At 45.3% G+C, this 60,948-nt stretch overlaps 4 protein-coding genes across 4 annotated transcripts in view; all 4 read left to right on the top strand.

The window, feature by feature from the left end:
- The window catches only part of TRMT10A (tRNA methyltransferase 10A), a 12,291-nt gene extending 6,570 nt beyond the window's left edge, over window positions 1–5,721 (top strand). Inside the window, exons 7-8 of the mRNA XM_075709193.1 lie at window positions 974–1,079; window positions 5,264–5,721. Coding sequence (XP_075565308.1) covers window positions 974–1,079; window positions 5,264–5,430 — 273 coding nt within the window. The 3' untranslated portion in view covers window positions 5,431–5,721. The remainder of the gene's footprint in view (window positions 1–973; window positions 1,080–5,263) is intronic.
- A 26,166-nt stretch (window positions 5,722–31,887) lies between these two features.
- LOC104025147 (alcohol dehydrogenase 1) lies at window positions 31,888–43,180 on the top strand. Its single transcript, XM_075708741.1, has 9 exons — window positions 31,888–31,905; window positions 34,713–34,814; window positions 36,018–36,156; window positions 38,213–38,300; window positions 38,409–38,628; window positions 39,317–39,577; window positions 40,075–40,210; window positions 41,540–41,678; window positions 43,156–43,180. The coding sequence occupies exons 1-9, from the start codon at window positions 31,888–31,890 to the stop codon at window positions 43,178–43,180; spliced, it is 1,128 nt and encodes a 375-aa protein (XP_075564856.1).
- Window positions 43,181–46,468: 3,288 nt separating this feature from the next.
- LOC104024090 (alcohol dehydrogenase 1) lies at window positions 46,469–52,421 on the top strand. The gene is made up of 9 exons (XM_075708742.1): window positions 46,469–46,486; window positions 47,742–47,843; window positions 48,041–48,182; window positions 48,509–48,596; window positions 48,712–48,931; window positions 49,051–49,311; window positions 49,611–49,746; window positions 51,641–51,779; window positions 52,397–52,421. The coding sequence occupies exons 1-9, from the start codon at window positions 46,469–46,471 to the stop codon at window positions 52,419–52,421; spliced, it is 1,131 nt and encodes a 376-aa protein (XP_075564857.1).
- A 1,585-nt stretch (window positions 52,422–54,006) lies between these two features.
- LOC142593406 (alcohol dehydrogenase 1) lies at window positions 54,007–59,959 on the top strand. The gene is made up of 9 exons (XM_075708743.1): window positions 54,007–54,024; window positions 55,280–55,381; window positions 55,579–55,720; window positions 56,047–56,134; window positions 56,250–56,469; window positions 56,589–56,849; window positions 57,149–57,284; window positions 59,179–59,317; window positions 59,935–59,959. The coding sequence occupies exons 1-9, from the start codon at window positions 54,007–54,009 to the stop codon at window positions 59,957–59,959; spliced, it is 1,131 nt and encodes a 376-aa protein (XP_075564858.1).
- The last annotated feature ends 989 nt before the right edge of the window (window positions 59,960–60,948 follow it).

Raw genomic sequence — 60,948 nt, forward strand, 5'->3', positions numbered from 1 at the left:
AAAAATAAATAACAAGAAAACTTCTTCAAAAGAAGACTTACTTCAGAAGAAATGGGGAAAAAAACTTGTGGTGGTTGCAGTGGCTTGTGTTCCAGAGTGCAGACATGCTGAGCTTTTTAGGATTTTATCTTTTCATTTTAAATATAGGAATGGAATTAATAACACTGCTCAGCTTACTGAGGGCCATATTTTCAGACAGAAGGGTTTGGTTTCTGTTCATGCACTTGTGTGTGTGTGCGCACGCTTGTATGTACACGTGCCCAAATATAGATGAAGAACAGTGCTTGAATCTTGGATGTCCTTTTTTAATAAGTTTGCTTGTCAGGAGAACTCTGCTAAGTAACACACATGCCTCAGGGATCTGGTTCCATACCTGTACGTGGGATCATGCTGTGTGGACCTGGAATGTCATAGACAATTCAGCTGGGAACTTAAAGCACTGTTACTGCTTTTCTGCAAAGGCACTCCTATGTAATTTCTGGTGACATGTTTAATATTTCAGTGTGATGCTAAAAAAAGGCATAGATCTTAAGGCTTAGCAAATGAGACTTCAGCAGTTAGTCCACAGTTAAAGGCTAGGAAGGAGCTAAAGCAGATCCTTTATATAGTCATTATGGTATAAAATGTTTACACAATTTTAAAGGGGTTTTTTTGCCTATCTTGGGTGCAGGAGTTGCTAGGTTTAAAAAAGCAAACAAAATTTCTTTATCCTTTACTCTTCCTCTCAAAAAATACCCAGTTCAATCTGAATAACTTTGTACTTAAGCATAAACTCGCCTTTAAAAGAGGCTATGGCTGCCCTTGAAGCAGGTACTGTCTAACCGGGGTAAGTTTCTTTTTGCAAATATCTTCTAAAGCAAGATCATGGCAGGACTGGCAAAACTCTTGCCAGAAATTGATACTTGTAGTAATCTGTATGGGCTGATCTGAAATGGTGATTCTCAGTCCAGTTGATTTGGTGTCTTTCCCACAGGGAATTACTTACAAAAAAGCTGTAGAGCAGGGAATTGGTCATGCACAGCTCCCGCTTGGAAACTTTGTCAAGATGAACAGTCGGAAAGTATTAGCTGTCAATCATGGTAAGTTTTAAATCACAAAATAATGACATTATTATAGAATATACCTGAGATATGCAGAATTGGAACCCTCAAAATGTGCACTGTAGTGCAGATACCCAGTTCTTATTTTATTATGTTGATATTTCTGGAATCTAGTTGCCTTTGTGATACAGTAATTGCCCTGACCTTCAAATATTTTAGATATGGTTAAATGTAAAGTATGGTGTCTTAGCCACTTAGAGGTGCATTTCCTATTCTGTTGACTTGTCCCCATGAGTAGTTCTGGCATTCTTACCGTCCTGGTCTTGTTTCCAGGCTTAATGTGTAAGTGAGTAAAACGTTGGAAGCTGTCCTATGTATTTTATCCCAGGGGAAGATAAAGGCATGTGATGTTTTCACCTCTTTGGACAGCTTTATTCAGTGGTAACTGCTTAGGTACCTGTAGACTTGCCTCATTTGGTGTCAGCAGTACTCCATCTGCTGAGTTTTCATAACTGTATTTTTACCTGGTTTCTTGGTTCTGACTGAAGTATACGATTGCTTAACCAAGTCTTGAATCCCACTCCTTTTAAACTTTTGGGTTTATTATTAGATTATCTTTCAGTGTCATTAAACAAAAATACATGCAAAATGGAGCCTACTCAGACCTTTATGGAAATTTTTGACATGGTGTCCAAGTCTTTATTTTGCCCCACTTCATATTCTTTTATTTTATCTTACCTAGCTTCATTTCAAGTTTATTTTATTATGTAACTGTCGTGGTTTAGACCCAGCCAGCAACTCAGCACCACGCAGCTGCTCGCTCACTCCCCCTACCCCGATGGGATGGGGGAGAGAATTGGAGGAGTAAGAGTGAGAAACACTCCTGGATTGAGATAAGAACAGTTTAATAATTGAAATAAAGTAAAATAGTAACGATAATAATAACAATATAATAATAATAATAACAATATACAAAGCAAGTGATGCACAATGCAATTGCTCACCACCCGCTGACCTATACCCAGACAGTTCCCGAGCAGCGATCGCTGCTCCCCGGCCAACCCCCCCCAGTTTATATACTGAGCATGACGTCATATGGTATGGAATAGCCCTTTGGGCAGTTTGGATCAACTATTCTGGCTGTGCCCCCTCCCAGTTTCTTGTGTACCTGGCAGAGCACAGGAAGCTGAAAAGTCCTTGACTAGCGTAAGCAGTACTTAGCAACAACTAAAAACATCAGCGTGTTATTAACATTCTTCTCCTACTAAATCCAAAACACAGCACTATGCCTGCTACTAGGAAGAAAATTAACTCTATCCCAGCCAAAACCAGGACAGTAACACATTGCTCGAACCTTTATTTTCTTAAAATGCCATTGATTGATGAGGTGTGTATTTGCATGATTATAAAGATTTTTTAAACATGGAGGAGAATATAGTATGTCACTGGAGTTAAAAATTATCAAACCCCACGTGTTTGTAAGATTTCACATGTTTCTAAAACTTGATCTTTAAATGTTGCTTTGTATAGACAAGAATAGGACTTTATGTATTATTCATCAAAAGTTAAAATAGCTGTAGCTTTTTACTGGAGTTTTTCTGCAGTAATCTTATACTGACCTCTAGTGTCAACGTTTCTGGAGGCTGTCTTCTACATGTTTGAGCACTGGGTATGAATTGAATCACTTACATTGAGGCTTTAATTTGTCTGCTCTATGGTCTTGTGTGTGTTTCTTGTGCTAGACTTCTAGGCACTGATTCCACTGCAATTTAGTTGCCAAGATTTCATTTTGTGTGAGCTTGTCTTCCTTTGCCCTTCTAAAACAAAGGCTCTTAACACACAGACCCTTTTTAAGGTAAACATTATAGTATAGCAGTATTTTGCTTAAGGTTTTGGGGCCAGAAAATAAACACAACCCCACCGCTACCAAAAGTAGAGATACCTTCAACAGCTGTAATTAAGGCTTTGGTGTATATTCTAACCCTAATAGCTTACAACCTAAATCCAAAAAGACAGATTTCATGGGAGGTGCTACTTGGCATGAGTAGGGTGGACAGAATCAAGCTGCTTCTCAAATGTCATATTATAAATTTCGTGTAGGTGAGAAGGATATTTGTACTGAGATTTTTGTATTTTGCTGTGAATACACCCACCTCGCTGCTTTGCGTAACTGTGTAATTGCTCACCCTTTCTGTTTTGATTTGGATATTCGGGCCTCTGGGTTCCCACCCTTGGTGCAGAAGCTGAAGCTAGCAGAGTACAGTATGGGGCTCACCAGATGAGACTGTGGGACCTGCCTGGTTCCTGTGGAACTACTTTTGATAGGTGTGGATTTTGAAAGTCCTGTACAAGAAGAAACTTTCTGAACTGCCTTGTCAGTCTTTGAAGCGCTTTAATTCAGTGGGCCCTCTGGTGGTGGGCAGCGGGCGGTGGCGTTAACAGCGGAATTTGCTTGTTGCTTTTTACTCATCTATTTATTTATAATCCTTCTCTCTTGGGATCGAGTCTGCATATATTTCCAGGGGTAGTTCAGTGCCTGCATTGCCATGTTAAAAGGGCATGAGGAACACATGTATGTGTGAAATATTTGGTGCTAGAAAACTGACAAGGTGTAAGATGAGACTTACTCTTTTTAACTCGATCTGGAATTTTAAAACTTGGAAGACTTGAGATCTGTGTAAAACACTGTATTGCAAAACACAACTGCAAGTGTAGCTGAGAGAGTTTGTTTCCTTCTGTTCAGGTTTGTATCCCAAGACTAATACTTTGCAATGTGTATTACAGGGACTGTATTGCTCCGTTCCAGTCTACAATGATGTCTACCAACTGCTCCCACTGTCTTTTTCTGTCCTTGCATAATATTTTTGTTGCTATTGCAACCAGCCCATCATAGAAGCCTCTGTTCTCCTGTGGAAGCCACTCTTTTTCCATCAGTCCTGTTTTTACTATGCAGATAAAGGAAGTTCCAAAACAAAGGAGAAGAAACATGCTCCTTATACTCTTCTGGTCTCTTAAGACAGCATTTTTGCCACAGATGCTTTTTGCAGTAACTTACAATGATATTAATATAGTCCTTTGAGAGCTCATACCTTCATAGTACGTTTCAGGTGAATAACCTGCTTAGTAAAATGGCCAACTCCTCAATATCAGTGTCACAGAGAGCAGCTGGCTGTCCAGTAAACCTGGATCCAGGAAACCTCTAGTAAATGTGACACTTTTCTGTAACTTGACTCTCAGTGAGTATGAGATCCATGCTGCTCCTCCCTTTCTGAATGCCTGCCTAACGCTCTGTAAGGCTTTTTTTTCCCTCCACAGCTCCTTTGATCCTTTCTCAGATGCTGTCGCTTGGCATGAGAACGCTTGTGCTGGGTGCATTCTTTGAAGTCAGCATTCTCCAGCAGTGTTAGCACTATTCCTGTAGCCCCAAGCTTGAGGAGCCACCCCTCTCTGTCCCAGATTTGTCATCCAAGTCTGGCTTACTCACCAGCCATAGGGCCTCCTTCTGCCTTCCCTGCTGCTGCCGAGCCACAATCTGTGTTGAGAGGTTTTTTGGATAGCCTGGGATTTTTCTAAATAAGAATTTGCTGATGAATATTGCACATAATGCAGTTTGGAACTATTGTCAATCAGGGAAAGTTTTGGGAGCTGGAACAGGAGGAGTAGGGTGACTGCATGAATAGTGTAATAGAAACATAATAGAAACAGCAAGAAAGGGTCACGGAATTGCAGACTAATAAGGATATTTGCCATAAGCTCAGATGGAAATGAAAGAGAAAGCTAATAATAGCAGGTTTTAGGGAGACTTTGGGCTGTCCATATGTTAGGGAGAGGACAAAATCATTGTTAAAGTACATCCACAGCAGTAGTCCTGTCAAACATGGGAGAGCCCTAGTGCCTGTATAGAAGGCACGGGTGAGACCTGAAGTACTGAGGCAACATTTCTCTCTATCCCTGAGAGAAATTAATTCAAACTGGAGCTGCTGCAGAAAAGCACGGCTGTAGTAACTGTCTTACAACTGGAGACTCAAAGTGTGCTTGGCTTTAGACTGCTGCAGTAGCAGAATTGCCTTGTCTGCTTCTGCCTGTACTTCATCAGCTGTACTCTGAAGATGCCACGGCCGAATGCATGTAAACCTCTGTAAAGATGGATCTGGGGGTGTGTTCCTATCAGCAGTTCACTTATCTCCTTGTAAAAGAGCTGATGGTCTTTCTTGACATTGCAGTGTTTGAGATCATCCTTGCATACCTGGAGAAGAGAGACTGGAAGGAGGCCTTTTTCAGTGTCTTGCCACAGCGGAAAGGGGCTGTTCCTTTGGGAGAAGCCAATGATTCATCCAAACATGCTCCATCTGGAAAAGAAGATGAAGACAATGACTCGGACAGCAACTAGGCTTCAGAATCAGATGATGGGAAAGATGAGACATGCAGTTCATGGCATAAAACTAGGATGTGAAGTTGTTATACTCCAAAGACTATCTGCTACCCTTGTGATACTGAATTATCTCAATGCTCAGTAGTTCCATAGTTGGCCCAGAGCTGTTTCTGGACATGAAGGGTAGAGATAAATGCAGTGTTTTACCCTGAAACTTCCATATTAATGGCTTTTAAAAAAAAAATAAATTAATGGCAAATGCAGAATTTATTTTGTTTCCCAAGGAAGCTATTTAATTTTATTTTTTTAAAATACTATTTTTTTATACATAGCAAGTTGGGTGTATTACCCAAGAGCATTAGTAGTTACTATTTTAACGTTCTTCTCCATTTCTGCTCTAAGTTTTCTTAAAAGCAGTGAATGACAAGCGTTCCTATGACCTCAAAACCTGTACCACTGGTGCCTGTTGCAAAATGTGCATGAAGACTCAAACAAACAAAAAATTCTAGTTTTCCTGAGCATCTCAACAGACAATCACAAGCAACTGAACTGCCTTTATCAGCTGAGCCACACTGATTTATATACCATGTTTAGTTAGCTGGGTCAGTAGATGAAATACAAGTGTTGGGTTACGCTAGTGCTTTATACTTCAGTGTGAGTGGGATGGATGTCTGCACAGGTACAAATTGGGTGCCTTGGTTGGTATATGGTGCACATTGAGGTGACACAATCACTTTTGATTACTTTTTGATCCTCTTAGCAAAATTTATCATGCGGTCTCAGAACAATACCAGGAGACAGGAATTCTTACCTGCAAGTCACTCAGTTTGAGTGTACATGTTTTATCACATGATCCTGTATGCATTGTATTGTCTGTCAAATATTTTGCCTTTAAAAAAAAGTCCTAGTCTCAGTCATGGCTGGAGTTTCTGATTCAACTTATTTCTAACTGACTTAAGTGCTTTTGCAGAGTACTGAAATGGACACCTTGGAAGTGTGGCTTCACTTCACCCATGTCAGCCTGCTCCATCCCTTTCTTCTGTAGGGACTAGCCAGGTAGCTGCAGCTTCTGAACAAGTGCAGCTTTCGCATAGGTCGGCTGAAGAGCATAAGAACGCATCATCGTAACTATTCATCTTTGCTGAACTGGAATTAGAGGCCTAATCCAAGTATGACTTAGCTTGTATCCATTTGTATTCCTCCCTCTGTTATTCGTGCTTTCAAATGGTGACTAGTCCCTATGGTCTCTAAAGGGTTGGCAACCAACTGGTTATGACTTTATTGACTCGGTGCACTTCTCTCTATACTTTTTAAATAACCATAGGAAACTTTCTTCTGTTAAAAAGTATGGATTGTGGTTTGTTGCTCAAGTAATGTGGGGTTTTTTATTAGGCTTCGCAAAAATGTGATTGCTTTTGTTCCAGAAACTAGATCAGCTTTTTCATAAAGGCATTGCTGGTTTTATTTCTGTAACAAAAAGTGCAGCGTAAGTATACCCACCATGTATTACACTGATTCTCTGATATAAATATGTAAAGCAGTAAAACTACAAGGAGTTACGTGTTTACAGTTGAGGTTCTGCATGTTAATGCACATAGCACCTATTAAACCTGATCTAAGACTCTTCAGTCTCTCTGAGGTTTTCTTAAGACCATTTCTTACATGTGCCTCATTTACTCAGGCTTGAGAGTGCAAGAGCAGGCCACATAGACAAACCGGGGACTTTGGAGATGTTTGGAAAGGGTCCAAAAGCATCTTATGGAATTGTTTTGCTGACAAAGCATTTTTTGTGGTGTGAAGGTAGCATGTTGCAGCTTAAAACACAGCCTGTCTTACATCTTCAGCAGTGAAATTAGGTAAACACACACACGTGTGCGCATGCATGTGCTTTTATATCAAGCAGTCACAAATCTGAAGCTTACCTGTCTATGGAGAAATAGACAGAAGAAAAAGATGGTCTGGCATGCTGCTCTTGGAAGGTTCCGAGTGCTGACATCACAGCAGCTTGGTGACTAGCTGTTGGCTGTTCATATGCGCTGCTTGTCTCAATCACCTGGTCTTCCTGTCCTCACTGGTGTCTTAGCCTGTAATTGCCATTGCTGCTGTTTACCTTTCCTCTGTTTGTGCTAACTTAATCAGGTCATACATATGAGGCTGAAGCTCATGCCTGTTGCCATGAGCTGCCCCTACAGGATGCCGTCCTGGGTATGTGTTAACTGGTGAGATGGAGCAGTAAGCAAGAGTAGACTTGGGTTTCGATGGGCACAGCCCTCTGGCTACTGCCATCCTCAGCCTTTCAGTATGCTACAGTTCTGCAGCCGTCTAGAAAAGGCTGTTCTTGGCAGACCTAGACTTGCACCGATGATTCCTAACCCTTTTCTAAATGCTTTAGATGCTTGGCTGTTCATTGGTGGAATCACCAGCACTAGACAGTTCACCCTGATTAAATTGTGCAGTCCAGGTGTGTGACATGATTTATTTTCTTTGGAGGATGCTGTTAGTGTGTTTTTCTTGGCTTCCTGCCGTGGTCAGATGGAACTAAAGTGTTAACTTACCTACAGTGAATAAGCTATAGAGTAGAGCTGATAATAGTCAATGTTATTCTAATGCATTTTGTTATTTTTCTTAACTGCTTAAGGAAATTGCTTTAAATGGTGGCACAACTACCTGAGCTACCTGAGCTCAGTTCTTTGTTTTTTTCCGAAAGCTCTGAAAACTTGCCCATATTCAGTTATCATGATTAAGTGTATAACTCATACTTATTTCTGTGTTCACTGCACAGTGCAAGGATTTTACATATTTATTGAATGGGCCAGATCTGCAGTGACAGGATATCCTCTCTGAAGAAGGATAGAAATAAATACTTGCAGAGGAATGAATATTGGTTTGCAACCTGAGCACTTCACAAAGCATTTAGAAATACCTGACATGGATGCATGGCCAGTTAAATTGGTGTACTGTCTGAACCTTCTCAGTAACAGCAGACAGATCCTAGAGACTGCAGACTCCTAGCTGTTGGGGGCAGGGACAAGTTCAGAAGGTGGGGCATCAGATTTTATTAGAGGACATAGAAATGCAGCTGCCTTACCAGAGTAGTCTTAAGAGTTTCTCCATCCCTGCTGCACCCTGACGTGACTGTAAGAATCTGCTTCAGCTTCTTCTGCTAGAGAATCCAGGTCACTGCTAAAGCAGGCAGGTGGGATCAAGGAGGGCATCGGAGGACACAGGCACAACTTAGGCTTAGGATGAAAACTTGACTGGGCAACATTTGTATTGCGGAATGGCAAAGTTCAGGCTGGATCAACAGGTTAGTACATACCTGAGACACTTCCCAACATAAACAACTTTAATTCTGATCTTGAGATTCACACATTGAACGTAACCTCGTTTGTTCTTTACTGCTAGGGTGGGTGAAGTGCCCTTGAGGGAGCTTTGTTTTCAGACATCTAGCAAATACAGCAACAGGTGCTTTGGGAAGAGAAATGACTGAGAAGATGCAACTGCTTGTAACTATCCTTGCAAACTGTTGCCCTTCTGGCTCTAACATGTTTGCTCAGTAACCTGTCAGCGTCATGGAGGAAACGTAACTGTGCTGTTGAAAGACTATGTTAACATGGTCACTTTCATTTTGATTCTGTTCAGTAGTGAGCCTCTGAGATGTAATCAAGTTTTTCAGGCTCAGCTAACGCAGCATGATGCTGAGAGACAGCTGATAAGAAACACTCAGGACAGAGATTTATATGGAATTAAGGCAATCTGAGTATGGCCCAAAAGCATTTGTTTAAGTATCTGCCCATTTAGTAAGTCATTACCACAGCTTAGTCAGTGTGTGGTCACTCCACCCTGCTGTTTGGTTTCCTGTTTGGTTTCCAGCTGACTTTGTAGTGTTTACACCTAGGACACAAGGGAAGTTTCAAAGCACTGCCAGCTCCTCTCCCTCTTGAAGCTCCGCTCGCATTTGCCGTGGCCTGCAGGCTCATACTCTTGCACAGCTGTATAGAAATTATATATCTGGGAAATTGATACCCATTTAAATAATTTTCTACAAATGAGTTTCTGCATCTGTGGTCTGAGTTGGCAAGTGTACCTGACTAATGGCCACTCTGGGTGACCAGCCTTCTGCCAGCCATTCACAGGATAGTCTTTTCATTCATCTGCGGCTACAGGTTACTTCATGCCCACCAGCCTGCTTCATCCGGTGCTCTGCCACGGCTGGACACATGCAGCAGTGAGCGAGCACCAAGAGAAAGCAGAGCTGAGATTGTCCCCCAGGTCTTAGCACACTCTTCTGCAGCGGGAAATGGGAATGGAGGTGGTAGTTGTTACTACAGTAGACATGATTTGCAGTGAAGGCAGAGGCTCTTGGAAAGAGTACACTGAGCTCTGCTCTGAGCTAAGCTCCTCTCCTTAACACTGTGCTAACAGGATTTCTCTCCTTCCCCCTCAAACAGCCAGATGTGTTCAATGAGCTTGTCTGCACTGAATAATCTTGCTCTGGAAAATAAATGGAAGTAGGGTTGATTTATCACCTTTATTTGGTTTGGTGAGAATAAATTGAGACGTATGTTTAAAACAGATAAACCCCAATTCTTCTGCTTTCACAGTTCACCACAAGGCCTGAGAAAGGGCCAGATAAATTTCTGTCATTGTTGGCCTCGATTTCAATGGCTTGAGGTTTGCATGGTGGTTTTAACGTTTGTTTGGTGTTGTCCCATCCCATCCATGTCCCCTATCCCCGCCCCATTAGATACTACAGTTTATGATGCTTCTCTATAATAATGAGAGCTATGGAAGCAAATTCTAGCTTGCTGTGAGGCAGAAATCTGCAGTCATTCTGCAGATGAGATTTTGAATATCCAGGGTCTTTTTTTTTTTTTCCCCAGTGCCTAGGGCTTGATGTGCATCTCTGTAGATAATGTGTGTGTGCCCCTCTTCTTACCCCAGTATGACTGTGACTGTAGAGATGAGTCTGCACACAAGACCTCTTTGTGCAGGCCTGGCTGAGTCACACAAAAAGATGAATCTGATGCCAAAAAGTGTTGCCGCCTCTTCTTTTTTTCATCTATCTCACTTCTCATGTACCTATGCAGCATGGTTTGGTTGAATCGCTTGAGGACTAAATATAATGAGCATAAAGTTATTTTAACACCGAGTCTGAACAGATATCTTTATAATATAAGTGCTAAGATTACATATTTCTGGATGTGAAGGTGACTGGGAGATGCTTCAGTGGCTCTGAATAGGGAGGCCTCCACTGGAAAGGGAATATCTGTTGATTGGAGATGGCTGTGGCACAGGTGAGAATACTGATGGAGTGTGAAGGCAGGACAGTCTCTCGGTTCCATAGCACTTTCTCAGATGCAGTTCTTCCCTGGGAACAGCATGTCTGCTTGTGCTGGACCTGTTTCTCAGCATTGAGAGCAAAAGATATTCTTTCTCCCTCTCTGGAAAACATTTTGAAAAAGGAAGCTGTATATTATCAGGCTAGGCTTAGGATTAACTTAGACTGGTTTAGCTTTGTTCCATATGCAGCTGAGAGTACAGAAGCACATCCACTCTTTAGTAAAGAAGCCTCCCTGGACACCACTTCGAAAAGCAGAGATTGTTCCTTTGGAGGTTTCTTCTTTTTCCTTCTTGTTCTTATGTAAGATTACTCTTCACCCGCTCCTCCAGTACAGTTACAAACAATAGTAAATTCTGGTAGCAGTACAGCTGGCATGAATGGCTATGTTAAAATGATAAGGTACTCTGGGACTGACTTTTGTTGCCTCTGTGTGCTTCAGAAGGGACACAAAGAGGTGATAGTGATCTTTCTTGGGAGTGCCAGTACTGTTGGCTTGCCCTGACTGGGTAGAGGATGCAAAAGTGGGCTTTGGTAGCTGAAAAAGTCTGAGAAAGCCTGATTTAGCCTGCAAAGAGTGAGGGAGATATGTTAGATGAGGGCAAATTGCAAGGTTCCTTGGCAGAAGGAGTTTCAGCCTGTGTACAACTTACAGGAGCAGATTTTAGTGAAGAGGCGAAATCAGCACCTCTTGCTGCTATGTTCTTTCTAGCAAGAGACAGATGCAGTTGTATACATGTCCCTCACCTTGCTGTGTTTCTGAGTTGCACCAGTTAGGAGATTTACATGAATGTCGTTATCAAGAGAAACCAATTGAGTGACTGCAAGAATAGAGGGTCTTGGGTATCTAGCTCTTAGGGAACTTAAATTCATGTTTTAAATGTCATTTCTCATATTGTCACTGAATTCTATGATTCTGTGATTCTAATTTGGGTCCTGCTGCGAAGACAAAAAGTTAGAGCTTCTGAACATTCACAGTCCCTGTGCTGTTTGGTGACTAGCATCCTAGACACATGGTGTCTTAACATTTATAATTTCCATTACTTACCCTGTTTCATGTTTTGACTTGCCACTGATTCTTTAGCCGAAGACCTGAGTGAAAAAGAAAGAATGTCTAACTTTACAACCGGTACAAACTGTGCATTGCAATATATGGGAGGTTTTTCTCAAAGGGATTTCAAATACTCCTAAAACTTTGTGATGTTCCTGTAATAACTAAATTTGTATCAAAGAGTGTAGGGTTGTTTATAGTTAGGAGCATTTTTGATTAAGGCTGTGCATGATAAACTTAAATCACAAAGTTGCATTTTTCACAGGAGGAGAAAACAGAAATTTCTGATTATGAGGTTTAGCTTATCCCTAATCCTAGCAACCTCACTGCAGATTTTACCTGGACCGATTCATTTCCCCTTCTGGGCCTCTCTGAAGAGGAGGGTGAGGTGTTAGCAGACTCGGGCTATTCATGTTCTCTGCTCTACCTTCCTTAGCATTCAGCACACCTTTGTCAGTCGGTTCTGAATAAATCAGATTGGACACGAAGTCTTTCTCTGAAATGTGAAGGTAGCAGAAATTTTATTAAAGTTCCCACTTGCTGATCTGGATGTTTAGGGGTGAATTCAGGAGTTCCCTTACCTCATCTTCAAAGGGCTTAAGGACATAAGAGACATGTTTTGTTTGCTTCCTGCCTTCCCCCAGCCCACAGCAGCCTGGAGCCCCGCTGGGAGAGCACGTTTTTCCACCCTGCACCAAACCTGAGTGCGCTGAGGTCTGAGTCACTCATTGCTGTGTACTGGTCACCTTACTGCTCAGCACAGCCATAGCTGAGCCAAGCACACTTCACTGGATCCTATTCCTTCCACCTCAGCAACCCCACTCAGTTCAGGTCTATGAGAATTTCAGGGGTTTACATGAACGTACAAGAGCGCGTGCTTTTCAGAAAGGGATGCAGATGCATATGTTTGTTACCTTTTTTACCTGCCTTTGCAAACCATTTTTGGATCTCGGTAAGCGAATCTGTCTGCAAAACTTTGCTGAGTTTTTCCAGCACCTGGAAGATGTACAGGATAGTTACCACGAAGGAAGAGAAGCTGATTCGTGACAGTTTTTGCATGTGTTTTAGTTTAGATCTAGCTGTGTGAGTGTGCTGTTTCACAGCTGTGCAGATTTCCTAGCCTAAGATGTCCCATCAGTTTTGCTACAGTGTGAGCTAAGGACACCAGTCTGCAAAAGGTGATGTTGAGCGAGTGCCAAGTACGCAGCACTTCAGAGACACAGGAAGGAAATCCTAAGCAGTGCTTACTACATATAAAGCCTCTTGCGTGTGACATATAATATTGCAGGCTGTTTTTTAGAGAACAAGTTTCAGCCCATGTGCCAGCTGCCTTGTGACCCCAGTGATTGCCAATAGCAACTTCCAGTTAGGTGAAAGCAACTCAAGAGTAAATGCTAACTACAAAAGTCATAGAATCATAGAATCATCTAGGTTGGAAAAGACCTTTAAGATCATCCAGTCCAACCATTAACCTACACTACCAAGCCCACTCTAGACTAATCAAGGGTAGACCAGACTAAACCATATCCCGAAGTGCCACATCTACCCGTTTTTTAAACGCCTCCAGGGATGGTGACTCCACCACCTCTCTGGGCAGCCTGTTCCAATGCCTGACCACCCTTTCCGTAAAGAAATTTTTCCTAATTTCCAGTCTAAACCTCCCCTGGCACAGCTTAAGCCCATTTCCTCTTGTCCTATCGCTAGCTACTTGGGAGAAGAGACCAACACCCACCTCACTACAACCTCCTTTCAGGTAGTCGTAGAGAGCGATAAGGTCTCCCCTCAGCCTCCTCTTCTCCAGGCTAAACAACCCCAGTTCCCTCAGCCGCTCCTCATAAGCCTTGTTCTCCAGACCCTTCACCAGCTTCGTTGCCCGCCTCTGGACACGCTCCAGCACCTCAATGTCTTTCTTGTAGTGAGGGGCCCAAAACTGGACACAGTATTCCAGGTGCGGCCTCACCAGCGCCGAGTACAGGGGGACAATCACCTCCCTGCTCCTGCTGGCCACAGCATTCCTGATACAAGCCAGGATGCTGTTGGCCTTCTTGGCCACCTGGGCACACTGCTGGCTCATGTTCAGCCGGCTATCTACTAACACCCCCAGGTCCTTTTCGGCCAGGCAGCTTTGCAGGCACTCTTCCCCAAGCCTGTAGCGTTGCATGGGGTTGTTGTGACCGAAGTGCAGGACCCGGCACTTGGCCTTGTTGAACCTCATACAGTTGGCCACGGCCCATCGATCCAGTCTGTCCAGGTCCCTCTGCAGGGCCATCCTACCCTTGAGCAGATCGACACTCCCACCCAATTTGGTGTCATCTGCAAACTTACTGAGGGTGCACTCGATCCCCTCATCCAGATCATTGATAAAGATATTGAACAAGACTGGCCCTAAAACAGAGCCCTGGGGAACACCGCTCGTGACCGGCCGCCAACTGGACTTAACACCATTTATCACTACTCTCTGGGCTCGGCCACCCAACCAGTTCTTTACCCAGCGAAGAGTATGCCTGTCTAAGCCGTGAGCTGCCAGCTTCCCGAGGAGGATATTATGCGAGACGGTGTCAAAAGCTTTGCTAAAGTCGAGGTAGATGACATCCACAGCCTTTCCATCATCTACCAGGCGGGTCACCAGGTCATAGAAGGAGATCAGGTTGGTCAAGCAGGACCTGCCTTTTGTGAACCCATGCTGGCTGGGCCTGATCCCCTGGTTGACCTGTACTTGCCTGTGGAGTTCGCTCAAGATGAACCTCTCCATAATCTTCCCCGGCACCGAGGTCAGGCTGACAGGCCTGTAGTTCCCCGGGTCCTCCTTCCGGCCCTTCTTGTAGATGGGCATCACATTGGCAAGCCTCCAGTCATCAGGGACCTCCCCTGTTAACCAGGACTGTTGATAGATGATGGAAAGTGGCTTGGCAAGCTCCTCTGCCAGCTCCCTCAGTACTCTTGGGTGGACTCAGTCTGCTGACTTGGTGGAGTCAGTAGACTCCACACTGGGGCGGTGTGGGGGGGAAATCTGGCCAATAAAGTCCCGCACCATTCTCAAGAGAAATAAAAATGTGTAACATCATAGGAAGCCATATACTGTAGCACTCATGTCTTACCTTTATTTCCTGATCCAGGTAGCTCAGATCAGAATTCACGTTCTCCTGGATGCGAGTATCGTAATCCAAGTTGACAAATGGAGAGGAAGGCTGGGTGAGAGGTGCGGTGTGGATTCCCTGTCTATTTGCAGGTTGTGCAGAGGCTTGGAATTGTTTTTTCCAAAGCTTTTCCAAAACAGAAAACTGTGTAAAGGAATGGCTTGACTCCATTTAAGCAGCAGTTAAAGGCAATGTGAAGTATATGGCTAACACTAGTCCCCAGCAAGGGTGTGCAGCAGAAGACACATCTAAAACTGTTATTTGGTTGCATATGACCATCTATAGGTTAATTGCATAGGTTAATGGTTACAGCTTCTAATATACAGTCACCAGTAATAATAATAGATATCCATGGCATAATGTGTAACATTGGATGAGAATGAAAGTGATGCCAGGTAACTACTGATGGAAATCAGATGGGGAAGGGATTAAATCTGGACCTCTGTGACCTGTTTGCTTTTCCATTATGGGTTTGTAGTGTGCTGCTGAGCCACTACTCTTCCTTTCTCTATGTGCAGGCTTCACCAGTCTATTAAAAGGCCCAGAAATAAAAATGTGATTGGCAGAAGGTTCTGTTTGTAAGTGCAGAGGAAAAGCAAAAGGCAGGTAATAGCTATTAAGAAACAGTACTGAGTGTGACTATATGGCAGTATCTGTCCATTATGTAGTTATTTTGCAGCCAAACCACAGTATAGAATCACAGAATCATAGAATTGTTTAGGTTGGAAAAGACCTTTAAGATCATCCAGTCCAACCATTAACCTAACATTACCAAGTCCACCACTAAACCAATTAAGGGTAGAGTAGCAAGTAAATACAGTTTGAAGAACTGTGTTCTACATGTATAAGTGAACAGTAAAAATAAAGCATGGTCTTTACTATACCCAGCTCAGGAACCAAAGAGCAACATTTAGACAGACACCCACCCCTCAGTTAAAATGAAAAACGAGGAGAAAAGTGAGTCCTTATTTTTAGCATCTTTACTGCAAAACGTCTCCGTAGTGCCCTCTGCTGCCCAGTACCAGTGCAGCAACACTTGCTTTTTCTCAAGAGTGTGCAGTCCTCTTTGTGATACCGTTTGTAATGGAATACTAACTTAGCCCTCAGCTCCCCTACGGTCGCAATAGAGGAGACAAGTAATTAGATAGCCTGCAGCTTGAGACTAAAGAGCTATTGTAGAAAGAGTCTTTTACTGGAATTTATTTAGCACAGCTGCAAAGCTGGACCTAAACACCAGCGTGCTGCTATTACAAAACACTGTCAGCAAAAGTAAAACTGTTGGCAGTAAGAAATCTAAAGAACCTTTGTGTTGTGAGGGGAGGAGGCTTTTTCCTGTGCTTGTTTGCTGTATGGTGGGATGTTTTTTCCCCAGCAGTTTGAAACAAAGTGCATTTTATTCCTATCTTCATTGGGTTTGACCATTTTTCTTGCTAGCAAAGCACAGTGACATTACAGAGCTGAAAGTGATACAGTTATAGCTTGGTTATCACCCTACTTGACACCATGTCCCTTCCTAGCTCTCGTGTTCTACATGGGGGATCCTCACATCCCTCTTTTTGGTTCTGCTCTGTCCTCCTTAGCAGTCTGAGACTGTCAGTTCATGTTACACTGTTGAGAAGCGAGAGAAAGAGTGCCAAAATAGAGCTGTGTCTTTTTTCCCCTTACCTTTTCAGATGAAGCAGGGTTATTTTGAATCCTTTCAGGAACATCTGCACGTCCTCCTGGAAATCAACAGGCAGAGTGTTTTCTCAAGTTGAAAAACAAAGGCCATAAGATACAGCTTATGTTATATCAGGGTGGGGCAGCATTTTTAATTACAAAAATGCACAAGCCATATTTTAGATATCTCTAAGGGGATGTGTTTCTTTCCTTTTTTGTTTGTTTGCTTTTACTACCTCACATAGTACATTAATGCAATTATTTGCTGAGATGCCTAAGAGATCTGAAGAAAATCCTGGAAAGTGTATTTCACAGATGCATGCTTATAGTGCTATGTAACCACTACTTCAGAATGTTGCTTACGGATGGAATAATTGTTGATAATTGTGAAATTATTAGATGTCTATTGAGCATATAATTTCTAAAAGCTATAAAGATGCAAGGGTAATTAGTGAGGAGAAATCTTATAAGATGTGGTGACTAACACACATAGAAGGGAAGAAATACTTGCCTTTTAAATATATATTCATTGACCTATCTTCCCTTTACCTGGACCTGAGCTGTGATGACACAGTGCCCTGGCTGAGACCCAGTTGCACCTTTAACAGCTCAGGTTCCTCTTGTGCTGCTGTATAATATAGCAGTTTGGTGCCTCTACTCACGTGTCACGGACTGTGGAGTGCCTAGCTCCCTCTGCATGAAATGCTGGGGCTTTGGAAGGTAGCAGTTGGCAGATGTGTTGCTTGTGGCATTCCCAGGTAGCACCTGTTCTGGATCAGCTTCTTGCCCATGGATGACTGTGTTGCCAGCAGATGGGTGTTCTCCTGAAAAGCTACTTCTTACAACACAGACCGGAGCATTGTTTAATCCTGTGCAAAAAACCAAAGGATAGAGTCTTTACTACAATAAACACACAGAGTTAACTTAGCAGATGATCTCCAAGGAGAGTCTGTGCTGGAAGAATTGAAAACTGAGGTATCAAACCTGAAATTTGTATGTAATAATACAGGGCTTACGGAATGGTGTGTAAACAGTGAATGAACTTGGCATACTTGAATAGACAGCAGAGGGATGTCAGCAGTCTGTTACAGAGGACGGTGTGATCAACCACAACCTGATCAGTGATGATGTTCCAGATGAAATCTGGAGAGTGGCCACGCAGGGTGAAGCACACTCACTTAGCAATGCCCATCAGGAGATAAGTATCATTCTTCCGCCTCTCTTAAAAAGCTTGTGGTTTTCAGTGAGAGTCGCAGCATTTAATGAAGAACTAGAATCCTCCTTTCTTAGTCAGGGTAAAAGGAATTTTAAACAACCACTATTTTTATCATTAATGAAGTCAGACTGGCAAAGAAGCAGCGCTATTAAGTAGCTGATGAGGATTTTCAGAACCTTGATTCTGTTTAGTATCTGACATAAGACAAATACGAAGCAGAAAGTAATTACAGCTAAACATTACTCTGCTGAGAGTACAAAGATATCCACCAAATTAATCTGGCTAAGCCATGTAAGACTTTGGTCTTTGCTGGCTGTGGTCTGCTCGTCTTTCTTACCAGGTTCTAGAAAAAGAGAGATACGCACACAAATACATACTTTATTTTTTATGTCTTGATATTTTTACTTTAGGTAGATTATATATATGTATATGCACACACAGACACACAGAATTGTGTACATTTTATGCTGGGTGGTCAATCTGAAAGGAGTCGTCTTATTTTGTTCCTCCAAAGGCATCCCTTCTGAGATGCAAGAAATTCAGTTTTATTCAGAACTGATTTGGTCCTGCATCACCCTTCATCCCTTATTACAAAAGTTATATCACAGACTCATCAACTAAGACCAATCCTGATCTACTTATTCTAACAGTCCCCAAGGAGCTTGGCAGAGATTTTTTTTTCCCTTCATGATGCTTCTGTGCCTTCTGCAGTGTAAATCTGGCCGTGTGTCAGCAATTTACTTTCAGCCGCTGCCAGAAAGATGTCTTTGTGCAAACATACAGGGTCAGCTTCTGAAACAAAAGCCCATCCCTAGAAGTACTGTTTCTTCTGCTGATGCAGATGGCACACTGATTTCGACTGTATGCCTTTCAGGTGCAGGCAGAGTAATCACAGCTAGATCTAGCACACAGTAGAGCAGCACAGTGTTTTTAGAGCACCAGGTTACTCTTACTAAATGCTGCATTGTGTAATATGTTGCTTCTGGAAAGGTACAAGAATTATTTAAGTGAGAGTGAAATAGAGAAAAAACTTGTGACAGCCTGTTTCTGGCACCTACAGTACACTTGTGAACACAGAAGGAAAGAGGAAGAAATTATTTTAGCTTGAAAGAAATTATTTTAGCTTAAAAGAAATCCCAGACAGTTGTCTTGGTGAAATAATTTTAGTTGTAGCTTGTAAAGAATTTAGTGCTGCTAACCTTTGCATTACCAACCTGAGATTATTCATTGCTGAAGACAAGATGCTTAGTGGATTGAAATGAAGGTAATGGCTTTTTTTGATTAAATACTTCTATTAGACAGAAATAGGAAATGGGAGCAGTGGGTACTTTTGGAACAAAGTCACGTTACACTCACATTTCTCTTTGTGCCTGCCAGGGCAGCTGTCCAGGCTATCTGTGTGGTCCCTCAACAGCTCTTACCTGGTATGTGACAGACCATCCTAGGATGGGGAATGTTCCTGGAGAAGTAGTACATTCCCTCTGAGCAGCTAGACTGAGAGTAACGCCGGTTGTACTTCCACATGTTGTGGTTGAACTGAGGTTCATACACTGACTTGAAATTGGTATTAGTTGTGTAAACTTTCTTATTCTCTTGCAGTGTCTTTCTGCAGAGCAGGTTGGCTCTTCTGCTGATTGCCTGAGGCCAAACACTGGAGGTGAAGTAAAGAAAATAAACTCACATGGACTGAAAGGTAGCAGAAACGTCAATTACTGTTTTTCTTGTTATTTTTACCTCTTCTGTATACAATTGGGAGAAGCTGTAAGCACAGGTGGGTGGAAGCAAGCTACCTACTGCTCCGCTCCTAAGTAGTTACCTCAGGCAACCAGTGCTGCTTGTGGGCACTTTCCAGTTGCTTTTATTTTCTTGCAGTTTCTGCTCTGGAGCTCAGCTGCTCCTCGCCGTGCATCTCTGAGACCCCTTTTTGTAATAACAGACTATATTGAAGCAGGGCAAGTGGATTGCTTTCTGACTTGTGACAAGAAGGGCAGGGACAAGTGACAATAGCAAAGGAGATGTCCAGGCCTTTTTGGTTTCTATCTTTACTAAAGGTTGTGTATGCTGAGAGGCAGTCCCATGTCTCTTAATACTTGGTATCTGTTCTAGATTTTGGTTTTAGAGGTTGAATAATAGATCAGTAGCTGTTATTACCATTAACTTGTTTTATTTTTCCTTTTCTGTAGTAGCAGTCACTAATGTTCACAGTGTTCTTTGCCTCTGGCACTTGCTTAGGATACTCAGTACCATAACATCTAAGACTGGGAGCATCCTAAGAATGGTGCTTTATCGGGGGCACCTTGCAAATGTCACACAGAGGGGTTAGCTAATCTATTTCGTGACGATCCACAATCAAGTTTATCAAACATAAGAAATTCACCTGGAAGAGCTGCTGGCTATAAGAGCCTGGATGGGCTGAGAACGGAATAAGCATTCCATCAGTTATCTGTTTGGGTCAGGAAACAGCATATTTTAAGGACTATGTGGAGAGAAGAGGGTTGGGAAAGGACAGGACATCTTTTTAAGCAACTCTTAATGTTTTGCAAGGTTACATTTTTATTCCATAACTACGTCTAACTGGGGGAAGAACTCGAGTGAACTGACAGATTTTGCAACGTGCACAGAAGGTCAACAGACGTGAGGAGGCTTGCCCATCTGAAAACAAAAAGTATAAATTCCAGAGTTGAAGGTCTTGCATTAAGGCCATCCTATGCCCTGATAAACCAGCCGAGGCAAGGTCAGCGTTTGTCGCCTGTGAATCATCACAGTTCAGTGCACGAGGAGGCAGGGTGGAAGCTACAGTTCACAGAAATGGTTTGTAGCTTATGGCAAGCTCACCCTTTTTTTTTTCAAATTTAAAACACCCGTATCTCCTGATAGCAAAAGTAAAAATACACGTCTTCTGATTTTGGTTGTAGCGGATTGATTGAATAATTGAAATAATGAAAACTGGCTCTTTTGTGTAGCATCCTGATTGCATTTGTATTTCTCAGCCAACTTTTATAACTTTGATTTAAAAAAAAATTAATTGGGAGACTAGCTTTTCCAAAGCCCTATAATTTTTTTAAATGTGTAGTACTTACCACAAAATATTCTCTCCATATGCTTGAGATTAAATGCTTACTCGAAATGGTGTATGAAGTAACTGGTAGGAACAGAAAACATTCTTTTTTTTTTCCTGGGTCTTCTGATTTTCTACGTAATCCTACTTATGTTTTTATGTTGGCTACCTATAAAGGACTAACTATATGTAACTGAAGTTTTTAAAAATGAAGTTCATGTGGGAGGGTTCTCTTCTTTACTAAATTGTTTAGTGGATTTTCTTTGGTAATCTAAACTGTCTTGTAAAACATACTTTTAGAATCTCACTAGTTATTTACAGCCTCAGAGTATTATATACAATAATTGCTGGTACAATATGTTTTGGGGATTTTAGGGGTGTTACTTTACCAAAATAGCAACTTAGGACATTCGATACCATGAACAATTGGATGTTTGACAGAACAATGTTACCAGCCAGCACTGTCATTTTTATATTATAGATAAAATGACACCCAAAATGTTGACCATCATTGCAGTATTCAAAAGTACTTAAAGGTTTCCCATTTCCTTACGAAGGATGTGTACGGCAGTTATTTAGAGTAGTATTATATCTGACTGTGTTAATGGGCTCTCCAGAAAAAATGTAACTTATGTCATTTTTTGCTTTCTCACCAGTTCTCAGTCTATACCCAGAAAGCACGTAAGTGACGGTGTAATGGACAGAAAGGCCTAACTACCTGAGAAGCAGCGCTGTAGAGGACCTCCTTCTCAGCAGGATGCTAGGTCGGCGGCAGCTTTTTGCTAGCTGCAGCAGGTAATGTTCCCCCTGTAGCAGGGATTCACGTCTTTCCTTGGGTAGGAGTCTTCAGCTAAGCGAGCAGCTCGGCTTGTCTGCTCTGCCAAGCAGCTGCGCCAGGCGCGGGGCTGGTGATGCGGGCAGGCTCTAGAACTGCTCCTGTTGACGCTTCTGAGCTGTGTGCCGCCATGGCAGCGCCATGACAGCCACATCTTTTACCTGTCATTAGCAGAGGGAAGAGCTTGTGTACCTCTAGTTCATCCTTGATGATTTTAGCATTCTTCCTCTTTAACATGAGAATATTCATGACCAGAAATAACCAATTTCTGTAAAGGATTAATATTTGCATGTGGACACAGAAAAAAAGGCTGTGCACAGGACTATAAAATCACCTGACCTTGAGGTTTTGTGTTCAAGAAAATTCACACTTTTGGACAAGATTTTAGGGATGATTTTTTCTAGAGTACAAGTGCAGTGCTACATAGTTTCAACAGGTGAAATTGTCATCATCAAGTAGGGTTAATGGGGTTAAATGAGTAAGCATAAAAATGCATTTTCAGGCATTGACCAGTAAGGATCTTAAATGTAGTCACACAATTGCTATTTGAATCTAGTAACAGGAAGAAAATCTAGAAATCTACATTGCAACGAGGCCACTGGTTATTGCAGGAGATATCTCCAATGGTGCTTTGCCCGCAAAAATAAGATTTCTGCTGCACTGAGGTTGCGACTCCAGTACACTTTTCAGGTCTCCTTAGAAATCCTCCAAGTTTACAAGCATTATTATATAGACTCAGACACTAAGTCACAGGATATTTTGTGTGTCTCGGTTTCACAGGCTCTTATTTCCTTACCACTGCTCATATTCTAGAAAGCACAGCTATCAGAGATGACTTTCCCCCCGCTGTGATGGTGGACCAGAGTCAGCACTTTTGGTCCCACTGGAGGGCCGTAGCAGTCCCATTAGCTTGTGGTCTCCAGGTGCAACTATTTCAGGACATTGTACCTGTGAGTGTCTGCTACTCATTTAAATTTTTGTTTGTTTTGTTGGCTTTGCAAGCCATCTTGGGAACAAAGAGGAGGATAAAACTTCAGCTCTGAGGTCAACAGTAAATTAGATTTAAGTTTCTTGTCATGATTTTAAGGTCTTTTGCAGAAAAATGGGGCACACTCTCTTTGTACTCACCAGAAGTGGGAATACATGGCATTGTCCACAAAAAGTTGGAGAAAAGCAAAAAATGGATGAAGTGTGGGGAGGTTTTTTTACAATTGGAGGGGAAAAAGAGGAGTGCGACTGGTGTGACTCTTTGTCATTACGACAAATGTTTGGGTAACTTACAGGCTAAGATGCTATTGAATCTTTTCAAGAAGAGAAGGCAGCTGATAGCAGAAGCTCTACGAAAGGGTCCATGCAGCTGCTAGCTTCTGATCCTGCAGCCCAAAATGGCCTGTTACCATTTGCTTTGTTTTAAGACGCTTGTAGAGAAGAGGCTGTTGTTGTGAAGGCACAGAGGCAGCATGAAGCACGGTCTGATTTTGAGTTGTCATACATGGGGACAAAGTGTCAGGACCCCTGGGGCACGTGTTAAGATGTATATTTTGTTTCTGAAAGCACTTTTATCAGTTCTTTTTAAATAAAGCCAACAAGGTTGGCATGAAATTGTGGATCTCCTTCCTCATGAATCCTCTGTGTCTATAGATGGGGAAGAGCACAAGAAAGCCAGAGTTAACAGACAATATCTGCATCTTTGCTACATGTAAGAGACAGCGGGGCATTGTTGGAAGGAGGAATTCAGGACATTCAAAGGATGTGGAAGGGACTGCAAGAAGTCTTTCATACTGCTGTTCAGCTAATTTTTGAGTAAACTATGACAACAAAATGGCTTCCTGGAGACCATGACTGTCTGCCTACAGAACACAGTGCAAGCTGCAAACCTTGTCTTTCCAGTGTACTGCAATTTATCACGATTGCTTGGGATTTACAAGTAGTTGCTACAAAAGCAACTTAAGCAAATAGCCAACTGGACTCATTAAAAGGGAAGATCTCACATAGTGCAGTATTGTCTTTATCCAAATACAGCGAATGAAGAGAGGTTCTGGAACAACGTTCTCCTGAGATGCAGTACAAGGAGCTTAACTGTCTTTGGTAAATTGATGAAAAGGATCATTTGGGAAAACTTTTGTTTTTTACAAAGCAGAGGGATAGATTCATTGACTGGGAAATTCAATCTACTTCTGTGACAAGGATGCCTATGGAGAGGTACTACTGCAGATGCTGCAAGACGTTCATAATATGTTAAATGTTAAAGAGATGATGACATATCTAAAAGGAGAAAGGGAGAATGGATGGAGTCAGGTGAAGGGCAGTAGTGTTAGTTGCCAAAGTTATGTGTTCTGTGAGGTTTGGATACTGTACGGTTCCCTTGTTCAGCTCAGCCTGTCGACTTCAGTGGAAGGTGAAAGGATTAAGTATTATTAAGGTATCAGAATCTGCCAGTAATTCTGTCACTTTGCCTTTTCACACTTTCCTTTCCCCAGAGCTGATTTATATTTCTTCCACTATAGTGCTATAAAAATACTGAGATGAATTTCATTTTTAAAAGGAATAGCTCTTTTGGACATGTACTTTGTTGCCTTATGAAAAACACTTTCCAAATGTTAATTGAGGTTGAAATTGTGCCTGGATCCACCATTTTAGACATAATGGAGGATCTTAAGTTACTCTTGAAACTTATTCTTATCTCTGTCTTCACATCAGTTATCTATACCATCTTTACCTTGGACCTCTCTCCAGTAGTCTGGGCTCAATGTGAAGTCCTATTTTCAAAAGCCTAAGTCTCGTGGAAAGCAGGAAAGATTTGGCACACAAGCTAGGTGGATACCTAGGGAAAACTCAGGACTAGATTTGGGGATTTGCATTTGCAGAAAATCAAATCCAAGAATTTATGCGATGCCCATCTGTATAAGAAAACAGCTAAGATGTTCTGTAGAAGTGTAAAACTGAGCTGGACAATGAAGTTTGAAAGGTACATTAGCTCTTGTGCCCAGCCAGAACTCAGAAGTTGAGAAAGATGGGGCAGGTACAGCAGAGCATTACAGATTTGTTTCAACTTTGGATCAAACAGCAACTGAAATCTTGAAATAAAAGGCTGGCTGGAAATGCTTTGGTAGTTACTGATAAAAGTCTTGGTGAAAGATAATTGAAAAAAGTCTGGGTTGGTGGGTAATTCCAACAATTTTCTTTGGTTTCAAAATTTGTAAGTGTTTATTAAAGCAGTGGTTCTCGGGAGGCGATATCTTTGTGTCCATGGGAAGGTGCTTCTGAAAGATTTCTAGTCAAGCTGTAAAGATACAATATCTGTTCCAAAGTGGCATCCACCTTTTGATTAAAAAAAATAGATTAGAGAGTAAGCAGCTGTAGCTACAGTCCTGGTAGCAGTCCTGTGCAATTTCCTGTGCAATTCACAGGATTATGGCCTACATAAAGATCTACAGTAAAGTAATACCATGAACCACTTCGTTGTCCCCATTCCTACAATTCCCAACTCCAGTCCTATAGTGATACAGAAAGGAGCATTCAGGATCATACCGTGGAGCTACAAAGATAACTTTCTCGGTGCCAGATGTTCTTCGGGCAAAAGAAATACCATCTGTTTTCAATCACATTTGTGGCATTGCTAGCTAAAATCAGTTTACAAGCAGAACAGCCTGGGACAATAAATAGCAACTGTGAGTAAATAATGACAAAAAACCCCAGAAATTGTGGATAAAAGCCAATTTGAGAAAAGTCTGTGATCTCTTTATGTTCAAATATCTCCAGGATGTGAGGGGAGGGGCTGCTGCACCATTTTAAGATCTGGATCCTTTCATGAACTGCCAGTTGAAGATATTGTAAGGCAGTTATTATCTGTGCTTACTATCGATTGGGAACCTGCTTCCTCCTGGCTGAATTCCATGATTTTATCACTCCTTTCAGGAATGGATTTAGTATGCTCAGTAATGCCAGATATGATTATTTAACAAGTAGGAATATTTATTCAGTAGTTAAGTGCCCCTCTTGGTTCTGAGTTCAGGCTAAAATCATGCAGTAAATTGCTTTGCTTCTGTGAGCTTTTTCTTTCCACCTATTTATCTTACTGATACCTGACAACCATAATTGCATTTTTGATCCAAAGTTATGCTGGTGGTGGGCATAAAGCTTCCTCCACCTCCCCTGGTGCAGTGATGCACACAGAAGAGGTGAGGTGGGACCGAAAAGGAAAGCCAACAGAGCTCTACAGGTGACTTTGGAGATCACTAAATGTACTTTTAAATTTTTCTGCATTTTGGTTTTACATATTGTATGCAAGTTATAGCACTGGTTGGCACTCTGGCATTCTAGCTTGTGGCACGTTATTTAAGAAAGCACATTTATAACTTGTTTGCAATCTACAGGCCTGGCTGTATTATTCTTAAGATTTTCAAGGTGGACACACTTGCATATTTGAGGTGTGGCCCACTAAAGCATTGCACTGGAAGCAGAGATGAATCACTGTACTGTTTCATAATAGGAAAAGACAAGATATTAGTTTCTGATAACAGATATAAATATTTACATGGAGTGGTCTCAAGCATGTCTTAAAGAAGGATCCTTCCTTGAATCCCAGCTCCAGCTGTACAAAGTTAACAAAACTGTAGAAGAATAGGCAGGGAAGTTCTTTGCTTCACCCTGCTTTCCCCAGGGAAGATCAGCTCTGGCATGCTTGTCTAACCAGCTCTTACAGACCTTCAAGATGATGGTGCCACACCATCTCCAAGCAATCTATCCATGCTCAGAGAAAGTTTTTTTCTGAAGTGTAATTTGAATCTTCCTTGTTCCAGTTTAAGTCAATTTTTTTCCCTGGCCACCATGGCGATGGAGAACAGAATATTAAAAAGAAAAGCTGCACAGAAGCTCTAGAAGAATATGATCACTGTATCTCACCATCAGGTGTCATTAGGAAAGCTCTGATTTTCATCACTGAGCTTTGTAAAGTTTCGGGTACTGCCAGAAGCATTACTCAGCCATCCTGAGCAGCTGCTGAACAGCAGAATACATCCAGAGATCTTTACACCTGACTGAGAAAACATTAGAAAGGCAATAAAGAAGGTATGGCTTGATGAACCTGAAAAGAAAGTCTCAGAAGCAGGAAATATGAAGGGGATATGGCAGAAAGTCAAACCTTCTGGCTGAAATAGGCAAACTTTCTTTTAGCGGCACACAGCGGGGAGGTCACAGCAAGGTGCCATGAGTAAGTAAGCCTGTTGTCTCATTCCCTTCCCACTGAGACTCAGCCCCCTTGGTTATGGGTGAGATGTGACAGATCTACCAGATTTCTGAAGTCGGGGACCCCAGCAGTGTTCATCTGCATCTGTGCTGGGGCAATTTCCCACACACTATACTACTGCAGGTTAGTGTACTAGCCCCCTGCTTGTCCTTTTCCTGGATTCAGGTCAATTTATCTTTCATTTGGTTTCCACGTACACTCCTGTCCCATGTCATATGCGCTCATTGACCCTACGTTTGCTTATGGAGCAGTTGTGTTTGATTCTAGACTTGGCTCTGCAGGACAGCATCTGAATGATTTGAGTGGAAAAGAGCCTCTCCGAATACCCACATCGTAGCGGCTTTCAGTCACGAAGTTGGCCACTGATGGTGTTTTTTGCAGTGCAAGTCGACATACTGCACAGGGGTGTAGCTGGCCGAGGGGATCCACACTCACCAGTTATTCCAAAAACCCATTCCTAAAATCCTTTGAGCTTGAGAGTAAGGTCGGAGAAGTTTGAAGAGTTCCACTGTTTCTTTGATTTAAACAGAACTTGTTATTGCGCAGGATATGCTGTAGATCCAGCATGCAGCTCATTAGGTAATCACACTAAGTTCACTGCTCATATTACTGGAAAGTATCCATTTACTCCGCAGGGGGATTTTAAAATAAGCTTTGAGTAAGCATACATTCTTTGTGTGATAAATTACTTGGAAAGGTAGAGATGGACTTCAGTATGACTTCCAAATCTAAGGCTGACTAAACTTTGGCCCATTTTTGAAATGTATAGCTTAATTGTCTCTCTTCCAAGAAGGTGGCTCTCTTAGCTGGAACAACAGCATCTACTACTGACAATCCTAAAGCCAGCAAACAATAAAATTGTTGATTCATACTCATTCCCTTTTGCTCCATTTTTACTTCAAGTAGTGTAAGATGTGCTTTGTTCTTCTTGTTTGCCACTTGCCTGTGATTCTGCAGAGACCTAACAGAAAGATAAAAGGCATTATTTAAAAAAGGGGTGTTCATACTTGATTCAGTACTCTCCTTAGATATTATTTTCCTCTTCAAATTCTTTTAATACTTGCTCTAAACCCATGAACTTTTAGAACCAGTGCTTAGCTAATTTGCAGCTTCCACCTTTGACTTTTGTTCTTCAGCTTACTAAAATGAGTAAGGCATTGTCCCATGAGCAATTGATTTACTTTCTGTGTGACTGAGGAAGGTATTGGTGCTTATTTCTGAAAGTCTTTGCTTGTATTCTCACAAAACTGCATGGCATCATCCCATGCTTCCTTAATTCAGCTCCACTGCCTTGTCATGGACATTTGTGTAATCTTCAGATACGGTCCCTAAGCTGTTTGAACAGGTTTAGTTTGACCTGCCCTGCATGACCATGCCCTCTGAATCTTACCTGCTGCTCCATTTTATCTCTGTACTTCATACTCATGAGCACCTGCAGTGTTTTGTGTACCTAATCCTTTGGACATCCTTAAATGTGCAGGGGGAAAAATACAAGGGGATTGAGCAGTCACAGCTTGTGTACAGTGTAGGGTGGGACTTCAGAAATGTTGCATTTTTTTTTTCTATCTACCACTAACCAGTGGAGCCCAAAGCTGAATCTTTTGTGCTTATCAAGTTCTGAAGAGTAAGAAGTGACTCATAAAAGAGTAACTTGGAAATTGCTATCACACAGTAGGAAGAAATGCTGAATTTTTCAACTTAAAGACCCTCCAGAAGGCTGAAACTATATTTGCTTATTTAACAGCTAAATCACTGTGTGAAAAGAAACATACATGTACCTTGGTAAGCTTAAAAATAAATATTAACAGTGTAGATGCAGGAAAAAGTAACCTATTTTAAAAAATGCTTAAGTATTAGCTAAAGCTAATATGCATTTTGTTATTTGTAGGGCAGAGCGTATAGTTGCCACTAAAAACTGTAATGTATAACTGCCCTTAAAAGCTTTTCTCTGGAGTTAAGTCGCTTGAGCTGTGATTATAATATTCTCCTGTTAAATCAGGTCAGGTTCAGTACAGAACTAATTTTGTTTATGTTAAAAGAAGGCTGTTTAGAAACCGCTAGGTCTCTTTACCTGGAGTCAAGTTCATGCATTGATTTAGGAAAGCAAGCGATGCAAGGCTGTTCAGCTCTGAGAGGAGTGAGGAGTGGGAAGCAGGCTGTACTGCCTGTGAAGTGGAAGTAAAGAATCACCTTCCTACAAGTGTCTGTAGTCAGAAACTGTAGCTTTGGCTACAGTCTGCTGGGCATGGGCAATGTTTCATGTCCTTTGCCCAAGTTACAGTTCCCAGGTAAAGATGATCTGGAGTTGCATGAACAGGCCTTTGTTCCCTGCCTGTAACTTTTTGTGTGCAAGCTCACTAGCCATTAACAACTCCAACATGTTCTTTCTTTCTCTTCTGCCTTCTGTTGCTACATTTCATCTGCTGAGGTTAATAAATCCCTGGAGAGAGTATTAGTGCCACATGTTCAGCTGGACAAAGCAAGACAAAAAGCTGATAAAGGAATTGTGTATCATATTTTAATTGTGTAAGAAGGAATACAATACATAAGTAAACATAAAGAAAAATTCTCTTCATAGTGAACTGCCCTAAAAGGGGAGAGGGTGGGGTCTAGGGATCAGTTTAAGTGTTTCTGGCAGATATCAGAGCACAGTGCTGAGCCTGAGGGCCTGTGCAAGCAAGTTGTAGCCCGTGCGAGCAAGTCATAGGCGGCCCTGTGGTTTCCCTGCGTGCCAGGGCCGCTGTACACCTCCAGCCTGGGCAGCTTGAGCAACCTGGTAGAGCAATGCAAATAAAGCAGCTTCTGCAACATAGTTACGCAAGTAGGCTTGTGTTTCACTGGCGCCAGGTACAATCCTTTTTCTTGCCACCTTCTTTCTAAAGACGGTGCCACCTACCTCTGCACAGGCTGCAGACAGGACCCACAGCCCAGTGTTCCCAGTTTGAAGGTACCCACTCTGGCCAGAGGAGATGGTTTCCAGGTGGCCTCCTCAGGTCCATTCCCTGAAAAAAACATTTCATGGACTTGATGTGCATATAGCTAAAGAGGTGAGGAGAGCTTTGAGGGGAAGGGAAACATAAAGGGATCACAGAAGACACCAGTAAGGAAAAGGGATGGGAATTTTAGAAGAAGGGAGGAAAGGAGAGAGATAACTGTCAAGGAATAGACTGGACTAGAAATACTTCATTCTGATACAGGTTTTTCTAGGAAGTGCAAGTCACTTCCTAGTCACTTCTAGGAAGTGCAAGCCTCCTGATGCTTTGCAGAACTGTCAGCACATTACAGGAAGATGTCACATTGTTTTGGATGTATTTCGATGCAGAGTACAATGTGTCTCCTACCTTGAAGGTCTTACTGGGAGAATTTAGAGGTGGTTTGGTTTTTTTTTAATATACATTATTTTTGTGTTGACATTTTGTGTTATACTACCAATCTTTTAATTGTACCACACCTCACACATTTTCAACTTGACATGACAAGGCAACCTCTGTGAGTGGCATTGCCTACGCTTCCCCAGAGGTGCCCAGCCTTCTGCTCTGAGGTCTTTAGCTGTCACTCCACTGTCAAGTCAGAGATGTATGGGGATATGGGGTGTGCAGGGAGTCAGGGAGCAAGTTTTCCTCCAGCTGGGAGAGGAATGAGTCTTTTTTGCTTTTTGAGGTTGGCCATCCATATGTGCGGTCTTTCCCAACTGATGTGTCGGGGTTGCAGGATGAGGTCTCTGCTGGCTGGTGGGAAAAGGGGCTCAGAGCAAGGTGGTAACAAGCCCATGTTCGAGCAACTTCTTGAGGGAGAACACAAGTTAAACTGGCCAATTTTGTATAACCAAATAATATATTTTGTCAGCTCATTACTGCAACCAGTATGCAGGAGAAATCATTTGTTACTTCCATCTAGATAAAATCCACGCAGTTAGAGTCATAGTGTCCATTCAGCCTGGAGAAGAGAAGGCTCTGGGGAGCCTTCTTGCAGCCTTTCAATACTTAAAGGGGGCTTATAATATGCTGACACCGCCTGCCCCCCCCCCCCCTCCCCCCCGGCTCCCATCCCTCACACCAGGACATTGTGCCAGGAGGGGGCAAGTATGTAGGCGTGTGAGCAACGATGGGGCCTGCACTTGCGGGTGTTGATGGAACCGATGGGTCAGGCAATCACTCGCACGCTGAGCAGGGTGTTGCACATGGTAATAAACGCGCTTCATCTCACAGCACTTCTTGCTGACTTACTGATTTTTTGTTTTCCCATCAGCATGACTGGCACATTGCCCTTGGTCACTGTTCACTGAAAGCCATCCCAACAGATTAATGAGTAGCTGGACAGTAAAACTGAGAAATCTGAACAGGTACGGCCGCAGCCAAACAGTGTATGTTTCTTAACCAGCTTGCACAGTAGCATGTATTAATATATCAGCTGGGCTCTTAGGGGTGAATTACCAAAGTAATTCAGCAAAGCCTTTATGTCCTCACTGTGTGCCTGCTGCTGTGACTGCAAGAGCGACTCCCCTTTTTGCACCTACCATGCCACTGAGAGCAGTGGGTTTGGAGGGCAGCCTCCCAGGGAGGTGGAAAGAGGCGACAGCTTCCAGCCAGGGCCTTTGCTTTCTTCCCATCCCACAGGTGGGATGCAAAAAGGGTGGGGAAGAGTGTGAAAAAGGAATCAGGAAGACAGAAGCATTGCAAAGAGTGACGTTTCAGCAGATGGGTGGTTTATTCTCATTCTAGCGCTTTGGCTGATTGAGGGGTGGGACTCTGAGCTGGGAGGCTTTGCTAAAAGGTCAGAGCAGTGCACTTGCAGGAGCACTTCACAAGACTGGCTTCCAGCATATTGGACAGGCCTTGTGGTATCAGCACCCTGACTGCTTTGCAGCTGACTGAATTCCTGGTGGAAGAAATCAGCAGTGGCAAGATTCGAAACAGACACGCTGGTCAACATGAGCACGGCAGGCAAAGTAAGCAACAGTTTATATTAGAAAAGTTTCTTTGCTGCAGCTGAGTAATGCATGTTTAAATGCAGTTTCTTTGCAGGGACACCATAAGTCCTGGTAGTATAGCACAGATGAGAGTTTAGGAGGAAGCTGGTACAGGAGAGCTGCCTTTACCTGCAGGCCACTGTACTCTCCTAGGAAATGGTTGTTATACTCCTGAAGGCAGTAAGTTTTTTTGGTTTTTAAACACTGAGGAAACAGCACCAGAATAAGAATAACCTCCTCCCAGGGTTAGCAAACTATTTTTAATCTCTGATTGGACAGTTTAAAATATGATACAGCGTAGTAATTATAAGATCAATGTATTTATCAGCTCTATCAGTTTCCATTCTGAGATCCCACAGTGGTTTAAACTGTTTTTAGCTTCTTTGTAATTCGTATCAGTTTGTTTTCTAAAAAAAAAGGCATAGTTAATATTGTATTAAATTTCAGCGTGTAATTGTGCCGATGTTAGGACGGTCACTAAATTTGAATATGTGTACGACAAGTCTGGAGCTTAAGTTAACGAAGACCAATAGTAAGTATCGCATGCAATGCAGTACTGAGCTGGGACTGAAATGAGTATTTACATCTTTGCTAGAAAGGAAGTGACAAGAGAGATGTACGTTAATACCACTGCTGAAGACAGCATGTGTTGCTTCTTGCACTACCTGAGAGATGCTAACAAAGACCCAGAGACATTCAAGAGAAGTCAACGGACAGGAACCCAGAGATGGAAAATGACTGCAGGCATGTCCCTTGCTGGAATATGCCTTAAGAAAGTACCAGGATCATTTGGTCTTACTGCCAGCTGTCTTCACTACTTTAAAGTCAAACAAAATGAGGAAAAAAAAAAATGCTCTCTTCAACTCTGAGATCTCACAAGTGCAAAATTAATTGTAGTTCACTTGTAGGTAAAATCACCAAGTTTGGTCCTCCACCTACCCTCCCCCTGCTGCAGTAACTTGTAAGGCTGGTAGGACACACGAGCAGAAAACACCCTGTCACTCCAGCTACTGCTTGCCTCAATAGGTGAAATGGGCGATAGTGTGCTGTTGGTGCATCTCTGGGACCCTGTTATAGTCAGTAGAAGTTCACAGGGACTGAGCCATCAGAACAATACATAGCTAACCAATGTCTAACTGTAGGAGAGATTTATTTGTTCTCAGCAATCCACAGTTCTTGGCTACCTTTGTTCTTCTAAACACTACGTGTGCTTTGCATGTGCAAGTTGTGAAATCATTGTTGTGCTATGTGGCATGCAGTATAAATACATAAGGCACCCCCCCCCCCCCCGCCTTTTTTTTTAAAGTAAGTTTCCTAGTAAATGTGGCCCTTTAAAATGCGATCTTTGGTCTCACTTGTGAATTTTTTACTAATCACGCTTGCATTTGACACATGAAACATTAAATTTAGTGCAAACCTCTCTTGAGTCTGTCTTTTTCAAAGCATTGTGCTCATTTGCACTTTGGGTCTGGCTGCTGAAAGTGCGCTTATTTCATATGTTTAGTATTTCCTAGTAATTATTTGCTTTGTTACCAGTTGACAATTTTTTGATAACTAGACATTATTTCTACTTCTACTTCAAAAGTTGCTTTATTTTTTTCCCCTGAGAACTCCGCAGCACACCGCTTTTAAGTTGCCGCAGTCCCAGGGTCCCAGTCACGCAGGATACTTACGCATGTGAACTATGTGCATCGTGGACTCGATTCGCTTCCATTTCCCTCTCAAGATAACACCACCTGAACGCTCGCAGTCAGTAGGACTTACTAGAGTGACTGAGGACTTCAACAGAGTGCCACCTATAAGGGTGACATGGAGAATCATATGCCAGGGCCCGGAGTCATTTAAAGCTCTGAGATAGGCAGAGACCATCAAGGAAGAGGAACGAATATGAAGACAGAGAGGCCCCACTACCTTTGAATACACTAGGAGTGAGCTCGCAGGGTGGAAACTGAGGCTACCTTCTGTGTGAGAGCCTGGGATGAGGAGTGGACAACACTCCTCTCTGCTGAGTGCGTTCTCTCAGTGGCAGACGATCAGAGGAGCCCAGAGGCCTGTTAGCACCTGGACAAAGCCTGCAGAGCTAATGGACAAACTCTACCCTCGCAGACAAAAAAAGCTGTCTTGGGTATTGGGACCCTTTTCAGAAGCAGGGTACCTTAGCATGGATAATCTTGCACTAAAGGGACTGTTGCTCCTTCAGGATTACCTCTGCGTAGTGCTACGTCATTTTACATAGGTGTCCTCTCAGCCATCACCTCATGGCTGAACTTGGGCTGTAATAAAATGTTTATAAGCCTGTATTAGGCTCTGAATTCCATTTTTAGCAATTTTGTCAGTTCCCAACACAGGCAGTCCTAGGCAATACAGACTTTATCACAACCTGATATATGGCATCATTTAGTGTGCCATCTCCAAGAAGACACAAATATACACCAGTAATCCAACATGGCAACAATAATCCTCCAAGGAAGTCAGAAACAGAGAATGAGCAATAAGGATGGATAAGGTATCCAGTTATCCTAGGAGACTATTATACATGTTGCTGAAAACTTCATATGACAGAAATATGAACACAGACGTGATCTTGGTGGGATTAAAAAATGGGCTTACACTGTGCTTTGGTGTTAGCTTTTTTGTTGTGTTTGGGTTTGGGTTTTTTTCCTTGTAGTTTTCCCTCTCCTCCCCCAAATACGAGCAGGAGTTTCACATGCAGAAATGTAAGAATCTGTCTGTGTGGTGACTTGCAAATGCAAGTGTCATTCCCTTTTTCTTTGCTCTGTTTGCAGGTTATTAAATGCAAAGCAGCAGTAATGTGGGAAGCCAACAAACCGTTTTCTATTGAGGAAGTGGAAGTTGCCCCACCAAAAGCACATGAAGTTCGCATAAAGGTACTAAAACTGAAATTTAAAACAACTATTGTGACTTGCATTCTATCTTGCTGTTTATCAGAATTATTGCTATAGATTTTTAGGATCCAGTTGGAAAACATTCACTAGGTGAGTAGTTACTATTCAGTGAGCTCCTATGGAACATGCTTCAAGTCCTAAATTTGATCATGAGGTTCCTTAAAAAAAAAGGGGTTTTCAGGGTTGGGTTTTTTGTTTACTAGAACACCTGTGCTTCTAATAGGCTGAAAAAATTACAGTACAAGGCAAAAACCTGAATCTCCTATAGTGTGGAGCAAGAAATTCTCTTTTACTTTGTTTGAATCTGTGCTAGGAAATAGCTCAGTAGGGCTGGGAGCTTCCTTTTTTAACTGGGTATTGGGCATCTACTACATTTCAGGAACTTTCTCAGTGGAAATCAGCAGCTGTTTTCATTTAGAGCCATTTCAAGTGTCACACAACTGAGGAGAACCCTCTCATGGGGCTGACAACTCCATTTGTCAGAATAGAGTTGTAAAGATGTACCTGAATGTTTCAGAAGAAATATTGCTGTGCTACCTGCAAGAAAAGGCAAAATGAGATATAAAATACTATATGTGTATATATTTATGTTTATATATATAACACATACATATATTTAAAATATAGAAATTATATATAATAAATGTAATTATATATACTTTTATATCATTGCATAATACGTATTTTATATAACATATCTATTGTATGATATATTGTAATATAATCTAAATATAAGGAATATAAAATATATACTATATGTTTACAAATAATGTTATAGTTAATTTATATTTACGTAATTTTGTAATACTTCCATAACATTACAAACTTTTTCTATTTATGTATGTATATTTAAATATTAGGAATAATTTGTTTTATCCTGTTCTTCATATATAATTGTATCGCTAGAACATTAGTTCTGCCAGAGAATCAATGAGACTCTCTATAGAGCTGAGTAGCACACAGCAAACATTCACAAGGAGCCTTGCTTTGTCGATTAAAGGCTAATACAAACTATGAAAATCATGAATCGCACAACCAAAAGTGGTTTACCTGTAGATTTATTGTGTGCATATGTGATTTTGGAGGGAAGCAAGCGACTTCTCCAAATCTATGGTATCATTTCATTTCCGCATATGATGTGACATAATCAAATGCTGAAATATCCTTGTCTTTCCTCTAAATCAGGTCGTGGCCACAGGGATCTGTCGCTCTGATGACCATGTGGTAACTGGTGGACTGATTATGCCTTTTCCAATAATTCTTGGGCATGAAGCAGCTGGCATTGTGGAGAGCGTTGGGCAGGGAGTAACTTTGATCAAACCAGGTATGAAACAGCATTGAACACAAACCCGGTGCTGAGTTTCCACACTCCTGTTTAAGTCAAAGAAGATTACATGCATGAGTACTTGTATCGCAGAGGAACATGTTCCAACTTTGAGTTTTTTCAAGGATACCTTAAGGGACGCTACGTACTGTCTACATCTTTCTGTGTTCCCAATCTTGATTTATTTTCAGATTTTCTGTTCAATTTCTGTTGGCTTTGGCAAAAACATCTGCACCTTGCTTTCCACCTACATAGTGCTTTTTCTGTCATGGGATTAAGAACATAGATTCTTTGCTGTTGGTCATAGGAAATCAGGTATTAGCTGCAAGTTCTTTAAATACATTTTACACAGCTGATCTCTCTCAAGAATAAGGCAAAGCAGTAGACAACATGTGAAAGCACCTTCGTTTAATTCTCCTAACAGCTAAATAATCCATTGACTTCAGTAGACCAGAACTTAGGTCTGTGTGTTCGATTACTTCACTTTAAAAGTACCAGGGCACGACTAGGGTGCCCACCCTGCTGCAGGCTTTGCTTGTGCGCAGCACCAGTGCAGGTGAGTCAGTGCTGCTCACTGAGGACGCGTCTCTGGACCAGCTGCTCCTCTTGCTACGCTCTCTCTGAACCACAGTGGGTGGACAGAGAAGTCCATGAAAGATGCTGGTTTTCCTCCAACTGCTGCAAGATGAGGCAGGGTTTCTATACGCTTTGACGGGACTGAACAAATTCTAACAAGGGCTAAATTATTAAGACAAAATATACAGTCAACAAAATCTGCATAGAAATGCAGGCAGTTTGTTACAATACCCAAGTCGTTCACTTTTAACACCTCTGTTCTTCCAGTGTCTTTGTTCGTACTGGCAACAAGTATGAAGTCAGTCCAAAGCAGGTTGCTGCGTATGATAAGGAAAAGTTTTACTCGAGATTTCTGCTTTAACTCCAAACAAATGTGTATATTGCAGATTTCAGTGATAGCTCTAACTGCTTTTTCTCTTACATCTGTGCTCATAAATCACTCTGTTGTCTAATTCTAGCTGCCATGTGTTTCCAGGTGAGCTGAAACAGCAGGCCTGAGCGCGCACACACACACACGCGCGCGCGCGTACAAAATCATGTTTCCTAGATGTTGCTTAATTTACACCTTCAAGTTCTAAAAAGGGCTCCAAGACATGCAAAGTTTCTTAGCAGAATGATTACTAAGCCTGTGTCACAGTTCTAAGTTAACTGAGGGTCAGGGCATTTCATGTTCTGTAGGCATTTTCCATTTTTTAGTGGAAATCAAAGATTTCCCTTGACTTTCCACATGTCAAGGATTAGCCACATTTTAGAACTGCCAAATCACAAATTGATCTATATTGGGGATTACCTGTTTAGAGATTATTAGGGATTTACCATACATTGTGGCTGTGGAAAATGCGTAGAATTAAAAAGTTGCACTGGGAAGCTGTGTGCTACTTTGTTAATCATGTAATTGTGCCAGAGAATTAGAGCTGTTGTCTTAGCTTGTATGTGTCACTGCTTCTCTGCCAAGTATTTTACCTACCTTTACTCCAGTGCAACAGTAACAGTGACTGCAGATAGGAGACTCAAGAGGACTGGCAAATTAATGTTTAATTTCCCATTCTTTGTATGCACAGTTTACAGCCCTGTTATCTTGGCACTCCAATCTGCTGTCCTAGTGGATGTCAAGTTTTATCTTGGTTTCTTTGCCTGTGTATTACTATTTTCCTTTTAAGTAGAAGATGCAATAGACTGCCGAATGAGTACTTCAGGAATGTCAGTAGCTAACACAGTTTTATGACATAGCTCAGTCTCAGTTCTATGAAAGACACCAGGAATTTTGCATATTGAAATTAGTTGTCATAATTTTGCCCTAATGATGTCCTTTATAACAGAGAGAGATGGTTTATCTTCCGAGGGCAGCAGAAGGAAATAAAACCAACGCTGCACTCCTAGTGCACATTTGCCTAGGGATTAAATATACTTTTTTCGTGTTTTTACTGCATGCTGCTTCTTTGCCTTTTTTAAACCTCTGTCATTACTGTTTTATTTCTAGGAGACAAGGTTATTCCACTCTTTGTTCCACAGTGTGGGGAGTGCAGCAGTTGCTTAAGCACCAAGGGTAATCTGTGCAGTAAAAATGAGTGAGTTTTCCTGGGTTACCTACAACCCTTATTTGATTTTTATTTATATAAAACTGATCACATTCAACAGATTTCACTTGCCATTATTTCTGTTCATCTTTCAAACAGCCTTGGTTCAGGTGCTGGATTAATGCCTGATGGCACCACAAGATTCACCTGTAAAGGAAAAGCAATTCACCATTTTATTGGTACAAGTACCTTCACTGAATACACAGTAGTGCATGAATCTGCTGTAGCCAAAATCGATTCTGCTGCTCCTCTGGAAAAAGTTTGTCTAATTGGCTGTGGATTTTCAACTGGTTATGGGGCTGCTGTGCAGACTGCCAAGGTAAGTATCGTGGTGGGTGTTTCTGGTATCTCACGGACTCTGTTCAGGACTGGGTGGCCTGCAAGTGGGTCGTCAGCATGGCAGCCAGGAGGTATAGACTCTGTTGAGTTCAGGGTGGAAAGAAGATACTAGCTCTTTGCCTACTTCAGACAGAGTACTCAGAATTCTTCAATTCAAAATCCAGTACAACTACTTATTACTACCTATTAAGTTTTCTCTCATAGCTTTACCACCCCTAGAAAAATGTTACAACAGAACTGATTTGTTTTATTCTAACTTAAATCTAGGAATACACGGAAGCTTATATATACGACACTCGTAATTTGTAGCAATACATGAATGTGACTTTTACAGCCGGCACTGTCTCCAGTGGAATGACACTACAGATCTTAACACCACTGGAATATAAAGTAGCATTACAAAATGTGTCTCTAAACCTGAAGCTGGGATGTGTAATGAAAACCTGGTCTCAGAAGTGTATTTTAGGGACAATTTATCTTAGTTGCATGTAGGATTATAACAGTATAGCTGGCTGCTGCACTAGTAGGCATGCATGTGCAAATTCCTTCTCAGCAGGTAATCTTCAAATTACAAGAAGTGACTTAAGTGAAAATACGTTGATAATAAGAAAATGCATTGTACTTTACGTAGACTGTAACAGTATGCCACATTTATATGTTTATTATAGGTGGAACCAGGCTCCACCTGTGCCATCTTTGGCCTCGGAGGAGTCGGCCTCTCTGTTGTTATGGGCTGCAAGGCGGCTGGAGCTGCCCGCATCATTGCCGTTGATATCAATAGCAACAAGTTTGCCAAGGCCAAGGAGCTGGGAGCCACCGACTGTGTCAACCCTAAAGATTTCAAGAAGCCTATTCAGGAAGTGCTGATGGAAATGACTGGCCATGGTGTGGACTACTCCTTTGAGGTCATTGGCCGTACCGAAACCATGGTATGCAACCAAAAGATGGGGTCAAATGATGCAATAGCTTGTTAGCTCTCTTCACTAACTCACTAAGCACCAAGGGTGAGGAGCTGGGAGCCACTGGCAAAGTGTCAAGCTAACTTCAAACCTGTTAAGTCTAGCTATCTGCCACTGAGATGCAGGGACAGAAGCAAACTTAAAAACTTAGGAAAGGGAACTTCAGTGTAGTCCCCTGGCCTAACCAGGGTGGCTGAATTTCACGTAGCCCACTATCTGCTTTCCAGCAGTGGCTCATCACTAATGACTAAGACAAAATGGGGAAGGAGAACAAAGCTAGGACACATCTAACCCATGACAGCAGAAACAGTGGCGTGAGCAGATACAATGGAAATTGTTTGATATGGTTTCAGTTACAAAAAATTAATTGCAAGCTGAGTCCTGAGAGGAGGAGAAGGAATTCAAACTTTTGTGCCCCAGCGGCAAATCTTGCATGACTCTGGGGTGTCCCTCTGTTTCAAATGCAGGCTGCGGCCTTGGCCTGTTGCCAATACAACTACGGAGTCAGCGTGATTGTGGGAGTGCCTCCTGCAACACAAAAGATCACTTTTGACCCCATGCTCCTCTTCACTGGTCGCACCTGGCGAGGGTCCGTTTTTGGAGGTAAGGACTTGGAAAGATGTGATTTAACTGGCCTGGGAAACCTGTAAGTCATCTTGAATGAAATAGGATATATCTAAATTCATTGCTTAGGTTGTCCTATTGGAAGTAATATTGGTAAGCTGTTTTGCTGACAAAGCAGCACAAAGGGAATTAAACATGGGAACTGTTAGTTAATGGTGAGAGGAGAGAGAAAAACAGAGATGGAGGGGGGAAGAAGGGGGAGAGAAGAAGAGGCAGAGAAAGGAAGAGAGAAAAAGATAAAAAATAGAAAAAAGAGGAGAAAGAAAAGAGGGAAGAATGAGAAAAAAGAAAGAGAGAGAAAGGCAGAAGAAGAGAGAAAGAAAAGGAGGGGGAGGGGAGGGAGGAGGAGAAGATATAAAAATAGAGAAGAGAAAAAGAGATAAGGAGAAAGGTAAGAGAAAAGGACAAAGGGAGAAAAGGAGAAAATGAGGAAAGGGGGGAGGGGAGAGGGGAGAGAGAAGGGGAGAAAAAGAGCAAGAGCAAAAAGAAGAATGAGAAGGATAGTAAGACAGAAAGAGTGGGAAAGAAAAAGAGAGAGTGGGAGAGATGTAGAGTCAGGACCCTAAAGAACATCAGGGGTCAGACCCACCTGATTTCTACATAGGTCAGACCCCAGCTCAGCCCCTTGCCAGCTGCCGTCAGTCCCTTCCAGTTCTTTCTCTTTTTCTGAGCTCTCCCAGCAGAGTCCCACACTCGGCAAGCCCTAGTTCACTGAACACAAAGCTGAAGGCCACAGAAAACTTGTTTCCAACAACAGGTTTTCTCACTTGCAACCAGTTCCTCTGATGTATTCAACAGACACTGCAATAAAATAGCAGAGACAAACTAGGTTCCTCTGGAAGGGCATCCTACTATTTGAGACAGCTTTATCTAGGACTGCTTGTAAGAAACAAGAGACACATCCACCCCCCGCTCCCCCAATTTTGACCAGGCAATCAAGTTTCCAGTTACCAACATGGATGTCAGCCCTCTGGCTTTTGTATGATGTGTCATTTAGTGGACAACGTATCAATAGACAAGTTGAAGCAGTATTTAATGTGGGGGAAAGTTTGGATTCTGTAAAGATTCAAATTTCTACTGGTCTTATACCAGTAAAGCACTTACTGGGTTTGTCATATGTAGAATAGCTGTACTTCATCCCATGTTGCCTGCTGGCACTCTGTGTTACAAAGGTAAAGACATGATGCAACAGTTCATCACGCTATTCTGCTACAGAAAGTTTATCTAAAAATATAAACTGCCATGAGTTTTATCTATTTTTCACAAGCATTTAATGTTTCATTATCCATTGTCTGTGGGTTTTTTCAGGCTGGAAGAGTAAAGATTCAGTCCCTAAACTGGTTGCTGACTACATGAAGAAAAAATTTGTTCTGGATCCATTAATAACCCATACACTTCCTTTCACTAAAATCAACGAAGGATTTGATCTGCTAAGGACAGGGAAAAGGTAAGCGTTGTTTATTGTAACGGTTCTGTGCAAATAGCCTAAAGTAGCTGTACGGTAACACAGAGTATGACTTCATGGCAGAGGATGGGGAAGGCAACCCACTATGCCCCTTCATCTTGCCCAGAGTGTGTCCATGGGTTGCAGCTGTAGTAATAAAGCAAAGCTTTAGCTTTTGAAATGCAGTGGGCCCTGTCTTTCCTTGCAGAGGAACCTTCAGATTCTAGTTTGAGCAAAGACTCTGGGTGGCAGAGGGAGAAAAGACCGCACAGAGGAGGAAGTCTCTGCCCACTGCCCATTGGTAAAGAGCAGACAACCAAGGGAGCCTGGGAATGCCAAGCTGTAGAGTGTCAGGGGTTAGCTACATGGCATTCCAAGAAACATTTTAGGATGAGGAGCAGGAACACAGAAATAGCCTATGTTTACTGGAAGAGCAAGTCACCATTTGTCTTGTGAGTTAAGGAACAGAGTCCCAGTGCGATTAGTCCTAAAGTCACTGGGCAGTTTACCTTGAACTTCAGAGCTTTTCAGAAGGGAAAATACTTGGTGTGTATATACATTGCAAACTTAGAATTTAGCTCTCGTGCATTCCTCAGATATTGTGAGAGTTCAGCTCAGACTCTGTTTTCATAGGGTGTTGAAATTGGAAATACTGTTTGCCAGAGCCATTTGACAAGATTCACCATGGGAATAATTGAAAATTCTCCTTGGCAGAAGTGGGAAATACATTCGTATATCTTAGTATGTGTGAGGAGTACCCTTTTTGAAAGTTCGAGCTGCTTATAACTTACACAGTCTGGAGAATTACATTCATATTTTCTTTTCATTGTTATTTGCTAGCAGTTATTTTAGGTGTTACTTGCTCTAAATACAAAAAGCATGTAACAAGAATTTAGCCCCCAGGTTTGTTCTCAGTTTCTAACTACACAGCATGCACTTCGTTTTTTGACTGTCCTTATTTTAGATGTGCTGTAAATGTTAGTTTTAGATTTTTTGTGTAACAAACAGAGGAAAGTGGTGAGGACAGAGACGCCATCAGCTTTGCTAAAATGCTGACAAGTCAACCTGAAGATGGAGGCATGTTGCAGGTGACCATTTTTACTAAGTGAAACACTTCAGTGTTTCAGCCCAGAACAAGCTGTATGATTCAGAGGTTACCCTTAGAGCCATTTGTAACTGGAAAGATGTGTCTAAGCCCCGCTCCAAGGACTTCCCAGGCTATATTTGGTGATTAATTGCCAGGAGCTCCAGGCTTCATGAGTGAAGGCTTTGCAGTCTTGCATGAACTTTGTTGTCTGCACCTGCAGCAAGGTTTGCACATCTGCTCTGTCATTTTGCTGCAAGCTGGGGCTAGCAGGGGCAGGGAGGGAGCACCTTGGTTGACAGCAATAGCCTAGATTTTCAGAGAAAACAGCAGTGTTTTGCTGATGTTAGCCCAGGGGCCTTTCTACAGTCACTAACTTGTCATTTTGTATTGCAGTATTCGCAGTGTCCTGGTGTTTTAGGATTCCCAATTGTTAAGCAGCAGATGGCTCAGCACCAGTACAAACTTCACTATCCTCCAACACAACTGATACAAAACATAAACCAAGACATTTCTGAAAGGTCTACCACCACCACCCTTGAGTAAAAGGATCAAGCTCAAACCCTAGACTTCAAGCACAGTGTTTATAAACGAAATAATCTTTTTCTTCCTACCTCTTTGTCCTGATTCTTGCTTTAAATCCTCTGTATTGTGCTGCAATTTTCTTTTAATAGCCAGTTATGAATCACAGGTATTATGAAAGGTTTGGCTTTTTTAAAATGGCTTTTAATATGCAATCTTTTATTAAAAGAAAAATGAAGGAAACTGTTCCTTTGGGCCTTCATAATACTGCAAGCTTAACAGATTTGTGCATGCAGCTCAGCACAGTAAAACTCTAGGTCAGAACTATGTATCCATCCTGAATGATTTTAGCATTCCATTACCTGATAGGCAAGGGAATTACTGCAGAGATTAAAATTCATGGTGATCATGTGTTTGAATTAATAATTTCAGTAAATGATACTTAAGAAAATCACAGACTTAGGTATTGGAGAATGTCTCACCACTGGATATGTTACCAAATTAACACTTCCAAGCATTTTACATAAAACTGCTGTGTTGGGGTTTTTTTACCTTTGCACCTCTTTCTTCGGGATGTTTTAGTTGTTTTATCAGTATGGTTTATCTTTGGCCAATTTATACAAGTACATCTGACGCCTGGGAAACAATGGGAAGAAATATGAATGTGCATCAAGTATTGTTATTTGTTTCCATTAAATAAAGGAGAGGTTTCTTAACCTTTAAGTGTGAATACAGAGTAAATGGAAAGAAACAGATGACTGGTAACAGTCTGCAAGAAATCAAACGTAAAGCACCTTACTGCTTTCTGCGTTTGTAATGTGGAAACAGGAACAGAGGCAATTTCTATCTTGGCAAACATGGTCAACATTGACTTATCTTGTGCAAGTACTAATCCCTGTGCATGGCAGCCTGTGAAGTAAGGGGGCTGTGTGCTCACGATGACTGACTGGGTTGTGTCAGCAGAAAGAGTCCTTGAGCGGCCCAGCTAGGTTAATGATTTGAGGGTAAGTTTACCAAGAGATTAGACTTTAACAGAAGAAGATCCTTATAATATATTATACATTAGACTACATATTATACTTATATACTTATATTTATATTATTACAGTTATATCCTTATAATTGTGTATAATAAACTCAGTTTGCACAGCAGTTAAGACCCATATGCCAGTCATTTGTTTCTGTGGAGTTGCCTGTGCAGTCAGGTCTGAAGATTTTTTTTTTTCTGGACCATAAAATAATAATTCATTTCAGGTGCACTTCAGTTGAAGAGTGCTGATCTCATTCAAGGCAGGATGTGTGTGAACCAACAGTGTGAACTGGATCACTATTCAAAATAGAAGGAGCTGAATTCCACTTAGTTGATCTCATCTGTAGTAACGTTGATTCAGCAGAAACAAGAGCATAGTTATATCGCAATTCTCAGAGTAGTCCAACAAAATGTTTTCTGTGGAGGCCAAGCTAGTTTATTGTACCAGCTAAGGTACATTTAATTCATTACTTAACAGGCTGCCTTGGGCTCCTGTTTTAAACCTAGCTTGTGAGGACTGAAAGGAGGAGTACGGAGAGGTAAAGTATCCTCCATATGCCAGATACATGTTTTTTTCCAAAGCATTCCCTATTGCATGAAGGGTAGAGAGTATAACAGCAGTCTTCAGAGTAGAAGAAGAAAACAATTCAGCTAGGGAATAAAGTACAAGGAACCTCCCCACTTCTGTCCTCTTCAGGATGATGCAAAGCCCATTTCTATTGTTGTAATCTGCCAAGCACAGTAAACACCTGCTGTTAGTATCTTTATTAGGATAGTTGCTGGGGTCCAAAACAATAAACCCATGAAATCATTCTTATTAGAGACATTTTTAATAAGGCAGCAATCTCATTCTGCCTTCACATGGAGGAATGAAGTGGCTTCTGACTGGGGAAAGACAAATAGTTCATACTGTCCTAGGGTATTTCTCCCTGCAGAGCTCCATCCATGCTCAGTTGAAGATTAATTTGTGTGATTGTGCAGTTCTGGACAGCATGTTTCTGACAGACCTTCCCAATGGCTCTCTGACTCTGAGGTCCTCCAGGGCGGTTCAGGGCCACATGCAGCGGCTCCGTGTGAGCCCCCATTTAGAAGTTTTCCTGTGAATGAGCGGGGTCCACACTCCCCATCAGAGCAGAATCTGTCCATTAGCACATGATGACACCATGAAAAATCCACAAAAGCCATGAAAAATCCAATTATTTCCCAAGAGACAAACTCTTTGTCTGACAAAGCACAAATGGTGTTTCCTCAGACCTTAAGCTACGCCAGGGTTTATTGACCATCACTTGGCTTTGCGTACAGCTGAGCACGCCGGTGTTTCTGCTCTCCCACCACAACGAACCCACCCACCCAGCAAGTCCCCCAGGAAACAGCACAGGATGGTTGTGTAGCCCAAACAGCTCTGTGGGAACCAGGAGAGCCTGGGGCAGTGAAGCCCCTCGCAAACCTGGTTACGCACGTGGGAAACAAAGGTGGCCTTGGAAAAGACCCCCTTCCCGACACATTCTCCCCTTAGTACCCAGGTGACAATAGCTGCCACGCCACAGGCAGCTCAGTTTCACTCCAAAAGGGCATGCCTGTTTGTCCACCATACCATGTTTTTTTAACTGCCTTCTTTTTTTTTTTCTTTCTTTTTTCTTTTTTTTAATATTTAATCCTTTCGCAAACACCTTGGCATGAACCGCTGCCAGGTCAAATGCTACCCCTTGGCAACAAGGGGACCCCGAGGAGCCAATCTCCTCCCTCCACACCTGATGGAAGCAACCAGAGCACAAAAATCTCACCGACCTCTCTGTGCCTTCCTGGCAGAGCCACCAATAAAAGCCTCCCCGGAGGACCTCTGCTCCCTGCCTGCGGAGCGTGACTGCCGCCCCTTGACAGCTCCCCGACGCGATCCAGCTCCTCCGCTCAACACTCGCTGTGCTCCTCAGCGTGCGGCATCGGCACAGAGTAACCACCGCTCCCTGCTCGACGGTGACGGTCCCACGCCAGGGCTCTCTCCACGCTCCCTGCCTCCCCTTCAGCTGCGGCCGGCGGCTGCCCAGCACTGCTCCGGCTCCACGGCTGGGCCATTTCGCAACACGGGGCTTCGGCCGGACGGGCGGCAGCTTCCCTCCAGCCTGCTGCAGCAACTGCAACACCTCTCCTAAGACCACTATGGCCACTTCTGGAAAAGTAAGGACGACTCCTTTCCCACCTTCCTTTCCGAGGTGCCCGGCTCTTGCGGAAACATTCTGCAAATGGCTCAGCCTGCGCACCTCGACTGCGCGCCCTCTTTCCTCAGACCTTACTCCTGTAACCCTCCCAAACAAACCCCTGTGAATTACACGAGCTTCTGCTTTCATACAACTGCACGTGTCAGAACCTGCATTAGGTAGTGCACTCCTCTCCTGTCCTGCCCAGCAGCTCAGGAATGAACATACTGAACCGCACTGCCCTCGCAAACACCCTGCTGCTCAGCCCCGCTCTGCGCTCCCGCTTTGGCAGGGAAACACTGCTCTTCAGGGGTGCAGTCTTGCAGCCACTCCTCTCTTGCATTCAACCTTTTCCTCAGCAAAGCCCCTTTCGAGCTGAATTCTGCTGACGTCAAACCAGCTCTGGGGTGATCGGCTCAGGGCTTGGGAGATGCCACACACAAATCATCCCTTTGGCAAGGGAAAAAATTATCCCATTGCCAGGCAGACGGGGACCGCTCCTTAGCCCCTCTGAGGTCCCTTCAGCCCAGTATCTTACCAGACCGACAGCAAAGCTCTTAACACGCGTTTCCACTGGCACTAGAAGTGCTGGCCTTCTGGCCTGAAGATACAGAAGCGCACGCGTTGCTGTCAAATCTGCCCAGTACACCAGAGCCTCTCTCCTTCAGGGATCTTCTCCATGCCACCTACCAAAAGCCAGCTTGGAACTCACTTGGTAGGCACGTGGCAAACAGCAGAGGGGCCAGAGCCGTCTTCACCTTCCCCTTAGCCCAGACCAGCCAAAGGCCGGGCAGGGCATCAGCACGGAGTGCTGTCGGGAGGACACCACCCCAGCAGGGCCTGCAGCCTCTCCTGCGCTGCAGCAGCTCGGCCCTGCTGCCCCAGCGTCGCCTCCAGAGCCCTCTCCCACAGGCACAAGGCAGGTGGGTTTTTCCAGGTCCACGCTCCCAGGGAAAACACAAGCCTTACCCCCTACGGACTGGTCACTTCATCTTTCCATTTCACACTTCACACTGCGCCAGTGTTTACTGAACGTCGCTTGGCTTTGTGTACAGCTGAGCGCTCCCGTGTTTCTGCCCTTCCACCACATCCCTCCCACCCGGCAAGTCCCCGACTCCAGCGTGCAGAGACACACGCTGCGCAGCTCTGTTTTAGGTGATTGTGAGACGACCGTCCCCGTCCGTGTGCCAAAGGCAAACGTTCCCACACGGCGTAATCCCCTCTGTTGCTTTCAGGTTATCAGATGCAGAGCTGCTGTTGCCTGGGCCGTGGGCAAGCCACTCTCTGTTGAGGAGGTAGAGGTTGCACCTCCAAAGGCAGGTGAAGTCCGTATCAAGGTAAAAACACATGTCAATACTTTTTTTCTGCCTTGTGGGAATTGCTCTTGTATACCTTGAATATACCTGTCAGGGATCGGTGTCCACTAATAGGCCTTATCCATCCAGAGAGGCCCGGTGAAAAATCCTGCCACAAACTGAGTTAAACAGAGGCCAGACCATTTCTAAAGCTCATTTGCTCTTTCCCCTCCAAACAGATTGTGGCCACAGGCATCTGCCGCACAGATGACCATGTTTTGGAAGGTAAATTTCCTAATGTGCATTTCCCAGTCATCCCAGGCCACGAAGGAGCTGGGATCGTGGAAAGCGTTGGAGTAGGAGTGACCTCTGTGAAACCAGGTAAGCTGGAAACACACACAAACACACGCCCAGGAGTGAGCTCTCAAAGCGGCTGCAGCTGCCCAGAGCTCAGAAATTCTCCCCTGTACCTGCGTCAGTGGCTCAAAACCTGAGCGCGCACTCGTTGCACTGGACTGTCACGTGCGCTTTCCTGGTCTGTTCCCCATGCACACGACTGGGGCTCTGAGCATTTCCTCCTGACAGAGAAAGCAGAGGGTTCCTGGTAGGATGCTGCCATTGGAAAGCTCGGCAGAGGCACCCCAACAGGCAGCACCCCCGCGGCCTGCTGAGCGAGAGGCACTGAACAGGGATCTGCTTTCTTGCAGGAGACAAAGTCATCCCCCTTTGCATTCCACAGTGCGGGGAATGCAGCTTCTGCCTGAATCCCGAATCCAACTACTGCCTGAAGTGCCAGTGAGTTTGCTGCTTCTTCCCCAACACTTAAATGCAATCGGCTGTCTGTCAACAAGGCTGACAGCTCCAGGGGTGCTTTACTTGATGAAAAACAAATGCATGCACCCCCCAACAGCATCTCTGAATCACAAAACCTGCTGCCTGACAAGACCAGCCGGTTCACTTGCAAAGGGAAGCAGATCCACCACTTCCTGTGGGCCAGCACCTTTGCAGAATACACCGTGATCCCGGAGTACGCCGTTGCCAAGATAGATGCTGCTGCACCTCTGGACAAAGTCTGCTTGCTTGGCTGTGGGTTTACCACAGGCTACGGGGCTGCCATCAACTCCGCCAAGGTTGGTATTCGGGCGTGTCGAGCACACGCAGCCCACGGCCGCCCTCGCACCCTCACTAACCCTGCGCAACAGAAACCTTCTCTTCGTGCTGGAGACTCACAGGGCCCTATGTTGTGCAGGTAAAACCAGGCTCCACCTGCGCCGTCTTCGGCGTCGGAGGAGTCGGCCTCTCTGTTGTCATGGGCTGCAAGGCGGCTGGAGCTGCCCGCATCATTGCCGTTGATATCAACAAGGACAAGTTTGCCAAGGCCAAGGAGCTGGGAGCCACCGACTGCATCAGTCCTCGGGACTTCAAGAAGCCCATCCAGGAGGTGCTCACTGAGATGACCGGCCACGGTGTGGACTACTCCTTTGAGGTCATCGGGCACGCGGATACCACGGTAAGTGGCATTTCAGCACGTGTCCTCCCACCCAGCTCATTCACAGGCTCCCGCCGGGGCAAAATGCAGCCCAGTGGGCAGTTCCTTGCCTGCTGGCTGCACTGCTGGGCACATCTTTGCTCAGAAAGGCAGTCTGTCGGCTTTGGGAGAAAATGATGCACGAGTCTCAGGACAGGCACTGAGCTCTCCAAGTTCACGCGTTTTCAGATTACCAGGGAGGGCCAGATGACTGCGCAGAAAGAACACTTTTCCAACAAACTCACCAGTGCATTCTCTAATTCACCTGCCTGTCTCATCAGGCTGCTGCCCTGGCTTCCTGCAACATGAACACCGGCGTCTGCGTGATAGTTGGGGTACTAGCTTCTGGTTCAGTGATTTCCATCGATCCTGTGCTTCTGCTGTCTGGGCGTACATTGAAGGGGACACTGCTTGGAGGTAGGAAACTCAAGAAAACATTTTAGACCTTTCCATCTTTTCCTTTCATGGTAGTTCCCAAATCACAGAATCACAGAATGGTTTGGGTTGGAAGGAACTTTCAGAGATCCCCTAGTCAAACACCTCTGCTGTGCGCAGGGACATCTTGCACTAGAACCTGTTGCTCAAAGCCTCATCCAACCTGACCCTGAACACCGAACAATGACAGCGCACACACAACTTCCCCAGGCAACCTGTTCCAGTGTCTCACCACCCTCATCGTAAAAAATTTCCTCCTTGTGTCCAGTGCAAATCTGCCCTCTTTCAGTTTAAAAACATTGCCCTTTGTCCTGTCACCACAAGTCTTTGTAAAAGTCTCTCTCCATCTTTCTTGTAAGCCCCCTATAAGCATTGAAAGGCCGCAGTAAGGTCTCCCCAGAGCCTACTCTTCTCCAGGCTGAACAATCCCAACTCTCTCAGCCTTTCTTCATAGCAGAGGTGTCAGCCCTTTGACCATTTTCATGGCTGTCCTCTGGACCCACTCTAAGAGGTCCATGTCTTTCTGGGGTTGGGGCCCCCAGCGCTGGACACAGTACTCCAGGTGGGGGTCTCACAAGAGTGGAGTAGAAGGGGAGAATCACCTCCTTCGACCGGCTGGCCGCGCTTCTTTTTCTGCAGCCCAGGATACGGTTGGCTTTCGGGGCTGCAAGTGCACGTTGCCGGCTCATGTCCAGTTTTTCACCCACCAGTATCCCCAAGTCCTTCTCTGCAGGGCTGCTCCTAGTCCATTCATCCCCCAGCCTGTACTGATATTGGGGATTGCCCCAACCCACGTGCAGGACCTTGCACTTGGCCTTGTTGAACTTCATGAGCTTCCCATGGGCCCGCTACTCCTCAAGCCTGCCAAGATCCCTCTGGATGGCATCCCTTCCCTCAACTGCACCACTCAGCTTGGCGGCATCTGCAAACGTGCTGAGGGTGCACTCAATCCCACTGTCTGTGGCACTGATGAAGATACTAAACAGCACTGGTGCCAGTACGGGCCCCTGAAGAACACCGCTCCTGACTGATTTCCACTTGGACATTGAGCCGTTCACTCTTTGGATGGGGCCATCCAGCCAATTCCTTATCCATCTAACAGTCCACCCATCAAACCCATATCTCTCTCCAAATTAGCAGCAAGAATGTTGTGGGGGACCATACCAAAGGCCCTACAGAAGTCCAGGTACATGACATCTATAGCTCTTCCCTTGTCCACTGATACAGTCACTCCATCATAGAAGGCTGCTAGGTTACTCGGGCTTGATTTGCCCTTGATGAGCAAGCTTTTCCGAAGGAGAGGAAAACTTCTCACAAGACAAATACACCAGTACTGGTCACTCAGTCCACTATATGTAGGAAGATTAAAAATGTCCCGTGAAAGCAATTCCTTGTTGCCCCACTAACACCTTCCTCTTGCACCTTGCTCCTCCTTCCACCACAAGACTCTTCTCCCCTCTCCCACTCCCTCGCTTTCTCTCATCCCCACCCCTCCATCACACATCTCAGCTGGCATTTCACTGCAGTGCAAGTGCTTCTGTCTTATGCCAGAGGAGGGGCTGGTGCAGCTCAAGGATCTTCTCACTCCCTCCAGCTATACTCCCAGCTCAAAGAAGGGACCCTCTCACATTCTCAGCCTCATCCTATTAATTTTGATGCCTTCCAAGGAGCAGCTACCGCACTTCACAAGGGCATAGCCTCAAGTATGTTTTACAGGTCAGCACAGCCTCGTAGAGGGGACAAGCCCTGGTCGGCTCTCATATTCTGCGCAGAGGAGAGCTGCTACACTGTTGGCACCAGCAAGCTCTACAAACATTACCTTACCAAAACAGCATCTCTCCGATTATTCACTGCAGGTGCTTTCTCCCGTTTCTAGGTTGGAAGATGAGAGATTCTATCCCAAAATTAGTTTCCAGCTATCTGGAGAAGAAATTCAACTCAGACTTGCTGATCACGCACACGCTGCCGATCGCGAAAGTGAACGAGGGATTTGAGTTGTTACACGCAGGAAAAAGGTGAGACCCTGACTAGCAGGAGCGAGGTACAGCAGGCGTCACCTCCACCTAAAATTCAAACAGCCCAAACACTCAGGCAGGCAAAGCAGGCAATACTGCCTTCTCAAAAACCATCCGAGCCTTTTGACGAACCAGGGACCAGAGCCATGTGTCGGGAAGATCTGCCATAACCCAGAGGGAAGAGCCCGCGCTAAGCACAGGGAACCCTCCTGCCCATAGTTCAGCTCAGCAGAGATCCCGCAGCCGTGGCACTGCACTGAAGCCAGCACAGACCCTCAGACACCACATCTCAGGGCACTGTTTGAAAGCACAGGGCAGGTGAAAGAGAACGAGGAGCGAGGGGCAGCCTTGGTGACGACAGAAAAAAGGCCAAAGGAAGGGCGAACGTCTCGTAGAGCCGCAGCACAAGAGCGCTGGCGAGCGACAGGGTGCCTGAGCTCCTGAGGGCCTCCCTTCAGCAGGGTTTTGAAGGCTGCCCCGTCGCTGCACATCTCACGCAGCTGAGTTAGGAAGAGGCTGGGTGAGAAAGGTGGCATCCGGTCCTCAGGCACAACTGCCTGCCCCTGAACACCTGCAGCCACAGCACCTGTAACCCTCCCTTCCTTTCCATTTTTCAGTATTCGCAGCGTCCTGCTCTTTTGAAGGACACAGCCATGGCAGGCCAAGCGGAGGGACCAGCGTAGCAGACCACCTCCCTTCTCACCCAGCACCTCACCTTGTGGCGTGCAAGGAGATGAGAACGAGGAACTCGCCGACGCTGGTGCCGCTGCTGGCGCTCCCACGCCCAGCCGAGACCCAGAAGGATGCCTCTCCTGAGAAAACACTTTTACCAATAAAGGGTTTTGGTCAAACTCATCCCATGCAGTGCACTCAATCAACAGAGGTCCCATGGGGCAGGAGGAACTCTTCCTCATACCATGGGCTGCTCCACCACAGCCCTTGTCTCAGCAGCAAACAACTGCCTTTGCCCCCGCCACTGCTGCTGCTTCTCACCTCCATGACAGGAGCACGGCAGCACCTGGCCATCATCACCCAGAGGTTGGGCTGGGCTGGGGAACTGCCTGCCCAGCAGCACGGCCGCGTGGCTGGAGCCACTGTCACACCACAGGGCCACCGTGCCCCGGGCAAGAGCTCAGACAGCTGTAGGGGCACAGTAGTGCTGCCGGTCTGCATCGGTGAAGCTGGAGACACGTTCAGGGGAGCTGGGAGCTGGGGGCTCCGCCTGCCAACAGCAAGTGCTGCTGCTGCTGCTGACCTTCCCCCTCACCCCATGAAACAAGGCTGGGACATGCGGGAGCCAGTGCCCACACAAACCTCTCCGGGCAGTCCCCTGAACACAGAAACCTGGGGCTGATGTCGTCCCAAATGCAGAAGCAGTTCCCAAACATGAGGGCCACACACGGCGGGGGCTCATCTTAGCCTGGTCCTCGCTCATCCAATCTCCTGCAAACCTCCTCGCTCAGCCCAAACAGCTCTGTGGGAACCAGGAGAGCCTGGGGCAGTGAAGCCCCTCGCAAACCTGGTTACGCACGTGGGAAACAAAGGTGGCCTTGGAAAAGACCCCCTTCCCGACACATTCTCCCCTTAGTACCCAGGTGACAATAGCTGCCACGCCACAGGCAGCTCAGTTTCACTCCAAAAGGGCATGCCTGTTTGTCCACCATACCATGTTTTTTTAACTGCCTTCTTTTTTTTTCTTTCTTTTTTCTTTTTTTTAATATTTAATCCTTTCGCAAACACCTTGGCATGAACCGCTGCCAGGTCAAATGCTACCCCTTGGCAACAAGGGGACCCCGAGGAGCCAATCTCCTCCCTCCACACCTGATGGAAGCAACCAGAGCACAAAAATCTCACCGACCTCTCTGTGCCTTCCTGGCAGAGCCACCAATAAAAGCCTCCCCGGAGGACCTCTGCTCCCTGCCTGCGGAGCGTGACTGCCGCCCCTTGGCAGCTCCCCGACGCGATCCAGCTCCTCCGCTCAACACTCGCTGTGCTCCTCAGCGTGCGGCATCGGCACAGAGTAACCACCGCTCCCTGCTCGACGGTGACGGTCCCACGCCAGGGCTCTCTCCACGCTCCCTGCCTCCCCTTCAGCTGCGGCCGGCGGCTGCCCAGCACTGCTCCGGCTCCACGGCTGGGCCATTTCGCAACACGGGGCTTCGGCCGGACGGGCGGCAGCTTCCCTCCAGCCTGCTGCAGCAACTGCAACACCTCTCCTAAGACCACTATGGCCACTTCTGGAAAAGTAAGGACGACTCCTTTCCCACCTTCCTTTCCGAGGTGCCCGGCTCTTGCGGAAACATTCTGCAAATGGCTCAGCCTGCGCACCTCGACTGCGCGCCCTCTTTCCTCAGACCTTACTCCTGTAACCCTCCCAAACAAACCCCTGTGAATTACACGAGCTTCTGCTTTCATACAACTGCACGTGTCAGAACCTGCATTAGGTAGTGCACTCCTCTCCTGTCCTGCCCAGCAGCTCAGGAATGAACATACTGAACCGCACTGCCCTCGCAAACACCCTGCTGCTCAGCCCCGCTCTGCGCTCCCGCTTTGGCAGGGAAACACTGCTCTTCAGGGGTGCAGTCTTGCAGCCACTCCTCTCTTGCATTCAACCTTTTCCTCAGCAAAGCCCCTTTCGAGCTGAATTCTGCTGACGTCAAACCAGCTCTGGGGTGATCGGCTCAGGGCTTGGGAGATGCCACACACAAATCATCCCTTTGGCAAGGGAAAAAATTATCCCATTGCCAGGCAGACGGGGACCGCTCCTTAGCCCCTCTGAGGTCCCTTCAGCCCAGTATCTTACCAGACCGACAGCAAAGCTCTTAACACGCGTTTCCACTGGCACTAGAAGTGCTGGCCTTCTGGCCTGAAGATACAGAAGCGCACGCGTTGCTGTCAAATCTGCCCAGTACACCAGAGCCTCTCTCCTTCAGGGATCTTCTCCATGCCACCTACCAAAAGCCAGCTTGGAACTCACTTGGTAGGCACGTGGCAAACAGCAGAGGGGCCAGAGCCGTCTTCACCTTCCCCTTAGCCCAGACCAGCCAAAGGCCGGGCAGGGCATCAGCACGGAGTGCTGTCGGGAGGACACCACCCCAGCAGGGCCTGCAGCCTCTCCTGCGCTGCAGCAGCTCGGCCCTGCTGCCCCAGCGTCGCCTCCAGAGCCCTCTCCCACAGGCACAAGGCAGGTGGGTTTTTCCAGGTCCACGCTCCCAGGGAAAACACAAGCCTTACCCCCTACGGACTGGTCACTTCATCTTTCCATTTCACACTTCACACTGCGCCAGTGTTTACTGAACGTCGCTTGGCTTTGTGTACAGCTGAGCGCTCCCGTGTTTCTGCCCTTCCACCACATCCCTCCCACCCGGCAAGTCCCCGACTCCAGCGTGCAGAGACACACGCTGCGCAGCTCTGTTTTAGGTGATTGTGAGACGACCGTCCCCGTCCGTGTGCCAAAGGCAAACGTTCCCACACGGCGTAATCCCCTCTGTTGCTTTCAGGTTATCAGATGCAGAGCTGCTGTTGCCTGGGCCGTGGGCAAGCCACTCTCTGTTGAGGAGGTAGAGGTTGCACCTCCAAAGGCAGGTGAAGTCCGTATCAAGGTAAAAACACATGTCAATACTTTTTTTCTGCCTTGTGGGAATTGCTCTTGTATACCTTGAATATACCTGTCAGGGATCGGTGTCCACTAATAGGCCTTATCCATCCAGAGAGGCCCGGTGAAAAATCCTGCCACAAACTGAGTTAAACAGAGGCCAGACCATTTCTAAAGCTCATTTGCTCTTTCCCCTCCAAACAGATTGTGGCCACAGGCATCTGCCGCACAGATGACCATGTTTTGGAAGGTAAATTTCCTAATGTGCATTTCCCAGTCATCCCAGGCCACGAAGGAGCTGGGATCGTGGAAAGCGTTGGAGTAGGAGTGACCTCTGTGAAACCAGGTAAGCTGGAAACACACACAAACACACGCCCAGGAGTGAGCTCTCAAAGCGGCTGCAGCTGCCCAGAGCTCAGAAATTCTCCCCTGTACCTGCGTCAGTGGCTCAAAACCTGAGCGCGCACTCGTTGCACTGGACTGTCACATGCGCTTTCCTGGTCTGTTCCCCATGCACACGACTGGGGCTCTGAGCATTTCCTCCTGACAGAGAAAGCAGAGGGTTCCTGGTAGGATGCTGCCATTGGAAAGCTCGGCAGAGGCGCCCCAACAGGCAGCACCCCCGCGGCCTGCTGAGCGAGAGGCACTGAACAGGGATCTGCTTTCTTGCAGGAGACAAAGTCATCCCCCTTTGCATTCCACAGTGCGGGGAATGCAGCTTCTGCCTGAATCCCGAATCCAACTACTGCCTGAAGTGCCAGTGAGTTTGCTGCTTCTTCCCCAACACTTAAATGCAATCGGCTGTCTGTCAACAAGGCTGACAGCTCCAGGGGTGCTTTACTTGATGAAAAACAAATGCATGCACCCCCCAACAGCATCTCTGAATCACAAAACCTGCTGCCTGACAAGACCAGCCGGTTCACTTGCAAAGGGAAGCAGATCCACCACTTCCTGTGGGCCAGCACCTTTGCAGAATACACCGTGATCCCGGAGTACGCCGTTGCCAAGATAGATGCTGCTGCACCTCTGGACAAAGTCTGCTTGCTTGGCTGTGGGTTTACCACAGGCTATGGGGCTGCCATCAACTCCGCCAAGGTTGGTATTCGGGCGTGTCGAGCACACGCAGCCCACGGCCGCCCTCGCACCCTCACTAACCCTGCGCAACAGAAACCTTCTCTTCGTGCTGGAGACTCACAGGGCCCTATGTTGTGCAGGTAAAGCCAGGCTCCACCTGCGCCGTCTTCGGCGTCGGAGGAGTCGGCCTCTCTGTTGTCATGGGCTGCAAGGCGGCTGGAGCTGCCCGCATCATTGCCGTTGATATCAACAAGGACAAGTTTGCCAAGGCCAAGGAGCTGGGAGCCACCGACTGCATCAGTCCTCGGGACTTCAAGAAGCCCATCCAGGAGGTGCTCACTGAGATGACCGGCCACGGTGTGGACTACTCCTTTGAGGTCATCGGGCACGCGGATACCACGGTAAGTGGCATTTCAGCACGTGTCCTCCCACCCAGCTCATTCACAGGCTCCCGCCGGGGCAAAATGCAGCCCAGTGGGCAGTTCCTTGCCTGCTGGCTGCACTGCTGGGCACATCTTTGCTCAGAAAGGCAGTCTGTCGGCTTTGGGAGAAAATGATGCACGAGTCTCAGGACAGGCACTGAGCTCTCCAAGTTCACGCGTTTTCAGATTACCAGGGAGGGCCAGATGACTGCGCAGAAAGAACACTTTTCCAACAAACTCACCAGTGCATTCTCTAATTCACCTGCCTGTCTCATCAGGCTGCTGCCCTGGCTTCCTGCAACATGAACACCGGCGTCTGCGTGATAGTTGGGGTACTAGCTTCTGGTTCAGTGATTTCCATCGATCCTGTGCTTCTGCTGTCTGGGCGTACATTGAAGGGGACACTGCTTGGAGGTAGGAAACTCAAGAAAACATTTTAGACCTTTCCATCTTTTCCTTTCATGGTAGTTCCCAAATCACAGAATCACAGAATGGTTTGGGTTGGAAGGAACTTTCAGAGATCCCCTAGTCAAACACCTCTGCTGTGCGCAGGGACATCTTGCACTAGAACCTGTTGCTCAAAGCCTCATCCAACCTGACCCTGAACACTGAACAATGACAGCGCACACACAACTTCCCCAGGCAACCTGCTCCAGTGTCTCACCACCCTCATCGTAAAAAATTTCCTCCTTGTGTCCAGTGCAAATCTGCCCTCTTTCAGTTTAAAAACATTGCCCTTTGTCCTGTCACCACAAGTCTTTGTAAAAGTCTCTCTCCATCTTTCTTGTAAGCCCCCTATAAGCATTGAAAGGCCGCAGTAAGGTCTCCCCAGAGCCTACTCTTCTCCAGGCTGAACAATCCCAACTCTCTCAGCCTTTCTTCATAGCAGAGGTGTCAGCCCTTTGACCATTTTCATGGCTGTCCTCTGGACCCACTCTAAGAGGTCCATGTCTTTCTGGGGTTGGGGCCCCCAGCGCTGGACACAGTACTCCAGGTGGGGGTCTCACAAGAGTGGAGTAGAAGGGGAGAATCACCTCCTTCGACCGGCTGGCCGCGCTTCTTTTTCTGCAGCCCAGGATACGGTTGGCTTTCGGGGCTGCAAGTGCACGTTGCCGGCTCATGTCCAGTTTTTCACCCACCAGTATCCCCAAGTCCTTCTCTGCAGGGCTGCTCCTAGTCCATTCATCCCCCAGCCTGTACTGATATTGGGGATTGCCCCAACCCACGTGCAGGACCTTGCACTTGGCCTTGTTGAACTTCATGAGCTTCCCATGGGCCCGCTACTCCTCAAGCCTGCCAAGATCCCTCTGGATGGCATCCCTTCCCTCAACTGCACCACTCAGCTTGGCGGCATCTGCAAACGTGCTGAGGGTGCACTCAATCCCACTGTCTGTGGCACTGATGAAGATACTAAACAGCACTGGTGCCAGTACGGGCCCCTGAAGAACACCACTCCTGACTGATTTCCACTTGGACATTGAGCCGTTCACTCTTTGGATGGGGCCATCCAGCCAATTCCTTATCCATCTAACAGTCCACCCATCAAACCCATATCTCTCTCCAAATTAGCAGCAAGAATGTTGTGGGGGACCATACCAAAGGCCCTACAGAAGTCCAGGTACATGACATCTATAGCTCTTCCCTTGTCCACTGATACAGTCACTCCATCATAGAAGGCTGCTAGGTTACTCGGGCTTGATTTGCCCTTGATGAGCAAGCTTTTCCGAAGGAGAGGAAAACTTCTCACAAGATAAATACACCAGTACTGGTCACTCAGTCCACTATATGTAGGAAGATTAAAAATGTCCCGTGAAAGCAATTCCTTGTTGCCCCACTAACACCTTCCTCTTGCACCTTGCTCCTCCTTCCACCACAAGACTCTTCTTCCCTCTCCCACTCCCTCGCTTTCTCTCATCCCCACCCCTCCATCACACATCTCAGCTGGCATTTCACTGCAGTGCAAGTGCTTCTGTCTTATGCCAGAGGAGGGGCTGGTGCAGCTCAAGGATCTTCTCACTCCCTCCAGCTATACTCCCAGCTCAAAGAAGGGACCCTCTCACATTCTCAGCCTCATCCTATTAATTTTGATGCCTTCCAAGGAGCAGCTACCGCACTTCACAAGGGCATAGCCTCAAGTATGTTTTACAGGTCAGCACAGCCTCGTAGAGGGGACAAGCCCTGGTCGGCTCTCATATTCTGCGCAGAGGAGAGCTGCTACACTGTTGGCACCAGCAAGCTCTACAAACATTACCTTACCAAAACAGCATCTCTCCGATTATTCACTGCAGGTGCTTTCTCCCGTTTCTAGGTTGGAAGATGAGAGATTCTATCCCAAAATTAGTTTCCAGCTATCTGGAGAAGAAATTCAACTCAGACTTGCTGATCACGCACACGCTGCCGATCGCGAAAGTGAACGAGGGATTTGAGTTGTTACACGCAGGAAAAAGGTGAGACCCTGACTAGCAGGAGCGAGGTACAGCAGGCGTCACCTCCACCTAAAATTCAAACAGCCCAAACACTCAGGCAGGCAAAGCAGGCAATACTGCCTTCTCAAAAACCATCCGAGCCTTTTGACGAACCAGGGACCAGAGCCATGTGTCGGGAAGATCTGCCATAACCCAGAGGGAAGAGCCCGCGCTAAGCACAGGGAACCCTCCTGCCCATAGTTCAGCTCAGCAGAGATCCCGCAGCCGTGGCACTGCACTGAAGCCAGCACAGACCCTCAGACACCACATCTCAGGGCACTGTTTGAAAGCACAGGGCAGGTGAAAGAGAACGAGGAGCGAGGGGCAGCCTTGGTGACGACAGAAAAAAGGCCAAAGGAAGGGCGAACGTCTCGTAGAGCCGCAGCACAAGAGCGCTGGCGAGCGACAGGGTGCCTGAGCTCCTGAGGGCCTCCCTTCAGCAGGGTTTTGAAGGCTGCCCCGTCGCTGCACATCTCACGCAGCTGAGTTAGGAAGAGGCTGGGTGAGAAAGGTGGCATCCGGTCCTCAGGCACAACTGCCTGCCCCTGAACACCTGCAGCCACAGCACCTGTAACCCTCCCTTCCTTTCCATTTTTCAGTATTCGCAGCGTCCTGCTCTTTTGAAGGACACAGCCATGGCAGGCCAAGCGGAGGGACCAGCGTAGCAGACCACCTCCCTTCTCACCCAGCACCTCACCTTGTGGCGTGCAAGGAGATGAGAACGAGGAACTCGCCGACGCTGGTGCCGCTGCTGGCGCTCCCACGCCCAGCCGAGACCCAGAAGGATGCCTCTCCTGAGAAAACACTTTTACCAATAAAGGGTTTTGGTCAAACTCATCCCATGCAGTGCACTCAATCAACAGAGGTCCCATGGGGCAGGAGGAACTCTTCCTCATACCATGGGCTGCTCCACCACAGCCCTTGTCTCAGCAGCAAACAACTGCCTTTGCCCCCGCCACTGCTGCTGCTTCTCACCTCCATGACAGGAGCACGGCAGCACCTGGCCATCATCACCCAGAGGTTGGGCTGGGCTGGGGAACTGCCTGCCCAGCAGCACGGCCGCGTGGCTGGAGCCACTGTCACACCACAGGGCCACCGTGCCCCGGGCAAGAGCTCAGACAGCTGTAGGGGCACAGTAGTGCTGCCGGTCTGCATCGGTGAAGCTGGAGACACGTTCAGGGGAGCTGGGAGCTGGGGGCTCCGCCTGCCAACAGCAAGTGCTGCTGCTGCTGCTGACCTTCCCCCTCACCCCATGAAACAAGGCTGGGACATGCGGGAGCCAGTGCCCACACAAACCTCTCCGGGCAGTCCCCTGAACACAGAAACCTGGGGCTGATGTCGTCCCAAATGCAGAAGCAGTTCCCAAACATGAGGGCCACACACGGCGGGGGCTCATCTTAGCCTGGTCCTCGCTCATCCAATCTCCTGCAAACCTCCTCGCTCAGCCCAAACAGCTCTGTGGGAACCAGGAGAGCCTGGGGCAGTGAAGCCCCTCGCAAACCTGGTTACGCACGTGGGAAACAAAGGTGGCCTTGGAAAAGACCCCCTTCCCGACACATTCTCCCCTTAGTACCCAGGTGACAATAGCTGCCACGCCACAGGCAGCTCAGTTT

Source organism: Pelecanus crispus, chromosome 4 (genome assembly GCF_030463565.1).
Source record: "Pelecanus crispus isolate bPelCri1 chromosome 4, bPelCri1.pri, whole genome shotgun sequence".
In the NCBI taxonomy this organism is placed as follows: domain Eukaryota; kingdom Metazoa; phylum Chordata; class Aves; order Pelecaniformes; family Pelecanidae; genus Pelecanus; species Pelecanus crispus.

What these genes read in the sequence shown, in the direction of transcription:
- LOC142593406 (XM_075708743.1), top strand. An exon ending in AGTGACCTCTGTGAAACCAG is followed by an intron (nt 55,721 to 56,046) that starts GTAAGCTGGAAA and finishes GCTTTCTTGCAG; the next exon opens with GAGACAAAGTCATCCCCCTT. An exon ending in AACTACTGCCTGAAGTGCCA is followed by an intron (nt 56,135 to 56,249) that starts GTGAGTTTGCTG and finishes ACCCCCCAACAG; the next exon opens with CATCTCTGAATCACAAAACC.
- LOC104024090 (XM_075708742.1), top strand. An exon ending in GAAGGGGACACTGCTTGGAG is followed by an intron (nt 49,747 to 51,640) that starts GTAGGAAACTCA and finishes TCCCGTTTCTAG; the next exon opens with GTTGGAAGATGAGAGATTCT. An exon ending in TTGTTACACGCAGGAAAAAG is followed by an intron (nt 51,780 to 52,396) that starts GTGAGACCCTGA and finishes TCCATTTTTCAG; the next exon opens with TATTCGCAGCGTCCTGCTCT.
- LOC104025147 (XM_075708741.1), top strand. An exon ending in TTGGCCGTACCGAAACCATG is followed by an intron (nt 39,578 to 40,074) that starts GTATGCAACCAA and finishes TTTCAAATGCAG; the next exon opens with GCTGCGGCCTTGGCCTGTTG. An exon ending in GCGAGGGTCCGTTTTTGGAG is followed by an intron (nt 40,211 to 41,539) that starts GTAAGGACTTGG and finishes GGGTTTTTTCAG; the next exon opens with GCTGGAAGAGTAAAGATTCA.